Genomic DNA, 72,089 nt, shown 5'->3' with positions numbered 1-72,089 from the left:
TTCAGGCATCGAGGCCTTTGACTGTTGTGTGGCGGCCTTCTCTTCCGCCCCTAACGATCTTTCTCTACTGATGATGGAAGTTATCCCGAAACCCGAGACATGTCTCGGGCGATATCCTAAAACCCGGGACATGTATCGGGTCTAGAGATTCATCAGTCTAACAAGTACCGACTTGCACCCACCTGGGTGATCCACTAAAGAACTACAAGTACCAGAGTCCCGAGGGGCCATCCGGAGGAGGGGCTAGCAGTGTGCGCTCCATTGATGACTAAACACAATATGGCTCCCTTGAGCTTTGGGCCGACGGGCTCTTGGACGACGCAACTGCGTGCCGGTTCTGGCATCGAGGCCTTTGACTGTTGTGTGGCGGCCTTCTCTTCCACCCCTAACGATCTTTCTCTACTGATAAGGGAAGTTATCCCGAAACCCGAGACATGTCTCGGACGATATCCTAAAACCCGGGACATGTATCGGGTCTAGAGATTCATCAGTCCAACAAGTACCGACTTGCACCCACCTGGGTGATCCACTAAAGAACTACAAGTACCAGAGTCCCGAGGGGCAATCCGGAGGAGGGGCTAGCGGTGTGCGCTCCATTGATGACTAAACACAATATGGCTCCCTTGAGCTTTGGGCCGACAGGTTCTTGGACGACGCACCTGCGTTCCGGTTCTGGCATCGAGGCCTTTGACTGTTGTGTGGCGGCCTTCTCTTCCACCCCTAAGGATCTTTCTCTACTGATGACGGAAGTTAGCCCGAAACCCGAGACATGTCTCTGGCGATATCCTAAAACCCGGGACATGTATCGGGTCTAGAGATTCATCAGTCCAACAAGTGCCGACTTGCACCCACCTGGGTGATCCACTAAAGAACTACAAGTACCAGAGTCCCGAGGGGCCATCCGGAGGAGGGGCTAGCGGTGTGCGCTCCATTGATGACTAAACACAATATGGCTCCCTTGAGCTTTGGGCCGACGGGCTCTTGGACGACGCACCTGCGTGCCGGTTCTGGCATCGAGGCCTTTGACTGTTGTGTGGCGGCCTTCTCTTCCACCCCTAACGATCTTTCTCTACTGATGACGGAAGTTAGCCCGAAATCCGAGACATGTCTCGGGCGATATCCTAAAACCCGGGACATGTATCGGGTCTAGAGATTCATCAGTCCAACAAGTACCGACTTGCACCCACCTGGGTGATCCACTAAAGAACTACAAGTACCAGAGTCCCGAGGGGCCATCCGGAGGAGGGGCTAGCGTTGTGCGCTCCATTGATGACTAAACACAATATGGCTCTCTTGACCTTTGGGCCGACGGGCTCTTGGACGACGCACCTGCGTGCGGGTTCTGGCATCGAGACCTTTGACTGTTGTGTGGCGGCCTTCTCTTCCACCCCTAACAATCTTTCTCTACTGATGAGGGAAGTTATCCCGAAACCCGAGACATGTCTCGGGCGATATCCTAAAACCCGGGACATGTATCGGGTCTAGAGATTCATCAGTCCAACAAGTACCGACTTGCACCCACCTGGGTGATCCACTAAAGAACTACAAGTACCAGAGTCCCGAGGGGCCATCTGGAGGAGGGGCTAGCGGTGTGCGCTCCATTGATGACTAAACACAATATGGCTCCCTTGAGCTTTGGGCCGACGGGCTCTTGGACGACGCACCTGCGTGCGGGTTCTGGCATCGAGGCCTTTGACTGTTGTGTGGCGGCCTTCTCTTCCACCCCTAACGATCTTTCTCTACTGATGAGGGAAGTTATCCCGAAACCCGAGACATGTCTCGGGCGATATCCTAAAACCCGGGACATGTATCGGGTCTAGAGATTCATCAGTCCAACAAGTACCGACTTGCACCCACCTGGGTGAACCACTGAAGAACTACAAGTACCAGAGTCCCGAGGGGCCATCCGGAGGAGGGGCTAGCGGTGTGCGCTCCATTGATGACTAGACTGACACTGACTGACTGACACTGACTGACACTGACTGACTGACTGACTGAAACTGACACGACTGACTGACACTGACTGACACTGACTGACACTGACACAGGCACTGACAGGGACTGATTTACACTGACTGACACTGACTGATTGACATAAACTAACTGACACTGACTGACTGACACTGACTACCACTGACTGACAACCACTGACTGACTGACACTGACTGACACTGACTGACTGACACTGACTGACTGACTGACATTGGCTGTCTGAAAGTGACTGACTGACTGACACTGACTGACACTGAATGACTGTCACTGACTGACATGACTGACACTGACATGATGGCCACTGACTGACTGACACTAACTGACTGACACTGACAGACTGACACTGACTGACACTGACTGACTGACACTGACTGACACTGACTGACTAACACTGACTGACACTGACTGACTAACACTGACTGACAGACACTGACTAACACTGACTGACTTGACTGACACTGAGTGACTGACACTGACTGACTAAAACTGACTGACTGACACTGACTGATTGACACTGACTGACACTGACTGACTGACTGACGATGACTGATTGACACTGACTGAGACTGACTGACTGACACTTACTGACACTGACTGACACTGACTGACTGACAATGTTTGACTGACACTGACTGACTGACACTGACTGAAACTGACTCACTGACACTGACTGACGTGACTAACATGACTGACAATGACTGAAACTGACTAACTGACATTGACTGAGAATTACTAACATTAGGTCTCACCTTTTATTAAGTCAAGCCATTTGCATTGCTATACAATACCATTAGCAAATCAAATGATTTTAACTTAATCAAAGGCGAGACCTATTGTATTTTCAATGCTTGTTCTTTTCACTCAGCAATAAAAAGACAAGTAGGATTATCACACAAAAGTGAGTCACAGCTTTGGTACTAGGCTTTGCATTAATTGGCAGGAAATCTTTGCCCATTGTTGGGAAAGCAGTGCTACAGTATAACACTACTGAGGATATACGAATGGAAGACAAAAATACTTCACTTAATGAAATTAGCATAGAAATAGGTGTTGTTTCAACATCCATTACAAAGATAATTCCATGTGAAGCCAGCAGCATCTTACAGTTCCCTAGATAATACGCCTACACATCTTCGAAGATGCAGCTTGTACATCTGTGCTGACGCTCTTTCACTCACTTCCTTCATTATTAGCCCTTTTTATTTTTAAATCAAGCTAGTCTTACAGCTAGTGAGAAAATCTAGAAAGTATGTATTGGTTATAGTACATATGCATGGATACGGAGAGTGCAATGTTATTTAATAACATCGTTGAGTGTTGGGAGGGGCTGTGACTCATGAGAGGCGAAGCCCAAGTGGGTGATTATGCTTTTCTTTTCCCTTTACAATTGTAATAGTGTATTACAAACAAGGAATCATTGTTATGCTTATGCCATCCTCATTTGCTTATGCCATGAACATTTTCCTATGTGTAGTAGTTATAAACAAAGATATTTAGCCAGATACACAAAGTAATGGTTTACATTTATGCACTGAAATAAGAATAAACTTGCTCAGCACCTGACTAATGCAAAGTTGTTACCCTGGGTAAAATGTAATCTGTGAGGCAGAACGTGCTATTTTCTCATGTCACTTATTCTGTGTTGTGGTAATAAGATGGAATTTGTTCTTTGCACTCTATTAATATAGTACGGTAGTTCTAAATAGCATGTGATAATGGGACACAAGTATTTTCACTGGCATGGTCTCACAGATTACTTTCTAGGATCCCATCACGCAAGAACACAAAGGAGACAATACTCAAAGGGTCTAGTTATTGTGATTGTATCTCACTCCATACGTATAACACTTTGTTCGCTGACTATGGTGATATACCTTTGTTTATATAGACTTCACACATAAACACAGCATGTATAAACCATATATACAAAACCACTCAGTGCAATATGCTATTTATTACCATGGTTAATCGAAAGGAGTTGTGTCATTACTGATGTCTAGTTATGTTGTCATATCATGCCATTCTGTTGCTAGGAGTCTTAGAATGTTATTGGATTATTTTATGATGTACAATGGCATGTAGAATACAGTTTGTATTTAAAGAGAGGTGGACCTCGTAGCTGGAGGCTGTGCTTCATCACTTTTCACCAGTGGATTTTTGTCAAAAATATTTTTATTGCTTTCAAAAGTAAGACAATACACCACAAAAACCAAACTATGGAAGGAGTCAAGAATGCATCAAAGATGCCGAGAGTTACAGAGAGCTAAAGCATCATATAGAGTTTATGTAATTGGACTCAACAAGCCGTTAAAAAACTCAACATAAACCACCCAGGCCTCCCACGGACCCCTCCTATCGAACAGCCCAACCAGATCACATGGAAGATCAGCATAGACTCTGGCAGTACTCCCTCCCTTCCCTCCCCCAACTCCCAAACAGTAAACACAAAAATGTAGAACTATAGGGTCATGGTAAAACAAAAATCATACTTGGTTGTGGGTGAAAGCTGGACTATAGAGGGGTGTCCCCACACCCCCTACCACCGTCCCGACAGGCCAGGGGAGCCAACAGGCTGACTAGATGTGAAAGAGAGGGAGTGCTCGCAAGTCTGGCCCACATGTAAACAGACGTAGACCCTCCGATAGGTATTCCACCAGGGGAGCCCACACATAGTCAAACCCCTTCCTTGAGTCTTCCACAATGTCCGCCATTCTTTCCTTCACCAGTGCGTGCCATAATCTGGCATGCCATTAGGTAAGAGAGGGGGCCTCCATTTTCTGCTATGCAACCGCCACGGCCATCTTAGTGCCCCTGAGGCACAGCCACATCACAGAGCGATCCCCCTGTGTTTGGCTCTTCAGGATGGGGTCCCTAGTCCCCAGGAGAGTGAGCTCTAGTGTGTCTGGGATCGGATATCCCAGAATTTGTTTGATTTGGGAGAGTACCTTCTTCCAGAAGGGCCTGATATGCGGACAATCCCACCCGATATGATCGAGTTCCCCCAGTAATCCACAACCCCTCCAGCCCTAATCGGAGGAATTATGGAAGATAGTGTGCAGCTTCTGAGGGTGCAGGTACCATTCGTACATACTTTTATAATGAGCTTCCCTTAAAAATAAGGAATGATTATATTTGGGAATGTCTCTATGAAGGCCGGCCCATTGTTTCCTCTCAACGGGGGTAGCTAAAATTGAGTTTGAGAACCTTTGGTGCCTAGGGGTGTGGTGCAAAACCAGAGACTGTATGAGTGAGTAAACGAAAGAGATGATCCCCCTCGAGGAGGATCCAGACTGAGCAAACTTTTCAATCAGGAGTAGCTCCCTAGTGGCCGTCTGCTATATCTGCGGTTAGAGAGCCCAGTGCCTAAGTTGCGTGTAAAAGAACTCCCTAGCACACGTAAAATATCAAGTATTTTTACAATGTTTCCGAGTTATACATTCATCATTCTTGCATTCAGAAATGACTTTTGTTCATAGGGTCCGGTCGTTTCTTATGAAGTTTATTCTTGGACTTTCACGGCTTAAAAGGGTCGCTGTAGGGGTGCTAATATAGGCATTGCGTGGGTGATTGTGTTTCTACTTCCACAAGAGGTCCCAGATCGTCCTCCCCTCTATCTGACGGTCCATGTGCAGCCATAAGTAATCCAATTCTCAGAGTGACCATTCCGTAATCAACCTAAGCTGAGCTGCCCTGTAATACCCCAGGAAATCCGGTCAAGACAACCCCCTTCCTCTCATGACCTAGTTAGCACTCGATTAGAGAGTTGCGCTCTTTGCCCTTGCCAAATAAACTTCGTGATCATTGTCTTCAGCTCAGAGAAAAGCGCCCCATCCAAGGGAATAGGAAGGCCCTGAAAGAGATACAGTAGGCGCGGGAGGACATTCATTTTGATAGCAGTGATTCGCCCTATCTAAGAACGATAGGCAGTTCTCCATCTAGACAGTTCCGTCTAAAGTTGGCGCAACAGCGGTTGGTAATTGGCTCCGTAGAGGTGTTCTAGCTCGGTGGTGAGTTTAATGCCCAGACATGTGATGTCTTTGTACGTGGTCTGAAAAGGGAAGGCTCCCTCAATAAGCAACATGGACTACCTAGGCACGGTGAGGTTGAGAAGGAAAGATTTCAATAGATTTACCTTGAATCCCGATGCCTGTTCGTATGAGGCAAGCTTGGACTGGATCGCTAGGAGAGAGGATTATGGCTTTGTGACAGGTAGTAGCACATTGTCCGCAAAGAGAGAGATTTTGTGTTCATCCGTGCCAAACAGAAGCCCCCCATGTCTGGATTGGACCGAATATGCTCCGCAAGAGGTTCAATGCTGAGTGCGAACAGTAGGGGGGACAGCGGACATCCCTGCCTAGTTCCCCGGAAAAGATTAAAGTGTTTCGATGCCACACCGTTTACCAAGACCCTGGATCTCGGAGCGCAATAGTTTGCTCGTATCATGCCAATGAAGGTCTCGTTAAAACCACACCGCCTTAATGTATGGGTCAGAAAGGCCCAATCAAATCGGTCAAAGGCCTTCTACGCGTCTAGAGAGAGAAGAACTGTAGGTACGGCCTTCCTCTGTGCTTTCTCAATAATATAAACCACCCTCCGGAGGTTATCATGAGTTTGCCTCCCTTTTATGAAACCCGCCTGATCTTGCTGCATGAGAGCCGGCATAATATTTTTCAGGCGTGAGGCCAATATATTATAGTATATCTCGGCATCTAAGTTGAAAAGTGCTTTAGACCTATAAGAGGCGCACCTAGTGGGATCTTTCCCCGAATTGGGTGACCGGAGGTGACCCCTTCCATGGGAGATCAGAGCTTCTCCCATAGAAGGAGTCACCTCCTGCTTGTCAGCTATGTTGTTAAAAAGCTGCACCAGGCAGGGCACCAGTTCCGGTGTGAAGGTACAATAGAAGTGAGCATTGAGGCCATCAGTGAGTCGATCAGTTTTTGAACCTCTTCCGTAGATATGGGGCTACTTAAGCCTTCATTAGCAGAGGCCAGGGCCTGGGGTAGGTCCAAAGCCTCAAGATATTGGTCCTGAACCTTCGCATCTAACGAATCAGCAGTAAACAAGGAGTATTAGAATTCCCCAAAGGCCTTGGCTTTCCCTGTTTTGCTTGGTTGAGAGATACCCTGCCCATCCAATCAAGCCCTCGCCGCTATCCCACGCATCCGTAAATCCACCATGGGGGGCAGATCCTTCTCCTACCTAGCGGCCAAGACCTGGAATTCTCTCCCCACCCACCTCCGCCTTACTCAGAACCACCTCTCCTTCAGAAAACAACTAAAAACTTGGATATTCGATAAGTAATTTCACCCCCCTCCCCCAAGCACCTTGAGACCCTCTGGGTGAGTAGTGCACTATATAAATCTCTGAACTTGAACTTAAACTTGAATATGTGTTTAATGTACTCCTGTTCCTGTCTTGCACACAGTTGGGGTGCCAGTAAGGAACCCACCTTGTTTCCCCCCTCATAGCTACAACCTGCAAGCGTAATAGAGTTCTTTCAGCCCCATTAGTGTAAATACCATGGAGGTATCTCTTTAACTGTGTAGTCGCACAGAGGGTTTGGGTCAAGGGCTTAGCTTTGTGGGTAGCTTCCGCCTTTCATAGCTCCCCCTCAAGTAGGAGACGCTCTCCCTTACGTTGTATTTTGAGGGTGGCGTCCAGTTCAATGCACTTCCCCCGTATAACCGCCTTGAAGGCATCCAAATTGTTGGCCAGGGAGGTTTGCGCTGGCTCGTTAAGTTAAAGAAACTCAGTCATTGCCTTCCTTAACTCATCTCTCAGAAGCCGATCCCTACAGAGGAAGTTAGGAAAATTTGTAGAAATAGAAGCGTCCCCTTGGTCTAGGGAACGACCCTCTGGGCACAGCGTACTATCGATCTCTCAAATGTTGAAACTTATTATCAGTCATAAATTCTTCAAAAATGCATCAATGAAGTTCATCAAGTACGCATTTTAATTCATTATATTCATGAATCTTCATGTCGAATTTCACATCCAAGACATTATAATGTATTTAAATCCATAGAAACACTTGAAACGGCATGCTCCCAATGCATTTCGTGCCCATAACAGGCACTTCATCAGGGGAATCTGTTAATCAAACAATGAGGGTCCACTATATGTCATAACTGTTGTTTCTTCTCACAGTTGAAACAAGCAGCACAGTATCGTTATCGACTTAAGGCAGTCATTTATGAAAGTAGTAGTGAAATTCATGATAGTATAGAACCGTGAAAAGTGAAACAAAAATCACCGTGTATGTCTCTAAGTGAGGAAACAGCCAAAAAATAATCAAGAAAATAAAGAAAATACTGCACGGTGTCATGTGTACCCAAGTGCATGATTATCACGATCTGGAAAAGAAAATGAAGTGAACATAAACAGAGGTCCCTCTTACACCAAGATGTGACTTAGCCCATATCACGGATTACCGTAATCGGGAAGGAAAAAACGTATGTTTCCTTAAATCCTTTCGTGCGGTAAACCAAAGATTACATTCCAGCACCCTGATTCAGTATCACCGGGCACAGAGGATTCCGAGAGGCCTAAGAGTACCACTGAAACCTGTTCTATGCAAGAACAACCAAAAATTCGTCGAACGTTGGTATGCCATACTCAACAAATGTTCGCTAGACCTTATTTTGCTCATAATTGAGGAGCTATCAAAAGTTATAGAAGAACTCAATAAGGATATTTTACAAACTAAAAGTGAGCTTCAAGAAATGTTAAATAATGAAGACTGGGAAAAGGTAATCAACGATATTAACCAACAACTTGAGAAATACATGGAAGAAATCAATGAACGTAAGGTCCGAAAGTTTAAGAGAGACACCATTGATTATAAGCTGGGGGAGGTGTACTCCTGGGCTGAGGTCTACGCGAGAAGACGCCAAAACAAACCTCAAACCAACATCACTGAGACGGAAACGTCATCTTCAGAAGGAGGTAATAGACCACCCCAACCGAAAGAGAGAGGTGTACAATCTCGTAACAATTTGCAACCTTCTACCAATGTTCCTTTTTTAGAAGAGGGCCCAGCAGACCACGGAGACCCCGGCGGGGTAAAAGAAAGCGGACCATCCACGTCAGCTCTGAAAGTCCCTACACAGAGCAGCAGATCCAACAGGAAGAAGAAATAAACAAACAACTGGTGATTAACATTTCCACATATAACCTCGACAAAGATGAGATCAAAGTGTTACAAAAAGGGACATCGTATGTTCCGACACATAACACAGACAAACTTGAATTGAATATCAGCCTATATAAATTCATGCGCAATTTAAGGCTTCACCATTTTTTTGAGAATGTTATTGATTCCGACACAACTAAAGATCCGGATCCTCAATTGAAACATTTGAAATCAAAAAGTACTTTTCAAGCACTGATTAGTCACAAATCGTTAGATACTTTTGAATCACTGGTGTTACATGATATCAACAAAATGGATTTTATTTTAAACGCCGCACCAAATTACAGAATCTGACAAGGAAAGAATTTACCATATTGAAAAAATTATCCAACAATCCTGACATCACGATTCAAAAAGCGGATAAAGGGGGAGCCTTGGTATTGATGGATACTAACTTTTGCACGAAATGCATTGGGAGCATGCCGTTTCAAGTGTTTCTATGGATTTAAATACATTATAATGTCTTGGATGTGAAATTCGACATGAAGATTCATGAATATAATGAATTAAAATGCGTACTTGATGAACTTCATTGATGCATTTTTGAAGAATTTATGACTGATAATAAGTTTCAACATTTGAGAGATCGATAGATCCTTGTATGCTGTGCCCAGAGGGTCGTTCCCTAGACCAAGGGGACGCTTCTATTTCTACAAGTGATTCACACCTAAAGTCCGACTAGGTGATACCTCCGAGGCACGCAACAATTTTCAATTTTGATTTAAATTAAGCTTGTGCCCAGTCTACCCACATTGGAAGTTAGGAAAATACCATCTAGCAAGCTTAGATCGTGGGGCGGGCCAATCAAGAACTAGCTCTAGGGGCGCATGATCTGACAAGCAAATCGGGTAGAACTGGGAACCACAATAGTGTGGAGGAGGGACTGACTAATGAATTCGTGGTCGATCCTGGAATATGTCCTATGTGAATGCGAGAAGAAGGAATAGTCCCAGGACGTGGGATGGGCATTCCTGCAAACATCTACCAGTCCCATCCCCTGCAATGTCCCTTTAAGTGGTTTGATAGAGACCCCCCAATGCCCTATGGGAGTGAGGAATGGGTCCCAAATCAGATTGAAGTCTCCAAGCAATAAGATGTTGCCTCTTGCGAACCCCTCCAGTGCAACTACAAAAGAGCTGAGGAACTCATGTTGCCCTGCGTTGGGAGCATAAATCACTGCAAAAATACACGATCTACCCCATATTTCACCTCTCACCATCAGGAACCGCCCCTCTTTGTCCGCTTTAGTGTCATGGTGAATAAAGGGGATTGAAGTGTGAAACAGAAGCGCCATCCCCCGTTGTGTTTAGAGTGTGCCGAAGACTGAAAGATCTGTGTGTAGGCCCTGTGTTTCAAACATTGTTCCTCTTTACGTGGGTGGTGTGTCTCCTGCAGGGCTGCTACTTTAATATGGTGGTCATTTAGGAATTTCCAGATCCATTGCCGCTTGTTAGCGGAGTTAAGTCCCTTTACGTTCCATGTCAAACCATTAACACCATCAGTCATCATTAAAGCTGGGTAGATTGACCACCAGCCCTCACTCCTTTGGACATTGCCCACTCCGTTCCTCCCCCTTGCCCCCTCCCCACCGCAGCAACATAAAAAAAGTGTATAACGTACCATGACACCACAACAAAGTAAACCTTAGCAAAAATAGACCATACATTTGAGCTCGGGGTTCTCACTCCCAGAGGAGAACCTTATTTCAAGCTCTTTCCGGGGCGTACCAAATTCTGCCTCCAAAGCCCAGAAGCAGCTCTGTAGACACAAAGAAGCTAGAAACTTACAAACTCTTTAAATGATGTGGAAGGCATGCTAACTTCAAGCCTTTACCCCCTACCTTCTCATCGCACAAGTCAGAGAGTCTGGGACCAAACAGGAACGATCCCAGTGCCCAAGCTGGGGCCCATGATCCACTGGACATCATGGTTGTCTCAGACTGGACAAAAATCTCAGAACATCAAGAAAAAACTAGGACCTCATAAACCCGAAGTGTTTTTGTCTGCTCTCCGCTGCTGAAACCAAGGCCCCACCCTTGCTTCTTTGGGCCTCCCATCGCCTCCACTCTCCGAGACTCCACCGCCTGCATCAGGACTGGCACCTAGATACCCAAGATAGCCGCTGTCTTTTATAGTTCCGTGCAGTGGTAGTACCTATTGTCCAGGGTAAAGGCTAATCCAAAGGGGTAGGTCCAGCCGTATTTCACCTTACGATCTCTCAAGGCTGTGGTGACATGTTGAAACTGCTAGCGCCAAGCGAGTGTGGCTTGTGCCACATCCTGGTAGAGTGAACACTCTGCATTCTGGAAGGCTATCTTATCGAGGGCTTGCGCCTTCTGGAGGACCATCTCCTTGGTTTTAAAAGAGAAACATTTCGCCAGCAGATCCCTGGGCTTTCTGGCATCTCCTGGTGTTCGGGGCTCCACTCTGTGAACTCTCTCTAATTGGACCTCCGGTTCAGCTTCTCCAAGTACGGTTGAGAACAGCCTTATCATAAAGGCCTCTAGATCTGGGCCCTCGCAGCCTTCTTCCAGGCCTCCCACCCATATGTTGTCCCGATGGGAGTGGTTTTGAAGGTCTTCACATCGGAGCACCATGGCTTTCAACTGGGTGCGCAGGTCATTGGATTGGGCCTCCAGGGGTCTCATGCGTTCCTCCATCTCCTAGTTTTGTGCCTCAAGGTCGAGAGCGCTGGCCCCAATTGAGTCCACGTCAGAATGCAGGGCCACCAGCCGGCTTCCTATCTCGGCCTTAGATGCATTAAAGGAAGCCCCTACATCTGTCTTGATATGATCCCAGAGTTCTTGCTTGAATTCTTGAAGTGTTGCCATCAGGTCCTCTCGTGTGAATGCCATACTTTGGTTGTGCCGCACTGACTCTTCGCTGACTGCCCCCTTGGTGGTGGGGAGAAGAAGCTGGAGACTTTCGTGGGCTATACCTTTTTGGGTGGCATAGGGACCCCCGCCTACCGCTTGTGTGGGGTCTCCCCACAGTAGGAAATGTTGTGAGGAACTGGGCTCCTTCTCACACTGCACACCGGGCCAACCAGGAGACCTTTCCGTAACAAGCAAAAGAGGCTCAATGGCATTGAGTTAGGTGCCACGGGGACCAGGGATTGCTGTTCTGCAGTAGCGTGCGTTATTCGAGATTCCCGCAGCTTCTCTGGGTTGAAAGCCAGGAACCCCTGGCCAGGATGGCTGACCCACGTACAGGATGCTCCACGTTTTCTGAGACCCGGGGATCTCTGCTTTGCTTTGCGCCAAGAACCTTCTTGCAATGCTGAGGCAGTTATTCGTTACCAGCTCCAGTAAGGGTGTAACTCCCCCCAGGGCCATCAGGCAGCATCACCAAACGTCCCTTGGCTCGGGGCCATGTAACAGAAACCACTGTGGGGTTGGTTGGTGCTGGAATCAGTGAGCTCCTCAGGAGCGCTGGCAGGCTGCAGAGAAAGGGAGAGGCAGCAGGAGCTGGAAGCCACCAGCCGAGGCCCTCGCACGAGGCTCAGTGAAGGTGCCTGACCTCTGTCATTTTAGGGCCTGGCCCTGTGCAGTTTATCTGGACTCAGGAAGGCTGCGTCATTGCAGAGGAGCCCCCCTGCTCCTCACTGCAGCTGTCTTTTGCATCCGGGGGGTCCTCGGGTATCTCCGATCATTCGGGGGGCTAATTCCCGCCCTCTGGAGTCACCGCTGGCTGGTTGCGTCCTTTCACGTGGGTGCCGGCAGGGCCGGGTGCTGGCAATCTGTGGGAGGTGTCAATGACTGGGGCTAGGCAAGCTCACACCTCGGGCCTGCAGTCCGCCTCCTCACTTGCGTGGACTCCGGCAGTTCTCGATGCCACGGCGAGTATTTCAGTGATATATCGCAGCGGGAGCCGCCATCTTCATTCACGCCTCGGGGTCCATTGGTGATGAATCTACCACTTCACATCACTTTAGGGGTCTGTTCTCACCCCCTGACCCTCCTCACGACTCCAGGTGCCCCAGGTGAACAGGCAACCCAAATTTAGGCAGATTAGTGCCTCCTAAATTCTATATTCTTTAGGGACTGGTGCGGAGCCGATCAAATTAAGTCCGGTCGGTCATGATAGTTGTCCACGCCCCCACCAGTGGATTTTTGAATGTGGAATAAACGTTTTCACTACAACATCAGTCATCCTTGCAGTGTGCATGATTCTTCAATGTGCAACGAGTGTATTAAAAGTCAGCCCACTGTAATGAGGTGAGCCCACCTTTTTCTTGACAAAGGCTTCAACAACTTATCAATGTAGTTCGAGACAAACACCAGCATATTTCGAAATGATAAGTGGCAAACACCTGTATATTTTCTAACATTCAAGGCTAACATCCACAGAATAACCAGACACCAGACAGCTTTTCATAAGCTACTGTTTTGTTTCTTTACCTTAAACAGATTTTTCCTCCGTCATTTTAGGGCCTGGCCCTGTGCAGTTTATCTGGACTCAGGCAGGCTAAGTCATTGCAGAGGGGCCCCCCTGCTCCTCACTGCAGCTGTCTTTTGCATCCGGGGGGGTCCTCGGGTATCTCTGATCATTCGGGGGACTCATTCCCGCCCTCTGGAGTCACCGCTGGCTGGTTGCGTCCTTTCACGTGGGTGCCGGCAGGGCCTGGTGCTGGCAATCTGTGGGAGGTGTCAATGACTGGGAGCTAGGCAAGCTCACACCTCGGGCCTGCAGTCCGCCTCCTCACTTGCGTGGACTCCGGCAGTTCTCGATGCCACGGCGAGTATTTCAGTGATATATCGCAGCGGGAGCCGCCATCTTCATTCACGCTTCGGGGTCCATTGGTGATGAATCTACCACTTCACATCACTTTAGGGGTCTGTTCTCACCCCCTGACCCTCCTCACGACTCCAGGTGCCCCAGGTGAGCAGGCAACCCAAATTTAGGCAGATTAGTGCCTCCTAAATTCTATATTCTTTAGGGACTGGTGCGGAGCCGATCAAATTAAGTCCGGTCGGTCATGAAAGTTGTCCACGCCCCCACCAATGGATTTTTGAATGTGGAATAAACGTTTTCACTACAACATCAGTCATCCTTGCAGTGTGCATGATTCTTCAATGTGCAACAAGTGTATTAAAAGTCAGCCCACTGTGATGAGGTGAGCCCACCTTTTTCTTGACAAAGGCTTCAACAACTTATCAATGTAGTTCGAGACAAACACCAGCATATTTCGAAATGATAGGTGGCAAACACCTGTAGATTTTCTAACATTCAAGGCTAAAATCCACAGAATAACCAGACACCAGACAGCTTTTCATAAGCTACTGTTTTGTTACTTTACCTTAAACAGATTTTTCCTACCACTTTGTCAGTGCTGCTGCATGACTTGTCCATGTGGAGTGTTCGCATGCAAAACAATCAAGCAGCGTATCTATGTTTGCGCAATAATTACCTTCCACGCTGTTACTTGAAACGTAAAAGGCCTTTTTATTAGGACAAGGTTGTAACAATTAACATTAACCAAAACATCATTATCTATAACTTTCCCCCTTCATCCATCCCTTCATTCACTCTCTCCATCCTCAAACCATCACACTTGTTGCACTCATCCCGTTTCAATCTGCGACTTCCTCCATCTCTCCATTCTCATCTTCACCTTTCTTCCAACAACCTCTCTTGGATTTCCTGCCGTCGCTCTCTTGCATCCTGCAGCCCCCCTTCAGTCACCTGTTCCCCCGAGGGGTGGATGAGCCTGTATGTGACTCACCACCCCTCCAAAGTACTGCCAACCTACATACGCCCAGAACCTGTCCTAAACTGGCATGCGCACTCACCCGTATCCCCTGCCCTAAAACCTGTAGAGTGGGTGGGTGGACTAACTTTCAACAACACTCCCCGGTGATGCCAAGGTGGAGGAAGAGGCTGAGACCACCGCTCCTTCGCCTTTAAACCCAACTAATTCCTCCCCTTGCCCAACCCCTTGACTCCCTTCCCAGCATGTCCTTCCGCCTAATGCTCGAAGCACCCCGGGGGAAGAATGGTCTGCGACCCTGCTTCCCCCGGTGGCCAACATCGTGCATTAATTGCACCACAAGCTGTTATTTGAAGCGCAAAAGGCCATTTAATTAGGACAAGGTTGTAACAATTAACATTAACCAAAACATCATTAACTATAAAATGTCCCCTTCATCCATCCCTTCATTCATTCTCTCTATCCTCAAACCATCACACTTGTTGCACTCATCCCGTTTCAATCTGCGACTTCCTCCATCTCTCCATTCTCATCTTCACCTTTCTTCCAACAACCTCTCTTGGATTTCCTGCCGTCGCTCTCTTGCATCCTGCAGCCCCCTTCAGTCACCTGTTCCCCCGAGGGGTGGATGAGCCTGTATGTGACTCACCACCCCTCCAAAGTACTGCCAACCTACAAACGCCCACAACCTGTCCTAAACTGGCATGCGCACTCAGCCGTATCCCCTGCCCTAAAACCTGTAGAGTGGGTGGGTGGACTAACTTTCGACAACACTCCCCGGTGATGCCAAGGTGCAGGAGGAGGCTGAGACCACCGCTCCTTCGCCTTTAAACCCAACTAATTCCTCCCCTTGCCCAACCCCTTGACTCCCTTCCCAGCATGTCCTTCCTCCTAATGTTCGAAGCACCCCGGGGGAAGAATGGTCTGCGACCCTGCTTCCCCCGGGGGCCAACATCGTGCATTAATTGCACCACAAGCTGTTACTTGAAGCGCAAAAGGCCATTTAATTAGGACAAGGTAACAATTAACATTTTTTTTTTTTTTTTTGTCCTCATCTTGCGATTACTGTATGCTTACGGAGTATAAGGTGTCTGCCTCTTTGATCTTTTCCGACACTGCCCCTTGAGCTCTCTTGTTTGGGGAATTATGACCTCTTGTTGGTTTGAGGAGTATCCTTTACTCGTTACATACCAAAACTTCTGGCTTTGATCGAGGGGAGCTAGCCAACTTGGCTACTCGGCAAGTACCATACTTGTCCACCAGAAAATGTATCGCTTTAATCATAGGACTTAGGTGTGGTACTTATTTGGGGTTTAAGAAGATTTCAAAACTATCCCAAAACTTAAATCTTTTGCTTCCATTACATAACTTGTCCAGTTTATTGATTCTTATTGCCGAGTTCAGACATTCTGCATGAGTCGGGCAGGTGGATCCTATCCATTTGATACAAATCTCCCTCCTTGCAAGAACTATTAACACAAAGAGGAGATTCTCCTGTTCCTTAGTGAGCCCCCCTTCATTACCTGAGTCTAATATCCCAAAAAGAACAAGAGTAATACTCACAGTTAGTTGTTTGGACAGGATAGTACTCAAGGTCTTACCGACTTGGTCCCAAAACTCTTTCAATTGAGGGCAGTTTTTAAACATGTGGATATCGTCTGATTTTTCCTCTCCACATTTGGGGCATTTCTTTATTCCAGCATTTTTAAATTTGGAGAGTTTTTTTGGTGTCCAATACGCTCTATGGATTGTATATAAATGATTTCTCTTCAGAGCCGCAGATTTCAGGTTGGACCAGCATTTGTCCACTGATTTTTCCCAAATTAAATCCAGATCCGTTATTTCAAAGTCTTTCCCCCATATTTGGGTTTCCATGTTAACATTAATATCGTTGGCTGTAATCAGAGCCCAGTACCACTTTGCCACTTCTTTCGGTGGTCGCGTTGTTTTGATCATTTCATCTTCCAATTTTTCATTACCGTTCATACTGAGCAAAGTTCTAGACCAACTTAACAATTGATAATATTTAAATCTGGATAGAGTATTATTTGTTATTTCTTGCAGCTCTAACCATGTTTTTAAGATTGGACCGTTTAGTATTTGTCCCCAATATTTGATGTTGGCTCTTTTCAGTGCCAATGCGAGAGTGTCTCTTAAGCATTCTGGGGTTCCAGGAGATTCCCAGATTGGAGCCCACTTGCTATAGTACGATATTTTTAGCATGCCTCTAATTTGTGTCCACATTTTTGCTGCATCCCTTAATATCTTGAGCTTTATTTTTTTAAAGTATTTGGGGTGTCCGAACTTAAACAACACGTAATCCTCTGATTTTGTGATTGCTTTGAGATAGTTAGGGTAGTATTCATGATTTTTTAGTAGTACTTTAATATTTTTGAATTGGAAAGCTCTACAATACTCCACCAGATCTGGGCTGGCCAGCCCACCATCTTTCTTGCTCCTCCTGATCTTTTTCCATGCAATCCTCGATCCTTTTGCTGCCCATATGAAGCTTGTTATGTTTCTTTGTGCTCGAGCTAATTCCATCTTTCCAAATTCCATTGGTATCGCGTTGAATAGAAAAGTAAACTTTGGCAGGACGGTCATCTTGATTATATTCGATCTCCCAATCAGGCTCAACGGTAAAGAGGTCCATGTCTCAAGCAGTTTTCTTACCTCTCCGGCAACTTTGTTTAGGTTTCTGTTTGCAGTCTTCGCTATATCATGATTTATTAGAATTCCTAAGTACCTTATTTCGTTTTTTATAAAATTGCTTTGAAAGGTTGTGTTCCATGTCATGACTTCTGTCTTCGTTTGATTTACCAGGTATCCTGATATTTTTCCGAATGCCTTTAAAGTTTTTTCAATACTTGCCTTAGCTATTGGGTAATCCTCAGTGAAAATCATTAGGTCGTCCGCGTAGAGAGCGATTTTTTTCTCCCATAAGCCATATTTGAATGGAATGATTTTATTGTTATTTCTTAGCTTATTTGCCAGTGGTTCGATATATAAGTTGAATAGTAAAGGGGAGAGTGGACACCCCTGTCTCGTTCCTCTGGTTATCTTTATATTTTCTGTTAAGCTACCATTAACTAGGACCTTTGATCTTGGATCCCTATAAATCTGGTTGACCATATTAATAAAGTGAGGTCCGAAGTTGTTCTTGACCATGACATTCTCAAGAAAAGCCCAATTGACCCTATCAAAAGCCTTTGCGGCATCAACAGCGAGTATGGTAAGTGGAGATTTCTCATTTGTTGCAATATCTATTGAAGTTAAGAGTTCTTGTGTTACTTCATGTAGATATCTTCCTTTTATGAAACCTTTTTGGTCTTGATGTAATAGTTTTGACATTACTCTCCCTAGTCGTGCTGCCATTATTTTAGTAAATATTTTATAGTCTGTGTTTAATAATGAAATTGGGCGATATGACTCGCATTTGAGAGGGTTCTTGCCGGGTTTCAGAATGATTGTAATTATAGCATCGTTCCAGGAGTCTGGTATGGTTTTTCGTTGCGTTAGAATTAGGTTAATTAGTTTGGTTATATGAGGGAGTATAGAGTTTTTCAGCTTCATGTATAATTCGTTTGGTAAGGCGTCTGGCCCTGCGGCTTTTCCCCTTTTCAAACTTTTAATGGCTTCTGCCACTTCTTCTTCTTGAACTTCCTTATCTAGAGCTTCTTTTTCGTTCTCATCGAGTGTTAGAAGTGCTGCATCTTTCAAGTAAGAGCCTATCATTTGATCCAAGGGATTTATGTCTTCCGTGTATAGGTCTTTAAAAAATTTCCAAAATTCGTACTTGATAATGTTTTCATCAGAGGAAGGAATTGTTTGATCATCCGGGATAATGCTTTCCACTTTGTTTTTAGCTAGATCCGATTTAAGCTTCCACGCTAGCCATTTTCCGCAACCTTCACCAAACTCATGTTTCGCCAGTTTGCTAGAATCCCATTTCTTCTGTAACCTTTCTTCCAAAATTTGATCTATTTTGTCTTTTTGAGTCTGTCTTTTATTAAGAAGATCTTGTTTCTTTTCCTCCTCTTGTTCTGTGGATATATCGATGTCTAAGAATCTGATCTCTGATTCCAAGTCTAAGATCTCCTGTTTTGCTTGTTTGTTTTTGTGTGCCCCTAAGCTCAAGAGTTTACCCCTTATGACAGCTTTATAAGTATCCCAAGTTATTTGTTCTGTGGTACCTAACGCGTTTAACTCAAAGAAGATATTTGTTTCAGTTTCCAGCTCCTTTACGATCTCTTCGTCTTCCAGCAAAACTCTTTCGACTGTGAATCTCCTTTCGGTTATGTTATCCATGATTTGTAGTTCTAGCTGTACTGCTGAATGATCTGAGAGGTGAGCTGGTAAGTGAGATACTCTTTTCACTTTCTTTGATAGTTCATTGCTAACCAGAAAGAAATCGATCCTGGATTTGTGTCCCAGTTTTTTGTTATATAGAGTAAATGGTTGTGACTTTTCTCCTTTGTTTTTCCAGATGTCTACCAAATTTAGGTCCCTTTTATAAGTCCCAATCCATTGTCTCATTTTTTTTAAGTTAGTATGTCTACTCGGTGGTGATCTATCTAGTTTTAGGTCCATCACTAAGTTGAAATCTCCTCCCAATATTATGGGAGAGGTAGCTAGTAGTAGTTGTGAGTACAGTTTTCGCAGCGGATCAGGATCATCCAAATTCGGACCATAGTACCCTGTGATAGTAATGGGAGAATTTCCTATTCTGACATTGGCTATGGCCCATCGTCCTTTATTATCTACTTCTGAACTGGTTATAGTGGCTTTTAATGACTTTTTAAAGATTATTGCTATTCCCTTTATATTACATTGTTGCGTTGTGCATATTAGAGTGTCTACCCACCATAGGTTCTTAATTATTTGATCCCATTCTTCTTTTAACAGGTGAGTTTCTTGTAATATTATTATCTCGCTTTTCCCAGTTCTGATATACTCTAAGATTTTATTTCTTCTGCTTTTTGTTCTCAAACCATTTACATTCCAGGATAGAATATTTACATTCCTATGTGTACTCCCCATTTATTCTGTTTACTTTTTGTAAGTTATGTTTCACTCCTTGTTGTTTTAGTTTCCCGAGTATTCGCATATGAGGAATTTTTTGTTTTTTTTCCCCTATTTTGCTCCCCACCCTTTTTCGTGTAGTTTTGTACTTACTAAGTCGTGCTTTAAAGTTACCCTCCCCGGGGAAGCCTCCATCTTCTTCTCCTTCGGTTACCTTCATAACCCTTTTGGCTTCCCGATCCCCTCCCCGTGATTTTTATCTATATACAGTTAAAATAATGAAATTTGTTGGTTGGTTTATAGCTCTTTCATATTTATGCCATGTTTTCCTGGCTATTAGGTAATCTGTATGATTTATCTGTGAACATTTAACTCAGAGGTTCTTCTGCGCTTATTTGGTCTTTAATTTGCTCTATCAAGTTTTTCACCTCTTCAGGTTCTCTTAAATTGCGCATTTTATTTCTCCACATGATCCGTAATGAGGGTGGAAATTTCATTTGCACCGTGGCACCTAGTTGTTGAAGTTCAGACATTAGATTTCCCAGTTCCCACTGCCTGGTCTGAGAGGCTTTTGACATATCTGATCTTATTTTAAAGTTCCAACTGTCTTTGTTGTACGTCCCTTTTTTCAATGCTTCTCCCAAGATCCTATCCTTCAGCATATACGTTTTAAAATTGACTAGAATCTTTCTAGGATTTTTCCTTTCTTTGCTTTTTCCATAGGGATCCCTATGCACTCTCTGTATGTCCTCTTCTAGAGTTTCTTTGTCTGCCCATGGGAAATGTTCCATCAGGAGTGCCACTACAAACACTTTTACATCCTTGCCTTCTTGATTCTCCGGCACATTTAGGATTCTTATGTTATTTTTCCTCGCTTGGTTTTCTAGGGATTCCAGTTTCTCATTCACGGTTTTATTTTCCAATCTCAAAGAGTTTATTTCCTTTCTATTTTTCTCCACCCTTTTGTCCAAACTGGAGACTTCATTTTCTACCGCTGTTACTCTGTCACCTAGTGCGTTCAGCTTGCTATCCAATTTCTCGCAGACCTCCTGTATTTTATTTTGTTTTGATTCTGAAATGGAGAATTTCTCTTTCATTTCTACCCATATTTTTTCAAGAAGTTCATCTGTATGGGTTTTTGTTATGTCCTTGTTAAACTCTACAGGCCTAAGTTCATCGTCCTCTCTGTCTTCAACATCTTCAGTTGTGTTTGCAGTTATGTTTGCTGCTGCTGCCGCAGAGGGGTCTGCGCCCCCCTCCGCCATATGAGTTGCCACTCTTCCTTCCGAACTACCTTCTTTAATTTTCCAGATTTCTTCTAAACTTATGCTCTCTGCCAAGTTCTTTCTCTTAGATCTAGATTTTCTCCCTTTCTTTACGCTACCTGTGTTTGATTTTCCCGCTAGAATAGGAGCTGCTCGCTGTTTCTCCAAGTTGTTTTCTCCCTTCTCTGAATTATTCTTTAGGTGTGCCTTAAGTGAGGTTTTTTGTTTTTTTTCTGCTCACTCTTGGGGTGATGCCCTTCGGAAACTGCTCCTGACTTAAGAACTTTCTATTCCGTAAACTGTAGAAGGATTTCGCTGTGTTAGGCTGTGTTTCTGGTTGCAGTGATTTCAGTGGTTCTGTTTCAAAATTGGGTCCGGCTTTACTTTTTGAAAGACTATTTAAATCTTGAGGCGTTTTCTCCTCTGTTCCCTCCTGTATTGATTCTGTTATTCTACTCATGTGCTGATTATTTGTTGAGTTTCTCTTTTTTATATTTATAGTTGTAATTTGGCAGGGTTGTGAATGCAGGAGATATTGATACAACTGACTATTAACAGCACTAAAGTTGAAGTTGTAGTCTGTATTGTAGCAGAAGTTTGTATGTTTTACTTTGCAGTGAGGGTTTCTCAGTACCCAAACTCTCTCTGTCTTGAAAAAGTTATCTGGTTCTTTTGCCTCGCATTTGCACTTTAAAGCTTCTAAACCTGCTTTTTTACAGTCTATTGCAGGTTTTATCGATTTCCTGTTATCACTTTTTTGACCCGTCAATTCTCCCGCTATGACTTTTACTCCACCCGCTGTTGAGACAGTTAACATTAACCAAAACATCATTAACTATAAAATGTCCCCTTCATCCATCCCTTCATTCATTCTCTCCATCCTCAAACCATCACACTTGTTGCACTCATCCCGTTTCAATCTGCGACTTCCTCCATCTCTCCATTCTCATCTTCACCTTTCTTCCAACAACCTCTCTTGGATTTCCTGCCGTTGCTCTCTTGCATCCTGCAGCCCCCCCTTCAGTCACCTGTTCCCCCGAGGGGTGGATGAGCCTGTATGTGACTCACCACCCCTCCAAAGTACTGCCAACCTACAAACGCCCACAACCTGTCCTAAACTGGCATGCGCACTCACCCGTATCCCCTGCCCTAAAACCTGTAGAGTGGGTGGGTGGACTAACTTTCGACAACACTCCCCGGTGATGCCAAGGTGCAGGAAGAGGCTGAGACCACCGCTCCTTCGCCTTTAAACCCAACTAATTCCTCCCCTTGCCCAACCCCTTGACTCCCTTCCCAGCATGTCCTTCCGCCTAATGCTCGAAGCACCCCGGGGGAAGAATGGTCTGCGACCCTGCTTCCCCCGGGGGCCGACATCGTGCATTAATTGCACCACAAGCTGTTACTTGAAGCGCAAAAGGCCATTTAATTAGGACAAGGTTGTAACAATTAACATTAACCAAAACATCATTAACTATAAAATGTCCCCTTCATCCATCCCTTCATTCATTCTCTCCATCCTCGAACCATCAGTCACCTGTTTCCCCAGAAGGGCTTGAAGATGCGCCTGTATGTTACTCACCACCCCACCAAAGTACTACCAACCAGGAAACTCCCGTCGGGGGGTTACCTGCCCCACATCTCTCCCCTGTGCACCTTTCACTTCACTCCCTTTCTTCCCTGCGGCACCAGATGGATTTGTTCCACAACCTACTGATCACCTCCTGCATCTCCATCATGTAGTAGGCATTGCCTAGCTGCAAAAGGTGCACTCCATCGTTCCTGAACAACAATTACTCTTCCAATTTAAGCCCCACCTGAGCAATCACCTTAATGTCTTTAGTTTGGCAGAAAACCCTCATTGTCCTGTTCAATTTTCTGTGGGCTTTTTCCACAGCTGCGTGTTTAACCACCCCTTTCCACACTTTTCGCTGCACAAATTCGGTCCATACTAAGCACGTTCCTGCCAAGTTGCATTGTAGCACCTCCAAATCTCTCTGCATATGCTGCAAAATTGCCAATCCAGATAACCCTATCAAGTCATTTTCGCCCAAGTGGAGGACCAACATATCGGAACAGCCTCTTTGTGATACCATCTTCGTCAGCCATGGCCATAAAGCCCCACACCGCATCCCTCCTTTACCCCACCAGTGAACTTCCTGATGGCTGCTCCTCAGACCCAGGTTACAACCACAGACCTGCCTATCTGCATATATTTTCACCCAATGTCCGAAAGAATGTGCCACGATCCAGGTAACCGTCTTGGTTCTTGGGCTGCCAACACAAGCTGTGGCAAAAGAGAATATATATCAGCGCACAAAACCAACACCTCTTGTCCCACTCCTGCCCCCCCCACAAAATAACCCCCTTTTACTTGCGCACATATCTCTTGCAGCACCTAGACCTCCATCTCTCAATCTGTCATATTCTGTCCAGGATGAACTCAAATGTACTGACGCCATAGCTGCACCAATGGAAAAAGAATGCATGCCATATCTGGCCGGAACCCTGCCCAAATGCCTAACGCCATGCGCAACACTGCCATCATCTGAAGCGCTGTCAGCCTGTCCTCTGACAAAAAATTCCGCACGATGGCCTTCCTGCTCTTGCTAAGAAATCCCGCCATTCTTGCACCGGGACACACCACTGCATCCGCTCTCATTCAACCAAACCCATCTACCCCTCTCAGCCTGATCTGTATTGGAATGACCCATCCAAATCCCCAGTCGGCCTTGATCCAATCTCAGTTCATCATACGTTATTCCTGACTATTGACCCATATCTAACAATTCTGATACCCAGAAAGCCCTAAATAACATCCACATCATGCATAAACGAAATACTGAAACCTCAAAATTGTCGTAACAACAGCTTGGCAACACCCCCAGTAAACTCTGTAACAATTCAAACATTATGGTCTCCCTCTGGGATCCCTCCCACCCACCCCACGTTCACACCCCCAACCTTTCAACATCCTACTCAGAATCTCATCCTTTGCAGGATCAAAACCTAGTTACAGTTTGCTATAGAGTGAGATCTCTGACAGTTTCCCCGCTATTGTCGTTTGTGCCAAACTCTTATCAATACCACTTAAAACAAAACGCATAACTCCCTGCTGAGTGTCCTGTCTTGTCATGTTCCTTGCATCTATGGTCTGTCCCATGAAACCTCCAGATTCAGCCCATGCCACCCTGTAGCTCCACCTTGTAGACTCCAGCAGAGATTTTTCAACCAGGCCTATCACTCTCACTCCCCCCAGACCCAGATGCCTTTCGGCAGCTCTGTCTTGCATGAGCCCGCTCTAGGTGCCAGTTGTTGGAATCGCGGCTACTGCAAATGAGACAAAGCATCCACAATGTCGTTACTTGCCCCTGGAACGTGTTTTGCCCAAAACTACTTCATTCCATCTCAAGCACTGCAACATAAACCTTTGCAGCAGGTGCAAGATCCTCAAGTTCCTTTTCTTTCTGCCTGTTCACTAGCTCCACCACCGTAATTTTATTTTTTTTCTAACAAATTTTATTGGATTTTGGTCACAAAGCATACAACAATTGTCACAGTTCCCATATCCCCAATAATTTTTAAGTGGGTCCGTACAATAGAGTGCTAGATGTTGGCCCCCAGAATGAACATGGTCAACGGAATACAATCCTGTAAAGGGCAATCCTATCTATTTGTTCCTTAGTGCACAGGGGAATGCGAAAGTGAAATTTAACTCCCCCCCCCTCCCGGTTCCCACCATCGGTGCTTTGTTAATAGTCCGGTCGTTGTGAGTCTGAAGCACAGGAGATGTCAATTAAGGAATCGTGCAGTGTACCTGTCATGTTATAGGGGTATAGTCCAGTCATAGTGTTAGTCTTCCGGGACGTGTCGTGTATCGTAGTCACGTAATGTTTGTACCAGGGCCTCCCACGCATGCGCAGTCTCTAAAGCCTTGTCATTCTGCTGTCGCCGTGCCAATTGGAACCTCAATGTGCTCTCCCCACCAGCCCATTTAAGGAGCTCAGTGCGCCATTTAGCATCTGCTGGACCCGTCTGTGCCTTCCAGCGTCGTGTGATTTCGCGCTTCGCAAAGGTAAGTCCCATATCTATGAATTTGCTTGTAACCTTGTTTTTAGGGGTATGCGGAAACCAATGGAGGATCCCAACAGCCATGACTAGCTCCACCACCGTCATGTTGTCCTCATGGAACAAGACCATCCTATTCTGTAGTACTGTGCCCCACACTTCCAGTGCTACCAACAGTGGAAAAAACTCCAAGAATGCTATGCTCAGTCCTTTCTTCAACCAATGTGCCGGCCATCCTTCCGTGCACCAACGTCCACCCCAAAACACCCCTAAAGTTATAGGCCCCTGCTGCATCCAAAAACATTTGAACCTGCCAGATCGTCCTGTCTTCCAGAAAACCCAAGGACACTCCACTGAAGTCTACCAGAAAGGCCTGCCAGACCCTCAAATCTGCCCTGACTCCCATTGAAATCCTGACTCTGTGCTGTGGCAGCACTGCCCCAGACATGGCCATGCCGAGGCGATGGCAGAATGTTTCCCCGCTCTCACCACCCGACAAGCAAAGTTAAGGAAATCCATCAATTGTTGAATTGTTCTCAGGTCAATCTTCTTCTCCCCTACTAACCACAGCAGAAAAGCCTGTACGTCGGTCACTTTCTCACTAGGTAGTCTCGCCATCCATTGAACTGAGTCCAATTCAATGCCCAGAAAAGTCAGTCTACAGCTGGGCCCTGCTTTCTGGTGCTAACAGGACCCAAAAGGACTGTGCCAATTCCTGAAATTGCTGCAGCACCTTCCCACACTCTCCTGAAGTTCCCTTCCCTGCGAACAGCAAGTCATCCAGGTAATGAGACACTTCCTGTGACCACTATTCTTCGTGAAACCCCACTGTAAGAAAGTGCTGAACATCTCAAAGAGTGCACAAGAAATCGCACAATCCATCAGCAGGACCTTGTCCACCCTCAAACTGCATCCATAACAACGAGAAATCCGCAGGGTGTATAGGCAGCAAGCAAAAGGTCGATTTTACATCACATTTTGCTATTTCTGGCCCCTGCCCACACGACCTCACTAGGCGATCGCATTGTCAACTGAAGCATACAGCACCCTTGAATCCTCCTCCGCAATGATGTCATTGACTGACCTCCCTTCTGGCCAAGTTAAATGATGGATCATCATGTACTCCCCTGGTTCTTTCTCCGGCACCACCTCTAGAGGTGATATAATCAGATCCTCAAACAGCCAATCTTCTAATGGAACCGCTATCCTCTCTTCTTCAACTTCCTTTTTCAATGTCGCCGCTACTATCTCTGGAAATTCTCAGGCTGATTTCAAATTCTCTGCCCACCTTCGCTCTCTGGGACCTTGGTACCCCACCCGAAAACCTTACAATAAAACCCCATTGAATCCTAAATGCAGCCTCTCTATCGGGGTAAATCAAGAGCCACAGGCTCAGGGCTTCGATCCTAACTGGGGTGGGAGCCCTTTGGCCCGGACTGTACCTGGACCTTAGAGGCCCTCCATTGCTCGGCTGGGGTGGACAGAGTAAAACACTTTGTGAGCGGGTGTTGACCCCCCCACTTGGAGCACTCATGCTTAAACTTGAAAGGGCATCTTGAACAGAAACCCTTGTTGAAATTCCAGCATGCCCCTGTGGTGCTTCCCCCTTGCTTTGGTGTTGGACCTGCACTTCCTGCCGTAAAATTAGCCCCTTCTGCCCCTGACTGGACGGGACGCGCTGGAAAAGACTGATACATCACTGGTAGGCTGCTAGCCATATGGGTAGATGCCGTTGACTGCGTGGATGACATCCATTGCATCAACAGTTCTTGATGTACCTCTCCCCATGGCTTGTCAGTGTTAATACTGATTCTGGCAAAAACTCCTCATCATAACTCAACCATGGGAAGCCCCCGAAGTGCTTCTGCGCCTTTTGTATGATATTCATATATTTCAGTAATGTGATTGCCCTGTCTAAATGTTTCTCACAGTAAATACTGGCATATATGAGGAAGGCTGAGGTCCAGTTCTCCATGATGATGGGAGCCCTGGGCCTCCTCGTCAGATCCCACTCTTCCTCTTTTGATCCTTCTTTTGCCTGGATCTCCCTATGGAGCCACTTGAATACGTTGACGTATTTGTGCTTCCACATCCAATTTTTTTTTGTCAGATAGGTGTGACCCCAAAGGCATTGCCAGGCCCATGTATACCAGCTTCTAGTGGTGTTTTTCCTCCCCTTTGTCCTCTTTTCCTTAACTCCCTTCTACCTTGCCCATCTGGACACATGCGCCAATTAACTGTTTTGCCCCGCTGTCCTTCGCACTTGACGCTGGAGCCGCTGCTGCAACTGCGTGAATCACCACGTCTGTTATGTTATGTTAACTAATTTGTGTAGCGCGCAGCTGCCCCAGCAAAGAGGCGTCCCGGTGCTGCCAACATCAGAATAACGGACCTAAGCACCAAAACAGTAAGATGCCACCAAGAGGAAAGAAGATAAAAAGAGGCTAGACGGAGGGAAAGAGGAAGATTTTAATTGCTTTCCTAAAGTCCAGCAGATGTTCCCGCCTCAGCTGCCAGTTTGTGCCCCCCTCAGGCTGTTCCAACCTGAGGAGGCCCCAGCACCACTGGGTCTTTCCGCTGTCATGGCTGTCCCTGAGCCCTCCTGTGGCGTCTCCTAACACACACCCACTTGCCCCTTCCCCCTCTGATCCTGGGTCCTGTTCTGGAGCTACTTCTACATTCCACAGTGGGGGTGATCCCCCGCCCATGGGCTCTAGCCCTCTGCCCTCCTTGACTGCACACAGTTCACCCCACTTGCTTTCTGTCTCCTGGATTATACACCTTTGTATCATGGCTTCTAAATCTAACCCTTCCAACCTTGGTAAAATAGGGCATCACCCTGCTACTGTCAACCTCCCTACTCCCCCCTGGCAAATAGTGGGTGTCTACCTGGGCCCCTGCCCCCCTGTTTGTCCCTAGAATGGTTGGCAGCATCCTGCCCTCATCCCCTCCCTGCATATGTCCAAGGAGAGGCCTCCACGTGAGGTCCAGTGGTGCCTCCTCTCCTTGGATTTATTCTCTACTCTGGCTCCTGCCAGTTCCAAAGTGTTGCTGGGCTGGTCCCACATTATGCAGAACATTACTGGGGTGGCTATCCTCCCCTGGCCTCATACCTGCATGCTGCATTCTACTGTGTTCAGCCCCGCACCTTGGCTCACTGTCATAACGAGGAGCGAGTTGTTATTTAACCGCGTGGGCAGGCTCTGTCTCCAGCCTCTGCGCTTTGTTTGCTGCCGCTTGGGCTGGCCCAGTCCCTTGGCTCCTGCTTATTTCTTTGACAGTGGTGGCTCTTCCTGGCACACCGCCACCGCTGCCGCAACACCCACCGAGGTGGACCGTGGGGGTCGGACCATGCCAACCGTTGCTTGGTGCTGGACACCGGACAGCAGCAGGTCTACGCAGCCCGCCTGCCCCAGTGCCCTGAGTGTCAGTTGCACCGCCTTGTGATCAGGCTCCGATATGCCCTTCGCAACCAGGTAATTGAAACAAGCTGAAATGCTCCAATGTTCCTCTGCTCGCAACATTCAACCGAGTGTAATTACTCCCACCTACCACTACGCTACTGTAAACAACCCACTAACTTTCTACAACACTCCCCAGTGATGCCAAGGTGCAGGAAGAGGCTGGGACTGCTCCTCCTGCACCTATATGCCCACCCCAATGTCTCCCCTTTCCCATCCCCTTGACCCCCACCCTAGCATGTCCTTCTTCCAAATGCACGCAGCACCCCGGGGGAAGACTGGTCTGTGACCCTGCTTCCCCTGGCGGACAACAATGTGGCAGTGCCAGAAGATAGCTGTGTTCCAGCCAGAGCACACGCACGACATCAAATCACACTTGTCATACATACCAGCCATTTTGGGGTATTATCTTCCAGTGTTGGAACAGCACCTAGGAGTGATGTGGACACCCTTTTGCATTCTGTCTTAGTTGCACATTGAAGTCAGTGACATGCACACTTTCATATCTGTTTCGACTGTGACACTCACGCATACATTGTGGAATACTTGAGTTAGGAGAGGTGTGTTGTATTAGTGGCGCGCACACTTAACTTCAGTTAATTTTACTTGCACGTTGGAGTCAGCGACTTGCACACTTCAATAGTTTACACTGTTTTGCTGTTTGCTCAGTCAATAACTTCCACACTTTCACACCTGTTTCTTCAATGACACACACACTTTATTGTGGTTTACTTTACAAATGCACAGGAAGTTAATGCTGAGGACCATTTCAAAATTTAACAATTGTTGAGGTATTTGCAACTTTAAAACTGAGTAGGTCTATATCAGCTGGCATTGCAAGTGTGGAGCAAATGTCAAGCTAAAATTGGCGCATTTTACATTATTAATTTGCATGCACTTTTAGGGATAGTTTTGTTGTTTTCCTGCAGAATAAGAAAGTGCTATGGCGAACTCACAGATGTTCAATCAACCAAATCTATGTTTACAAACACCAGGTAAACCACCTTTAATTTGGAACAAAAATGGTTTAAGACTTCTGAAAATGATCTAGCAGCTATAGATGGCAAGGGATTTTCAGCTGAAAGGAAACTAGATTGTTATTCTATTTTTTGGGTAATGCTGCTTTGAGATTTTTGAAAACTTACAACCAATTCCTGTGCCAGTGAGTGAGGATGTACCATGGAATTGTATTTAAAGAGGTAGTATCTATTCTTAAAAAACAGTTTATTGAAGAGCCAAATGTCATGAAAGAAACGCCATAGCTTCAATAAAAGAAAACGGTTTGCGTAGGAGTATGTTGCAGCATTACGGCTGCTAGCTGCAAATTGTGACTTTGGGCACAATGTTGACATTTATAGAAGGGACCAATCTGTATTTAATTGTGAATTCAAGAAAATTCAAGAAAGGCTTTTGGGGTGTCGAAATCCTAAGCTATCTGTGTTGTTATACATTGCCAATATCTATCTTGTCTTGTGTTTTATGGCCTGAGGTGGAAAAGGCAAGCTTGCCGGTGTGTAGTGTGCAAAGGAAGAGGAAAACAATGAAAGGAAATGGTAATATGGATAATCTTACCTGCTTCTAAATTGGTATTAAGTCACATCTAAGTAACAAACCCATGTGTTCAGCACTTAAAAGAAAATTTAGTAAATGTCACAAAGTGGGACATTTCCAAAGTGTCTGCAGGAGTTCATGGTTTAGTGCTGAAGTAAGTGTCAACAATGTGGAAGAAGTTAATAGTACCTTAGAAAATGTGGTTCCTACATTGTATGATTATATTGTATATGCTATCAATGCAAGATTCAAGGCACGACTAGGTGTGGTACATATAGGGGAGGTTCTCCAATTACTATACTTTTCAAAGTTAGTTTTAGAGACAAGAGGAAGCATATAAGTTTGAATAAGACAGAGGTTAACCCTAAAGCATCTGGCAGTTTTGCTATTTACATTTTAGGGTAGTTTGAGGACAGGTTGGAGTTTCAGGGATGAATTATGCAAAATAAAATATACATGGCTACCAATGCTAAGGATATTGTTGGTTGGCATGATTTGGGCAAACATAGAGTGATGCTGTGCCTAGGAACTGATAGGCTGATTATTTTAATAGATGTTACCTTGAATCATGTAGGTAGAAAACAGTCTAATGTTGAAAGGGTAATTGTAAAGTATGGTACTGTTTCTGCAGATAAAGTAGGGCAGGTTAGAGGATTCACCCACTGGATTAAGCTAAAAAAAAATGGGTGTTTCCTATACAACATAAAGGGCCTAATTACTATGTCGGGCAGCCACTGTCTAGGTCCTGGGACCGGCCGACCACCTTATTAGGATGCGACCGAACACGGTGTGGTTGCATTCCTACATCTCCCTTGGGGAGCATGTATTTTGGCCATAAACCAGTTGTAATACATGCTCCCATAGAGCATTTGGAGGTGCTGTTCAGCCCTGCACCCCGTGGCAGGCACCTCTAGTTGTTTGCCACAAGGTGCATATCAACAAGGAGGCACTATAGGTGTCCCGTCGGCCCCAATCAGGGGCCGCACACACAAGGGGGCCCTGCTGGGGCCCCCAAACGCGCTTTCTGACATGGTTTCCATGTTGGACAGGCCAGCATGGAAACCATGCCGGAAACTGTGCATCGTAATCCCAAGGGCTGAAAGACCCGCCCTTTGGGATTACGAGCCAGTTCCGACTGGTCAACAGGCTCATTTAGCCCATGGGAATCCAGCCGAAATGACCATCCAGTTTCAATTCTGACCGGTTGATGCATAATCAGCCTGTCCGAATTGAAACCGACGATGGAGGTTGGACCTCCATCGTAATTGGCCCTTAAGTGCATATAGAACCTTTGGCAGTTCATCAACAGCTCAAACAGCATCTGAATATGTTGCCTTGAATAAATTATTGAACCTACAAACAGTTCAGAGTGAATTTTGGCTGTAGCTATAGCTTTAAAAATAAATGGGAACTTGGTTTGGTGTGCTGACTTTAGATTATTAAATAAAATAATTGTGATAGATTGCCATCCTCTGCCAAGAATTCAGGAGTTGCTGGCTTCCGTCAATGCAGCCAAATATTTTTCCTTTATTGATCTCAAATCAGCATACCATCAGGTGGTTCTGAAAGAAGAGTAATGAGATTTAATAGCGTTTGTTACTCCATTTGGTATGTTCAGGTTCTCCAGGTTAAATTTTGGGCTGGCTTCAGTGGCCAGCATGTTTCAAAAGCTAATAGGCAGATTGTTCCAGGATCTGTGTTGGGTGCAGGTGTACCAGTACATTTTCCGGATTTTTGCAAGAACATCTGTAGGACATGATACATTTTTGGAGAGTGTTTTGCAGATTCTTGAAAAGAGAGGGATGACTGTCAGCAGAAGTAAGCACACGTTTTTTGTCAAAGAAGTTGAATACTTAGGTCATCAGATTACATGTGAGGCAATTCTTCTTAAAACTGATTTGGTCAGTGCCATAATGAATGCTATCTGACAAAGAATTGTTGAGGTCCTTTTTAGGACTAGGAGAATATTATCTGAGATTTGTGAATGATTATGCAATTTGTGTGGAGCTGTTGTGAAAATGTTTGAAGAAAGATGTGCCATTTGTGTGGTCCAAACAGCATGAAGATGCATTTGATAAAGTTAAGAACTTGATTGCAGAGGCACCATCACTAAAAATCATTTCATCCTAGTGGGAAATTTTGTGTGACAATGGATGCAAGTACTGTTGGGGTAGGTGCTGTTTTTATCCAAATTGTAAATGAGAGAAATGAGTTGCTTCTTTTATTTCCAGGGCTTTGAGAGGAGTATATTTATATCATAGCACAATAAAAAAGATGCCTTAGCTTGTGTTTGGGTGGTTGAACAATTGAAGAATGTCTTATGGGGTAAATCATTTGTGCTATTTATGGATCATAAAGCCTTGGATGGATGGTGTTAGATCGGGTAAAGCTTCATCAAGAATAGTGAGGCTTATTGCAAGGTTGCAAGACTAATTTTTAAATAAAACATATATTTGGTCGCAGTAATGTTATAGCTGACTGCTTATCAGGATTGCTGCAAAAGTTGAGTGTGGAGATCGGTATTTCGTTAAGTTGTGACTTGTTTGTGCCGCTAATCGTTCTTAGACAAAAATGTATTACTTTGTCTCACCTTGGACATCCTGGTGTGTCTAATACTAAAAAAGTGCTTAAACTACATTATTGGTGCCCAGGCATGGATGCAGCAGTGCAAATATTAACTGGTGTGTACCCTATATGTGTTAATTCAGATAAGCATTAGAAAGTTTCTTGTCAACTATCTGATTCACAAGCAGTTCCACAGAAAGCATAAGATACAGTTTCCATTGACTTCTCTGGTCCATACAATGTTTTGGGACAAGCAAAAGGTTTTTGATTGGGTTGATCGACACCTTTTCAAAATGGATCTAGTATGTCTTTGTGAGTAATCCCACTACTGATGAGGCGATTAAATTGTTGGAAGAAACATTTCAGAATGAAGGGTTTCCAAATATGCTGATGACTGATGATGGAGTGCAGCTTATTTCTTTAAAGATGTTGCATTTCCTAAAGAAATGCTGTATCCAAGCAGAAAGGGGGGGCCTTTATATTGTCCTAGTGCCAATGGTCAATTTGAGAGGGCATACAGATTTTTGAAAGAGGGTATTGAGGCTGCTTTAGCTAATAACCAAAATGTGTTTACATTTCTTAAGGAAAAACTTTAGAGTTAAACAAAACTCAGCAACGAGCGTTGCTCCATTTTTTTATAGGAGGGAAAGTTAGTCGTTCACTCATGACACCAACATTTAGAAAGTCAGCTACTGGAAGTGATGAGTTATGGAAAGTTGTAAAGAAAGTCAAAGGTAATCTGAGTGCAAAGCTTGTCAGCAGCAACGACTATCATGACAAAGTGCACAGAGTTAAACCTAAAGTGGTTCACAAGGGAGATTGGGTATGTATTGAGAAACTCAATGTTGGTTTTAAAGGGGCTTCGAAATTCCCAACACCGGTGCAGGTGGAAAGAGCGTCTCGTACTGCCCTGTTACTACACAAAAGAGGTTGGTGGAATAAGAGTTCTGTAGAAGTTCTTAAACCAGGTCAGGAGAAAATGTTCCGGTAGGATAGTGTTGATGGTTACTATTTTGATGATGAGTTGGTACCAAGATGTTTTGACAGTTCTGATTCTGGGCCATCTGGGAGTTTGTCAGGGACAGAGATGTCATTACAGTCTTTAGTAGAGAAAAGTATTTGACAAGTAAATCACAAAGAGAAGAGTTAACTCCAATGCAAGAAGAACATTCCACTGATGTTTCTTACGAAAATGCTCAGGAAGATAACAAAATCACTTTCTACAGATTTGACAATGTTGCAGCAAGGAGTGGGCAAATGAAGAACAAATTGCTTCAAATAATGTTTTGTTTGATTATCCCTGTGACAGCCAGGTATTACATCAAGCAAAAAGAGAAATCAAATTACCTGAGATATTGAAGGAATATGTTTTGTAAGTATTTAGGATCTTATGTTTATTATGAGACCTCCTTTTAGTTTATCGTATTAGAAGTTGTTATGGCAAGTAAATTATTTATAGTTTTGTTGTTGTTTTGCTTTACGTAATTTGTATTATGTATTATGTATTAAAATATATATATATATATGTGTGTGTATATTTAAATATATATATATAAATATACATATATATGTGTGTGTAAAAAAGGGGAATGTTGTGTAGCTATGTATTTACTTGATGCCATTCTGTTGCTAGGAGTCTTAGAATATTATTACCTTCTTTTCTGATGTACAATGGAATGTAGAATGCTGTTTGTATTTTAACGGTTGGTGGAGCTGGTAGCTGGAGGCTGCGCCACACCTCTCTTTACCAGTGGGTTTTTGTATGTGGTATAAATGTTTTCACTACAACATCAGTGGTCATTGCTGTGTTTATGATTCTTCAATTACCTACTGTGATACAGACTCTACCTATTTGTGCTAGTTCTATTTGCAAAGCTACGGCTATTGCTCCTTTTGTTTGATCATATGTGATCTTTTATTTATCTCTATTTCTTTTTTGTATTTATGTGTCTAATAATGTCTTCATTTGGAAACACAAATGAGGTCTTGCACATAGCTGTGGAATGAATGCAAAATGTTCGGCTGTATAATTTCATAGGTTCCAGTGTGTTCCCACATCGGCAACAATAGTTATAGTGGGAGGTTTAACACTCACATTCTGTACTGCTCTTAAAAAAGTTAATTATGTGCTGTGACTGACTTTGGCAGTCACTTTTCTTGTACTGACCTTTCATGGTATTCCCTGTGTCTAGAGTGTTGCTGTATCTTTCAAACTATCTTATGGACCTTTTTTATTTCCATGCTCTTAGGTTTAAGTGAGACAGGACAAAGTATGAGTTTTTTAAGCACCGTTCCTTGATCTGGCACAGGCTGTGCAGGGATCATGCTTCATATTGCACGGTGCACGATTGCCATACATGCCTTTACTGTTGTGCAGCTGGACAAAGGGGATAAAGTAGGAATGCAGTTATATCTTTACCGAAAGGAAGTATTTGGCATATTAGTAGTCTGAATGCCAAGGTAAACAAGTCATGCCCTTGATGTAAATTTGAACAATACTTGCGTTCTGGTCTTCTTTGACTGAACCTAAATAATCACACCCTTACAATTATGAAAACTTGAGTCAAGATTAGTTCATTGATTTCCTAGGTTTGCACAGTTGGTTAAGATGAGTTTCTGGCAAAAAGCTCAAAGAAGGAAGCAGAATCTTGGCTTTAGTATCAGCTGTTGTGGCTCTCTCAGAATGGACTGACGTGGATTAATATTGCAATCCATTTGAGATCTAATCCAGCTCTAGTATTTAATGATCAGTTTAGAAGATGAGGGGCTAAGAGCGAGTTTGTGGAGGTCATTGACCAGAGTGTCTCATTAAGGACTCCCCGAGAAAAGTTGGAAAGAGTTTAGAGACACATGGGAATGGAAAATCTTCCAGTTAGTGGAGGAAGTCCTAGATCATCCTTTGTAAGATTGTTTTCTCGTAGAGAACCCACCAGGCAAATTTGATGCACCATCATATTGAAGAGTTAATTCTGCTGGTAGATTCTGAAGTGGAGGCGGGTCCTTCAATACCGGATTGCACACTTCCCCCTCAAATCTTTTTCATTACCACCCAACTCAAGACCAGGCCCTAAATGTTGGGCTTAAAGCTTCAAGGTAGAAATGCCACTGCTCTGTCAGAAAAAAAATAGTTCATAGTTGATAGCTAGTTATAAGATATGTACCTTGCTATATCCACCTTCCAGAATTGACATTTACAATGTGCCTTCCATGACAAGGTTAACTCTACAGGAGCCTTATTACATACAGTGCCCAATTGTGCAAGTGCCCTATGGGCATGTTTGATTGTTTTCTGCATCAGGGCACTGTATTATAAGAGCAGGAGCTTCAGATGCTTATGCAGCCCCTTCTGTAATATAGATAGTGTTGGTGGACATATAGCTCTGGTGTTATCTTAAATGGTTGTTCCCCCAGATTCCTAGGGGCGCCCAGGCCATATTATGGACGTGGACACAGAGACAAAGAGGCTGTCAGGAGCTACACCTACAGGGTGCTATAAATAGGTGGCACAACAGTAGGTCTTACCCAAAGGGCACCCTCAGAACGGAGATAAAGAGGGTCCCATATGCCAAAACAGATATCTCTCTACAAGTGGGTGCTTTCACTCACTGCACCCACTTGCAAGCGGGATCTGTCCCCCCTTTTGAAGCGCAGGCTGCGTGCTTCAAACAACCGCTTTACGTTTCACTAATGTGCTGAGCTCCGTGCAGTCGCAAGTTTGCAGCTACCCTGTGAGCAGTGCATTGCATGTAATAGGGAGCACTTTCCTGTTTGTGCCAGGAATACCTCGTTAAGAGTTCACCAGGGCACCCTAACTATAATGTGGCCCTAGTGAGAATACCTTATTAATATTGTCAGTGCCTTGATTGTCCTGAGAGAGACGATGAACTCATTCCTAACCAAAAGTGGACAGTGTCCGTCTCGAGATAGTTCAATGCTACACTTAAGCATTCATAAGTCAGGTAAGCATCAACATAAGCCTCGTGTAATGAGGTACCTATAAATACAAAACACTGAAAGCATTTAAAAAGTGTCGGGCTTCACATAACAGGTTGAAAAGTGAAGGAGATCAGGATCAAAAACAGCAATTACAGTTCTATATTGTCAGGACAATCTTGTTAACTAAACATTAATTTCTGGCCTGACTTTAAACTCCCTGTTGTTCTGGTCATTAGAAGATGATGAGGAATGTAGGATTGCTCAAAGGTTCTGTGACATCGCATTATAAGCATGTTTACTTGTTTATTTTTGTTTTTTTTATATAAAACAAACCATGTGTAGTATATAATATTCCGAGACAAGTTAATCGTACTGTGTGGTCTGCATAATCACTGTCAAAATGCTGGGGTTCTCACAAAGTATAGGCAAGGAGCCCTAGTTACACTGCAAGTCTCAGGAAATGGATGTGAAAAAAGACAGTTATTGTTGGCTTCAGCGATGTTATCATTGACTTAACTGGTGATCTGAAATTTGAAAGAATTTGAAGATAAGTGCTGTCACTGTTGGTTTTCTAGGGTTAGATAAACGAAGTCATAGATTAAGCAGTTTCTGATGCCATGTGTAGTTTTGGAGAATGGAAGCTGCTGCAATTACACTCAATAACCACACATAGGGGCATATTTACAAGGAAAATGGCGGAGCGCGGATCTGTGGCAAATTGTGCAGCGGCATGCTCCATTTCCAAAATGCTGGGGTGCGCCGTATTTACCACAATACAGCGCATCCCTGTATTTTCCCTAGCACTAAAAATAGCTGCCTAGCGCAAACACAGACACCCTTGCACCATGGTGCAAGGGTGTCTGCATTGCACTGAATGATTGTTTATGTGCAGGAAGGTGTTCCTTCCTGCACATAATCAATCAATAATGGTGGTTTGCAACTTCTATGTTCTCTGCATTCTGCAGCACATATAGAAAAAGCAAAAACGAGGACAATTAAAGTATTTCTCTTCGTAGCGCCAATTTAACGCCTACTATTGTATGGCATTCGTTTTTGGCGCTGCCTCAGATTGACAGATCCTTGTAAATCTGGGGCAGCATAAAAAATCAGTGGGTGCTGCGGTGGAACACCCATAGTAACACCCATTGCACGCAGATACCTGCGTGAAAGGGTACCATATTTACAAAGTGGTGTTAAGCCACAAACAGTGGCTTAACGCAACTTTGTAAATATGCTGCAGGGCATTGCGACAGCGGAACATCAGTAAAAGTGACATTCTGGTGGCGCAATCCCCTTATAAATATGCCCCATAATCGTTTGACTATAATTGTAGTTATGGTGCAGTTATACCACTGCAGTGCCACGTTCAATATACAGAAGTGGCTGGAATGAATACAGAGAGGAACACGGCTGTTTTAACTGTAAGCACAGTAACGTGGACAAGTGTATTCATTAGTGGCATCTGTGATGTCAGCAATGAGGTGAATCATATTGCAATATGTGAAGTCATCAGCAACTTTATCACTACTATTTGTGCTACCATGTATGACATCATGCATGAGGGCGTGAGCAGTGAACTGGAAGAGTTATGGCTGCCTAGTTCACCACATTTGCTGGATTTTATTTGTTTTTAATCCTACATGTAGTGTACTTTCAGCTGATGTTTTGTAGAAGAATTTGATCGTCTTCATAATGTTGTCTAGATTGTGAAGTTAGTGGGATCCATATTTCCGAGGATATTTTATACCACTTTTCAGTCACTCCACAAAGTCATTTGATCCATCGATGGAGCCAGGTGATACAAGCAGAGCTGAGTGCCATATCAGCACCCTAGGATCTATTGCCCACTGCAACAGCTTTATTCAAAATCTACCATAACACGTGTTACCCTACACTGTGATGGCCACTGACACAGAGCTAGCACTTGATGTACTAAAGTCCTTGGCCTTGTTTGAGAAAATCCTAGAATGAGAAGGCATACTCAAGTTAAATTCCAACTAATTCTGTTTATTTACACGATACTAAAAATATTCGATATTTTCCCCAATTTCTCCTCCCCACCCCTGCCAACAGTAAAGCCTCCTAAACATACGGAAGAGCACTGCAATACAAAAATAAACAAATCACCTGCTATGTCAGATAGTGCTGCTTCTCAATATGTGCATGGCGATGTGGGACAAGCCAAAACTATAAGGCAACTGCTGAAGAATGCAATGCCCCAGCCTGGCTCTGTGCTAAATGTGAGCGTCAGTGCCAGCTAGACAATATGTTGAAAAGTGGTACTGAGATGTCCAACGGGAGGCTGTGCTTTAGAAAGCTTCCAAGCTTGCAAGCTTCCAAGAATGTAGGCCTTGGATTCTCAGAGACCCCTCTGAGAGAGTCCACTGCGTAAAGGGAGCCTCCCACAACTGAGATAGGGAAGTGATACCACTTCCCCTGGGATCACAGCTTACTGACTTTGGACGTTGCTTTGACTCGTCTACTGTTTTTTGTTCCCCGTCACCCTTCCCCTCCTCTTTCCATGCGGTGTCCTTCACCCTCCCCTCCTCTTTCCCGCCTTCATTACCTGTCTACTTCCCCAGCTCCTTCCCCCTTCCCTGAATCTTTCCCCCTGCCTGCTATTTCCCTTACGTATTTGTGCTTATAGTTTATCTCGACCATACAAGTAACTATGTTGCCACGCTTTAATAACTGTGTAACCTTTATAACGATGTAACCTGCAACTGTGATCTGATGCTCATGTAAAGCGCTCTGATACCTTCGGGTCTAGCCAGCGCTATATAAAACTTTTAAAATAAATAAATAAAATAAATTCAACATCTCCACCTAAAATAGAGGATTTTAACAGTTTAACCAGCAAACTAGGCATCTTTCTAGATTTACATTATCAGCATGAAATCCCAGGCACAGCTAGCTATGTCAGGCCTGCCTGTAGAATGAAGGTGAAGGCAGTTTACAGCCAAGAGTTGCAGTGAGAGTCACTGCAACCTTACATGATCTCAATTTCGTGAATGTAAGCCAGACCACTGCTCCTCTTCAGAATTGCAAGTGCAACAGTGTACTACAGAAGGTAGAAGTCCTCATCAAAGTGATCTTCATCGTCCAGCAGCTCCACAAAGTGACTGTATGGCAGTGTGGAACTGGACCGCCTTCTTTTTGGCTGGTGTCCTGTAGGAAGCTCATGCAGATAGATGCAATCTGACTTGAATAGACAGTGCCCATGTCAATGCAAAATGAAACAGCATCTTTTTTTGCTGGTTCTATTTGTGAATGTCTGCACCAGCGTTTCCTTCTCAGTGGCATTGCTAATCCAGTATTTGTGGGGAATGAAATAACTGGATTTGATCCTGATCTTAGGAGAACCCTTGATGACTTCACTCTGGAAGCCACGGCACTTGCTCCACTTGCGTACACAGCTCACGTAGTACGAATGGTGTACATTTTGGCAGCTCATGAGGTAGAATTTTTCACATATACCTTGTCCATGCAGATATCACAGACCACTTCTTTACTTCGCTCAAAGGCAGAATCTGTATCCCCTACACTCCCCATCTTAGGCTCCTGCACGTTCTCCGGACTGCCTGTAGTTGGCTTGATCAGCTCTCCTGGTGCTGGTCCTGCATCTCCGAGTTTAATAGCTTCTCGTGCACAGAAGGGTCTGAGGCATACCTATAAAGGCTATGCTCTCGTGCTCTATGCCCTTCTATCAGTTGATGCCTTGGAATGAACTCTGCAGCCAGGGCCCAGTCTGTTGAAGAGGGCCCAGCAGAAGTGCCTTTGCCAATGCTTTCTTCAACCTCCTCAGCTGCTCTACTCTGCAGTTTCGACAGGTGAGGGAGGGCAGGCGCCAACCCTCTTTGGCCCCTGCCCATGGCTGGTGTGAGGAGCAGTTATGGTGTGGGCAGTGGAGGTGGAGTGGGAAGTAGTGGCGACGTGGAAAGTAGCAGCAACCTCTGGGAGAGGGGCGACTCAGAGCCATAGTAGGATGATGACATGAAGGTAGCCGGCGGCAAATAGACACCAAGGGGCAGATTTACAAGCCCCTTGCACCACTATTTGCGTCATGTTTCCCATGTTAAAAATGCCGCAAAAGTGGCGCAAGGGGCTTGTAAATCTGCCCCCATGTTTGTAGCTTCCTGACCAAGGCAGAGGTGGTACATACCTGTGATTGCAACGATCTCCAAAGCAGCAAAAGCCATTCTGGAAGTTCCTGCAGATCTGGGAATTCTTTCTGTCATGCGAAAAACTGCAGTTCTTTCGCCAGTTGTAAGTTCTCCGGCTGCTGAAGTTCCTCAGTGGACCCTAGATGGGGCTCCTAGCCCGGACACTTCCACTGCTGCACCTGCCAAGAGCCCCACCTACGTCTTGAACAATCCCAATGACACACACCATCTAGAAATTAAATTCCAGCTAGAAATGAACAGAATGCCAATCCGGGTTTCTCCCTAGATAATAACAAAACTCGTCTTATGCTATAGAACATAAGTGAACATCTTCTCTCCACTCTGGGTGAATATTGTCCTGACCCTAGTGATCTTTCACCAATTTTAAACTTGAAGGAGCAACAGCACCTACTTAATGAACTAAACTGGAAATGGATGTTAAACATTCTGGCCTTTCTTGGTTATGCATTCTCTCCTTTTAAATAGAGGATTCAATGTCAGAAAGATCAGTGTCAGGTAAGAGGACTGAGGTCAGACATAGAATTGTACTGTTTGAGAGTGTAAATTAGGTGACAGGTCTCCTCTCTCCACCGTATTTAAGCTTTATTTCCACTCAAGTCAAGCTCTAAATCATGAGGTCGTTTTTTCCTTGTATGCTGATTACAACCAGTCACACTGTGATGTATTCCTATAAGTTCTGTATCGATCCCCCTATTCCTGACCCTATTCTGGTTAACAAGTTAACTAGCAGCCATCCCATGAGGCAGAAAACCCCCATGATGCAGGAACCGTTATCTGATTAAGCCACACTACGGCACAGGAACGTGTTATCTGATTAGGTCATAACGCTTGCCATCTAATTAGACAAGCGATATTCCTCCAGCCCCTGATAAGGCATACGGAGTTCTCAAAACAAATCAAACCTATGACAACCTGGGAAAAACCCTGCGGCCATTGTTTTGATTTCACCGAGAACTTCAGCAAAAGAATGTGCTAACGACCAGGTCGTATGACATCCTTATTGACGTATATATGTCCATCCTTACGTCAATCTCGGCACCTTAAAGGTATAAATATTACCGATATTGCCCTATGCAAACACACGCGGTGGTGACGAGATCGGAGCAGCCAGACTTGCCGAAGCCCAGAGCAGAGCAGACCCCGCTGGCGCAGCCCCGCCTTCCTGACGTGCTGAGAACGAGACGCTGCTTTCTCCTGCCGAGAAATCCAGCTCCGGCGCTTCCGGGTAGCCCTCGCAGGCAGCCTGGAATATCGAGACCAGAGACGAGAGATACCATCCCTCATTCATCCTAGATTCCAGGTACAGAACTGAATAACCCCTTGCAGAGAATTCTTTAGTCAGTCACTTGGCAAAACAAACTTAACTTAAACTGCTACTTTCTATTCCCGCCCACGTATTAGGCTTAGGTCAGGTACATCTGGGGTAGGCGTAGTTAGAAACACCAGTTGAGTACGATTAGTCAAATGTATATGTGTATGTATCTATTTTATCCATTTTAAACCATCATATGGCTTAGAAACCATATCAATGTTTTTACAGTATTATTTTATACTTCTGCTTTTAATGTATGCACTTTACTTAACCATAAGTATTGCAATAATATCGATCCATTTCTCTTGTATGAGAAAAGAGACGGATCAATAAATAACATCTTTTATTGAACACGCCCGTCTCTTCCTTTTCTCTACAATCTGGTGAGACTAAGAATGCACGTACTGACTTAGTAAAATAAGTCGTCTTTTGTTTTCACACGACTCTAGAGATACACTCTTGATTAGGGGAGAGCAAAGTTGTCATGTTCTATGGTTGTCAGAAACTAAATCCCTTCTTGTCTATCCAGGGAGGTTCAACTCCTCCTTGCCTGTTCGAGAAAGTTTCTAGTGAACTCTGAGCTAGCTGGCAAACCCAAAACTTTAAGTCTAATATCGACAGTAGTAGACCTAGTTAACGTCTGGTCTAGGCCTATACTATTGAAGGTATTATTCCAATGCGCAGAGCCTATTGGGATAATAGGAACTACACTACATGGCGCCCAACGCGTTTGGATAGGCGATAAAACTAACGTAAGACATTTAGAGTAACTCAGTCGTGCTTTTTCACTCAGACCCCTTTTTTCCCATAATACTCCAAAGACGTCTGGAGTGGGTGAAAGGTAATATCCGCCAGACCTCGCAGGAGGAAACTCCTATGTATGGTCCTTGGTTTAGTCAACGTTGAAGGATACACTGTTCCAAAATATTGTGCATCTAATCTTTGTTTTCATAAGAACCTGATCTGCAAACAAACAAAATAACCTTCTGGACAGTACAATGTCAGACAGTGAAGGAGACAGAGAGGCAGTTAGAATAGCAACTGAACTCGCAGCAGCTGATACTGCTATGCAAGAAGCAGACCCGGGTATAATAATCATCCCGGTCAACACAAGAAAATCTATAACTTTAAAACTTATAGAAAATGGACTGACACCTAGAGGTGGCACAGTCATATTCGTAATTGAGGCACACGAATATCGGCAGACAGAGGTATTCTACACATGGATAAACTTTCCAGCAGCTAATGCTGTAACAAAGGTCTTCCACTATTACAAAACAGAGGAACCTCCTAATGAGTACACTCCTTTCGAGGAGGTGGAAGTACCACTTAAATTTCACTTTAAATTTTCAATTTAAACTTATTTAATGGCGCCCTAAAACATAATAATCACATCACCAGGCTCGGTCCATTAGGTAGACCAGGAGCAACGTGGCCGGTTCTAGCCGGATACCCACCACATCCAGACATCGATGGGATGTCTGCAGCAGAGCTTTTAACACAGCTAAAACAATTAATAAAATTACATAGACAATTAGTCCAATATGTGATGCGGACTTCAACAATTCAACCAGTAATTAAAATTCCACAGCTGACCCCTCATCAGGGGAACACAAATAAAATTACACCACAGAACATACAATCCTGCCTAGGTAAGGTACCAGCTAAACGGGAACAAATACCATTCTGGTTAGCACAAAAAATCACCCAAATAGAGGCGGTGTTTCCAGACACCACCCCGTTAGAAAAACACAGGATTCTGACTATCTGTCTTCCAATGGGAATCGCACCACACGTGGAGGACTGTGACACTTGGGGTACAGTCTTTGCTTCCATCTACACAAAAACGCACGGTGTTCCATCCATTTCGGTAATACCAGATGTGCTAAAACAAATTCAAGACGAATACGGTCCAGAACCCGCTTTAACTCTTGGTATGAAATTACTAAAAGACTTCAAGCAGGTCTCGGCTATATTATTAGCCAACATAAAGGGAGAAGCAGCAAACGTGGCGATCCGCCAGAGGTTAAAGGAGACAGATATAGCAGACCAACCAGCTGAAATTGCCAGAATTATAGAAAAATCCTATGAGGAACTAGGTAGAGATAGTTTAGGTGGAATACCAGTAAAACCACAACTGATTGAAAGTCCTGGAAAAATATTTTTTAATAATAATTCAACATCACAAAAAAAGAGCTGGGATGGAAACAAACAATCCAATCCTAAAGAAAAGAAATTCCAGTCCAGAGGAAGGTCTCCTTGGCGGAGAGAAAAATCTCCGAACCAAAGACACAGGTCACCCCAAAGTGACCCCTCTGGGAAAAGATATGACCTTAGAAATAGGGATAATATAAAGAAACCTGATAGATATCAAGACATTGATACACGTCCCTCTCAATCTTTTCAGACTTCCTCGCAGAAATCGGAAAGAAGAGGACGATCAGAACAAAGAGAAGAGCACGCCAAGTCCAAAGACAAGGAATCTGCTCATCTAAAAAAGAAACTACAATTTCCAACAAAGAAGGTAGCCAGTATCAAGGTAGTAAACAATGCCGAGAATACTGAGGACACAACTGAAAAAAGGAGAATGGGCTCAGACAATGCTAGACAGCGCAGCAGAAGTGAGCATAGCTCGCAAAGTCCTTATGAATCATCTGGAGACAGTGGACACGAATGAATATCTTCAAGTGGAAACTGCAGACACCAGAGTTAGCAAACCTCACAAAATATATGAAATAACTTTACGTATAGAAGGGGATAAGACTAGAAAAATAAGGGGACTATTTTGGGATAATCTCTCCAAGGGCTATGACATCCTTCTAGCTGAAAAAGACTGGCCACCAGAGTTTGTCAGGGAGTGCCCTCATGGCGAAGAAATAATTATGCCTGCCTTCTCAAATCATATCCCAATTCATAAAAAATACACACTTGCCAGAAAGTGGGCAGTAGCTCAAGCTCCTGCTTTATATAAAAATCATGTAGGATGGGATGAGGACTCTCCTCCTCACAAAATCCAGTTAAAATCACAACCTACTGCACAAAGGCGGTATCCAATCAAGCAAGAAGCTAGATCAATTAGAATACCAGGGGGTGATTGAAACTTGCACCTCACAAATGAACAACCCTTTGTTTCCTGTCTCCAAACCAGACAATTCATATCGTCTAGTTTTGGATTACAGACACCTTAACTCATGTTGCAAAACTTTTGCAGTGCAAAATTCGCATAGTGCTGCACTAATGAATAACATAGTGCGCAAAAAATACAAAACAACATTAGACATCTCTAATGGATTCTTTTGTCAAAACATAGCACCAGAGAGCAGATATTTGTCTGCGTTCTCAATAAATGGCACTCAAAAACAATTCTGTCGGTTAGCCCAGGGGTACAAGAATAGCCCAGGGGTATTCTCAGCGAGAGTAACAGAGTTACTACAAACATATGATGACGAAGCATTATCTTATGTCGATGACATATACCTAACAGATGATGACTTGTATACTCACTTGAAGAGAGTGAACACCATAATACTTGGGTTCGCAGCAGAGGGTTACAAATTCAACTTTAAAAAATCGAGAATTGCCCATCTAACAGTCCTGTTCTTAGGATATGAATTATCAAGTGAAGGCAAAAGCCTGGCTGACAATTTCCTAGAGAAATGTGCCGTACTCGAAGCACCTAGAACACTAAAAAACCTACAGTCAATTCTAGGCTTCCTAAATTTCGGAAGAACATACATTGCAAATTACGCAGAAAGGGTCAAACCCCTTTATGATCTAATAAAACCAAATTTTAAAAGAACCAATTGGACTTAAATACACACAGAAATTCTGAGATCCTTACAAACAGACATGTTAATTAAAACAAAATTAGAAACACGTGATAACACACGCAATCTTGTGATTCGAGTCATCCCAGGAAGATGCGGATTCACATACCTGACCTCTAATGAGGGAGAAAAGGTACCAATTGCATTCAAATCACACTTGTACACTAAGGCTGAAATGAAATTTAGCCCAACGGAAAAAATTCTTACTGCAACACAGACAGCTATAGCAAAAGAACGAGCCCTGGCACAAGGTAAACGAATAATAATCGTGACACCGATACCTGCCCTAGAGGCTGTAACAAAAGCAAGCATTCCAAATGCTAAAGCGCTCCATCCGAGATGGATACAATGGGCTAATTCTCTTGCTGCAACAGACGTGGCATACGAATTTGATCCTAACTTAAAAACACAAGAATTTCTCCAATATGAATTTGAATGTCCTCCGCCGACCGAAATTCTGCCTCTAGAACATTACGGCTGTATGATATATACAGACGGATCAGCACAACCCGCAGTAGGGGGTAAACAAGCTTACAGTGCTGCGTGCGCGATTGTTAAAGGTCGCTGGCACGAAGGAAAATTCAAACCAGCTATCACTAAGACACAATCTCTAGGAGATTGTACAGCTCAGCGAGCTGAACTACTGGCGTTCAAGATGGCGCTTGAAAATACCGATCGAGAATTCCCCACACTCATAGTGTGCGATTCGTATTACTGCGTTCAGTCTTACAATGAATACTTGCAGATCTGGCTTCAGAATGGCTTTAAGGATGCAAAAGGAGGCACAATCAAGCATAAGATGCTCTGGGAACAAGTAGTTCTATTACAAAAAGAACTACCAAAGACTCACGTGATACATACACTGAGTCATCAACGTGATGGCGTTCACGTTGCAGGGAATTCATTGGCTGATGAGGCCGCGAAGGCAGCTGTGCAAACGGCTTCCGTAGCTGCCATCACACGGTCAAAAACAAAAATAGACAGCGAAATATTACAGGCTGTCAGCGCTACAGGAAAGGATTCGATAGAAACACTCCCGAAAGGCTTTCCAGTAAAATACTCATACATAACTGATGCAAACAATGTTCCTTTTGCTCGAATCCCTGGAGTGGGGGATAGGGCAATTCCAAACATGGAACATAGGTTAGGACTGATAATAGCGGCACACGAAGGGCTTGCTTCTATACATGCTGGCGTCTCAGCCACAGTATCATTATTAAAACAGAGATACTGGTGGCCACAAATGAGAAGACAAACAAGGAACTATGTTTTAGAATGTGAAATATGTCAAAGAATGAAAGTATCAACGGTGAGACGTCCAGCGCAGACGCCCCTTCTAATCTCAGATAAACCATTAGCCTGTGTTTACCTAGACCACTGTGGTCCCTTACAAAGGGATGGTAACTATAAATATATCTTGGTTGCAGTGGACTCATGCACGAGATTCATATGGATGTGGCCCCAGCGAACGGCTGACGCCAGAACTGTTATAAAAGATTTGCGAGTCTTTATCGGCACATACGCAATTGGCATGCTGCATTCGGACCATGGTCCTGCTTTTAGCTCTAGAGCTTATAAGGAGGCCATGGTCAGCATGGGCGTTACATTGCGGTACTCTTGTTCATTTCACCCTGAGGGGAACGGAATTGTTGAAAGAAAAAACCGTGACATAAAGCTATCTATAACAGAAAGGATATTAGGTTCGGGAGCTGGGTGGGTCAAACATCTAATAAGGGTCCAACGTAGTCTAAATAACCTGCCAAGTAATTCTCTGAAGGGATTCAGTCCGTACGAATTATTGTTTGGAACTAGGATGTTAGTCTTAGACCTCGACAGTCAGACTTCAGTGGTGAAGGAAAAAAGCTTTGATATCAAAGATCGTTTGGCTATTTTGCAGGACTTAAACGAAACAAGAAAAGACCTGAGCAACATAAAGTTGAAACAGCAGCCAACAACCACTGAAGAACCACCACCTGTCCCAGCAAGACCTGTCTGGATTCCAAAAGTCGGGGATCTAGTCAGAGAAAAGATCGCGGTAAAGAAGGAATTTGGGCCTTCTTACAGAAAAGCAGTTCCTGTCTTGTCTATCAACGGGACAAGATCAGTTGTACTACCGCCGCTTGCTGGTAAAAAGGAGAACCGAGTTGTATCCATCGACCTGGTAAAACCACAATCATGTGGCCGATAACAAATAGTAGGCCAAGTGGACTCCCGAAAAGTAGTAGAACACCAAGATTTGCTACAAACACAGAGGTCCAATCTAAGAGGCTAATCACATTCGAAACGCCTACAGAACTACAACAAGGACTATGCAACAATGCAATGGAACTTAGACCCTTGAAAACCCAAATAAAAACATTTAGCAGAGACACACCAATCTATAATGAAGTAACAAACGACTATGCAAGAAACAGTAATCCTGAAGCAATTGGAACAATTGACAGAACTGCATCCGGCTACTTCATAAACTTCGATGATTCCTCTGAAGGCTTCACTGAATCAAAAACACAGCCATCAACAAAAACCTTTAAAGATAAAGTTAAAGTACTTTTGAAACAACTGAAAGAAACATATCTGATTTCTCCATGGATTGAATTTTGGGTGGGTTTTGGTGCATTTATCCTCATACTTTGGCTCATCATGGTACTAACTTTGGGACGCTTAATTGAGGGAAAATATGCTAAAATGGACACAGCAAGTCAGAAAATCAACTTGATCCTCAAACCACACACATCTTCACACGTCGAGAAAAGAAAACTTTCTTCAGTCAACTTCACAGCCAATCCTATACCGGGTGGGGTAGCATGGGACAACACTGACTACGAAATGTATGGTCCGGTTGAAATCCTGAAATATCCACACCAAATTAAGATCTCGTTGAGTGACTTTGTAAAAGCAAGCTCATTTGCTGATGAATGGGACTTTGAAAGTATAAATAATATGATGTCTGACTTAGTGATGTCTGCTAAATTTACAAAACATGATTATTTGCAGGGTTCGACAAATTATGATAGTATGTACTGTTATAACCACTATGGTAACCATTTTCTACATAGATCTGCACAACCTAGAAATGTTTTAAATTATAATCAATGGGAACATTGTGCAACCCCTCCAAAAGGAAGCTCAAGAACCGTTTATGACAAATATTCATACTTTTCAGGTTTCAACTCAAGTAATGCTGAAACATTTTATTTCAAATTCTCAAATAAGACAGGGACAAAGACCATGATAACAAACACGAAATTGATATATTCAGACTCATTCTTTGAACAAATGAATACTTTTGGTTTTGATTATTGGGACAAAAATGTTGAAGTAAAGAGTGTTTGGGGTACAAAAGAATGGCAAGTACAGGGTATAGAATCTTTGTTTAGAGCCTGCATGATCCCAGAACAAATATATTTTTTAATGACACTGTTCAACAAACTACCTGTCTCGGCCTAGCCAAAATCAAAGACTTAAATAAACCGTCTATTCCAAAACCAACAATGAACAGCAATAGCTCTACAGATGAAGAGATAGACGTAAATTATGTATTAAACCAAAACAGAACACATCCTGATTGGAAAAAGTGGTTGATCTGGCCCACAGATACTAATAACTGTCAAGACAGATTCCTGAACAAAACACAGGGGTTCAAAATGACCAGGCCAGACCCTAGATATTCCCAAAGACAACACCCAGGGATAATAACCACCTACAGTGTGGGCAAATTATGCCTTCAGTGGCTACAAACTTCCACACTGGCAGAAATTAAGCAACACCTAACTTTACTTACTGATGGTGCTGACTTGCGTGATTTCATTGTGGGACCGCGCAAACAGCGTCAGAAACGTTTCATAGCAGCCTCTGTATATGCAGCATACAACGAGGCCTGGAAGGTGACTCAAATTGAGACAGCAGAAAGTATACGGGAAATTGACCGTATTAATTTGGAAAAATCACTTTCTGTAGTGGACAATGGGTTAATGACTCTGTCCTCCAGAATTTTTTCTCTGGACAGCATTGTGTCTTCAGCAATCGACATATTATCGCAAGACTTACTGTTGTTACAACACGGTCAGTCCCAATTGCGTTCTATTGTACAGCTTGGCTGGACGTTACAAAATCTGCGTTCAGGCTATGTGCCTTGGCGTTTAATCAACACAACGTCACTATTCAATATCTTTAACCTCACTGATAAACAAATCAGTATGGCACAAAAGGGTGCTGATTATACAATCCTGAGCATTGAGAAACTCGAGAGATTACCAGTGACAATGTCAGAACGACCTGTCAGTGAATGGATAATACATGGGATAATTAATATTCCAATATCAACCTTCAGGTTTCAATACTGCCAAAAATATATACAGGCTGGCATGTACGAAAAATTGGGAAAAGGGTACATTAAAACAACATGGAACTTGCCCTATTCACATGCATGTGTCAGTAATAAAGGACAGAAAGTGTTTCTTAGTGGCAATAATTGTGCGATGTCACTGAGCGGTACACTTCTGTGTAATGGAATTAGTTTGCATGGAGCCTGTGAAGGGAACTCAAATAACCTTTCATGTCACCAACTAGGCGCACCTGCAACAGAGATAGAACCATTCTTTCAAAGACTCTATAATGGGAGTTACGTTCTAATTGTGGACCGCAGATGCTGTAGTCTTATGCCCGGGACTCCCTATCTCGTAACTACGACTGCGAAGGTCAAGTGCTGTGGACGCTAATTGTTCCCCAGCTCCCTTCCAGACAGGGAGGCAAGGGCATGGCCCAACTTGAAAATTACTTCTATTCGAATAGATACTTTAAGCAGAATGAAAACAGTGCTTCTTCAGACGCCGACCAGGCTCACGTCATCAAAAGAAACGTATGATCTCCTAGTCGCAAGGACGACTGCAGAGATTCACTCATTGTTATCAACTAATTCCCCCATACATTTCGCAGAAATCCTGAATGAAATCTTAAATATTTCTGATACCAGTGGAGTCTCAAAAGTATTTAAGACAGTATTTTCGATGGCATTAACACCATTCAAAGCCATACTGGGTATTTTTCCAGATTTCGTCCATTCGATTTTTGGCGGACTTCCCCTCATTTTGGGACTAATTGCAGGAATCCTATTCCTAGTCCTTATATTTCGTTATGGCAAACCATGTCACAGACAAAACACCTGCGACAAGGGAAGAAACAATCCTAGCCATTGGATACCGGGACCGGATATCAAAAATCCTGGGACTATCCCGGCTTAGAGACCTGAACATGACTTGGTTTCTTTCATTTCGACCAATGTGGCAACGATGTGTTTTACCTGTATTGAGGTGCTTGCTATGCGGAGAAGAATGCGTGTTAGACACCTGTCTGACGCTACAATCGGATGCGCCAATGGATGCAGAAACATTGTTGAGTCCAATAAAGGCTCACGCTTTGTGCTGCCCTCAACGGCTACCAATCCTGATGACGGCATTCGTGGAAGCTTCACCACTACGATTAAGGGGTAGTGAAGTTCAAGATGAAAGCAGCATTGATCAGGTACGACCTTCTGTCAGCAATTCTAATGAAAACGTCAATGGAGACAATCGTGCGCACGAATGCATGGTTACATCCTTTTCCGAGTTAGTGGAACTCTCCCAGGAAGCTGTTGACAGCTTTTTCGACAGTCTAAATGATATGATGTTCTCACCAGAGCAGAAATAGAGACTTTTGAGCAAGCTCGCACACGGCGTTCCCTGAATTTGGCCTTCAGCTAAAATAGCAAAATACCATGAACAATTTTCCCTCCAGTTCACGGACAGCAATTTTTTTCAGCAGCCCCAAAATATTTCTACATATTTTTCGGGACACTTATCTTCTGCTTAAAGTAAGAACTATTCTTAGAGAACTAAAATTTCTATTTTTAGATACTTTATAGACATTAGCTGCCCGCTGGTATGTTCATAATTATTTTATTCTGTGATGGAATGGTCTCGAACCTTTTTTCTGTATTAAGAGCCATTTCATGTGTAAATTCTCATATACAAATTAGTGATAATGTATAGATATGCGTGATTACTTTAGCATTATTCTACGGCTTGAGTGCATATATTACATGTGACTGTTTTTTCCGTATATTTGATAATTTCAAAATGCATTTTATGTATTTTGGGGTGGTAAGGTATACACGATACTCTACAGTATGTTTTACTATGCATAGATTCGTAAATATGTCCATAGTTAGCGTGGAGTGGGTGTGATGTATTCCTATAAGTTCTGTATCGATCCCCCTATTCCTGACCCTATTCTGGTTAACAAGTTAACTAGCAGCCATCACATGAGGCAGAAAACCCCCATGATGCAGGAACCGTTATCTGATTAAGCCACACTACGGCACAGGAACGTGTTATCTGATTAGGTCATAACGCTTGCCATCTAATTAGACAAGCGATATTCCTCCAGCCCCTGATAAGGCATACGGAGTTCTCAAAACAAATCAAACCTATGACAACCTGGGAAAAACCCTGCGGCCATTGTTTTGATTTCACCGAGAACTTCAGCAAAAGAATGTGCTAACGACCAGGTCGTATGACATCCTTATTGACGTATCTATGTCCATCCTTACGTCAATCTCGGCACCTTAAAGGTATAAATATTACCGATATTGCCCTATGCAAACACACGCGGTGGTGACGAGATCGGAGCAGCCAGACTTGCCGAAGCCCAGAGCAGAGCAGACCCCGCTGGCGCAGCCCCGCCTTCCTGACGCGCTGAGAACGAGACGCTGCTTTCTCCTGCCGAGAAATCCAGCTCCGGCGCTTCCGGGTAGCCCTCGCAGGCAGCCTGGAATATCGAGACCAGAGACGAGAGATACCATCCCTCATTCATCCTAGATTCCAGGTACAGAACTGAATAACCCCTTGCAGAGAATTCTTTAGTCAGTCACTTGGCAAAACAAACTTAACTTAAACTGCTACTTTCTATTCCCGCCCACGTATTAGGCTTAGGTCAGGTACATCTGGGGTAGGCGTAGTTAGAAACACCAGTTGAGGACGATTAGTCAAATGTATATGTGTATGTATCTATTTTATCCATTTTAAACCATCATATGGCTTAGAAACCATATCAATGTTTTTACAGTATTATTTTATACTTCTGCTTTTAATGTATGCACTTTACTTAACCATAAGTATTGCAATAATATCGATCCATTTCTCTTGTATGAGAAAAGAGACTGATCAATAAATAACATCTTTTATTGAACACGCCCGTCTCTTCCTTTTCTCTACAATCTGGTGAGACTAAGAATGCACGTACTGACTGAGTAAAATAAGTCGTCTTTTGTTTTCACACGACTCTAGAGATACACTCTTGATTAGGGGAGAGCAAAGTTGTCATGTTCTATGGTTGTCAGAAACTAAATCCCTTCTTGTCTATCCAGGGAGGTTCAACTCCTCCTTGCCTATTCGAGAAAGTTTCTAGTGAACTCTGAGCTAGCTGGCAAACCCAAAACTTTAAGTCTAATATCGACAGTAGTAGACCTAGTTAACGTCTGGTCTAGGCCTATACTATTGAAGGTATTATTCCAATGCGCAGAGCCTATTGGGATAATAGGAACTACACTACAACACTGAAACTTCCTGAATGTTCCACAATGACTTGGAGGAGATAAAAGCAAGCCCAAACTACATTCAGACCCAAATCCACAATATATAAAGATGTCCTAATGGCAGCCAGACAGTATAGGCCTCATTCATTGTGTATAGTTACATTGGGCGGGGCTACTGCCCAAGGAAATAACAATACAGCGGGTGTGCTTTTTTTCCCTAGTGTGATATTATTGGCCATTATAAGTTACAAGGATCGAAATTGGGCATAACGTGGCAGTATTGTATGGTTTCTAACATTCTGAGATGAAACACTCACAATCTTGCACGTGAGACTCCCTTCACGACCATCAAGTCTTTTCTTTGAGCCTTATTTTTTTTTTTATATATTGCATCGTTGATTTTAAGGATAATATGAAGCAGCAAAAAGTTTAAGGGGCATATTATCAAGGGGGTTTATCTCCGCTTTTTTGGCTTTAAAAGCCAAGAAAGCGGAGATAAAATTATCTCCCTATTACCTAGCTGTCGCTAACACCAGTTAGCGACAGCTAGTAGGAGATAGCGACCATCTTGGGCCCCACTTTGCATGTCAGTGATATTTATCACTAATGACATGCAAAGTGGGCGTGCCAAGATGTTAGCGACTGGAAACAGTCGCTAACACCCCTATCTCCTATTACCAAATTTTGGAGATATTCGCGCTAAGCGCGAATATCTCCAAAAGCTAACACCTGCCCTGAGCAGTTCTTAGCCATGTTATCCGATGGGAGGTGGATAACATGGCTAAGAGCATTAGCTCGGTAATGCATGAATATCGCTGACTTTTCAGCGATATTCATGCATTGCGGCCGTTTTTTATCGCATTTGCGATAAACCTTGGTAATACCAAGGTTTATCTGCGATAAAAATCGCCGCAGCTCAGCCGTAACATTTTGTCTCTAACCAAGCAATAGCGATAATTATCGCAATTGCTTGGTAATATGCCCCTAATTTCGGGGCATTATGATAACGTGACTGGGGAATTTAATTGTAGTTCTCTATGGGGAGATTCATTTCTTAGCTGCCATTGTTGGGACATTAGCAGAAAATGGTTAGCGCTCTAGCAGGCAGCAGCCTGTCAGCTGCTCCAGGCCAGCTCTATTAAACGCCGTCATGGCACTGTGGTACTGGTTCCTCTCATGACCATTGGATCTTTCCTTTGAATTGTATTTCTCTGTGGGGGTAATTCATTTATTAGCAGTCGTTTGGGGGATGTCAGCAGAGAGCAGTTAGCACTCTGGTAGTCAAGTCAACACACTGTCAGCGGCTCCAGGCTGGCGCTATTAAACAGGGCTGTGGCGCGATGCAACTGGGTCCCGCCACGATCATCGGGTGCTTTCTTTGAGCCTTATTTTTTTAATGTTGCATCGTTGATGTTTATGGTCATTTGAAGCAGCAAAAAGTTGCATTAGGCTGTATTGTGATAACATGAAGTGGGGGATTGAATTGAATTTCTCTGTGGGGGGAATTCATTTATTTGCAGCCATTGTTGGGACATCATGATGGTGCGCCAAAGGCAAGCCCCTCTGTGCCCATCCACGTCCGAACGGGTCCAGGGGCCAGGAACGATCCCCCAATATCCCTAGGTAAACTTACTTATTCTGCTCCCCAACTGCTTGCCCTTCGCCCCATTGTTTCAGAAATGTGTTTCCTTTCCCTGATTTAGAGCATATAGTAGCAGTTAGAAAGTGCCCACACTGTTGCAGAAGTAACTGATGACAACAAATCTTCGAAGTGTCCCCAGCATGTTGACTGGTTCTGCACACTAAGACAAGGGGCAGTCTGTGTCTTCAAATATAGACATGCTGTCTGCTGTATGCTTTCCATCAGGCAGAGGCAGTCTCACACTGCAATGTGTGTGATGATGGCTTGTCCCTGCACTGGCAGCAACAAAGAGATAGGTACACAGCTCTTAAGCCCAGTGCTTTTGCAGTTCCCTGGTGAATCATTAGCCTAGCCAGTGTGCCATGGGCCCTAGTGCAAGGAATAAAATAGACCACCCAACTTCTATTGAATTTTGAAATACAGCAATAATCAGGGTTCAGCTGCTGGGCCTTTGTGTTAAATTTCCTGCTGCACTAATGTAAGCTATGCCAGATGCAGCACTTTGCAACATGCATGTTTTGGTGCAAACTCAGGTTCAGGCTGTGTTCACTCCATGGATCTTTAGTTCCCATGGTTTCTGCGGATTGTCCTCGGTGATCACCGGGGGTGGGCAGTCGGGTTGCCCAGCTGCTTGGCACCATTGACATTCTTTGATGGCTTGCTCCAGCCGGGTGTCCATGTTCGGAAACCACACTTTTGCTCGGAGTCTGCTCTTGGTCTTTAACACTCCTTGGTGTCCGCGGTGAGCCAGCTCGATCGCTTGTTGGGTCAGGCTCGCTGGCATGACGATCCGTGGTCCTCGTAGAAGACATCCTTGGCTGTCCACAGACAGTTCGTCTCTCACCTTTAGAATGGTCTCTAGGGCAGTCTTTGCTTGGGGCGTCCTCTTGTTCAATGATGATTGGAGTGTCTTCCATTCATTTGATTGCACTGCAGGGACCACCAGTTGGAGGATTTCATCGCTTCGAGTGGCTTCAATGATCATGTCCATGCTCATGGGGAGCGGTCTTGATCTTTCCAGTATCACCTGTACGTACTCTTCTGTTTCGTCGGCATCTTCTTTTTCTTTGGAGGTTGCCGCCCTGGGATGCCTAGAGAGGTAGTCCGCCGGGTTGGTCGCTCCCGGTTTGAATTCTAGCTGGTAGTCGTACTCCTGGAGCTGTAGGATCCATTTCTCTATTCTGGGTGGTGGTTTGAAGACTGACCCTCGGAACGGGGGAGAAGGGGCTTGTGGTCTGTCGAGACGGTGAAAGGATGCCCATATACATACACATGGAAGTGTCTGCACGCCCAGTGTATGGCGATCGCCTCCCTCTCGATTTGGGAGTATCTCTGTTCGGTCTCTGTTAACGACCGGCTGGCGTAGGCGATGGGTACCCAGTCATCGGTCCCTCTGCGTTGGGTCAGCACCGCTCCTAGGCCGTAGGGGCTGGCATCCACGGCCATATTTGTAGGCTTGGCTGGGTCGAAATATGATAAGGTCTGTTCGGCCGACAGGGCTGTTTTGGTGTTCTGGAACGCCGCTTATTGTTCCTCTTCCCATTGCCAGGGGGTGGTGGATTTGGTTAGGTCTCGGAGGGGCCTGGTGAGATTGGACAGGTCTGGGATGAACCGCCCACAGAAGTTCACCATCCCGAGGAAGCTCTGTACTTCCGATATGTTCGTCGCTCTGGTGTCTCCTGTACGTCCTTCACCTTGTCCCGGTCCGGAGCATTCCCTTGGTCCGAGAACGTGTATCCGAAGAAGCTGATCCTATTCCGGAGGAACTGGCACTTCTCGCGGTACAACGTGAGACCAGAGTCTTTGATTCTCTGCAGCACGCCCCTCAGTCTTTTGTGATGTTCCTCGACTGTGTTTGCATAGATGAGTAGATCATCGCTGACATTTAGGACTCCCGGGAGCCCGCTCAGGACCTCTCTGATCGTGTTTTGGAAGACTTCCGCGGCGCTCGAGATCCCAAAATTGAGACGTCGGTATCGCCGGAGTCTCACATGGGTAGAGAAAGTGGTGATGTATCAGGAATCCAGATGCAGGGGCAGCTGATGGTAGCCTGACCGGAGGTCCATTTTGGAGAACCACTTCGCTCCGTTGAGTTCACTCAGGATGTCGTCGATGGTGGGCGTCAAATGTCGTTCCCTTTTCACTGCCGCATTGGGTAGGCGCATGTCGACACAGATGCGGACCTGTCCGGGCTGTTTGGGTTTTCGCGCCACCACGATTGGTGATACCCACGGTGTGGGTCCACTGACTTTCTCGATGATCCCTTGGCGTTCAAGAGTTTCCAGTTCTTGTTCCACTTTCTTTCTCAGGTGGAACGCTATTCTCCGGTGTCTGAGGGCTACCGGCTGGATGGATGGGTCTATGTGAAAAGCTACTTCTTTGCCTTTTAGACATCCTATTCCTTGGAATGTGTCTTCGAATTCTTCGAGTATGGTATCGAGCTCTTCTTCCAGCACCGCCATCGCAAATGAGATCAGGTGGAGGTGTTCGGCCGCCTGCCCACTGAGAAGCATGCCGCTGCCCTCTTTGGTGACGTAGATGGTTGTGGCGACCTTCTGGTCATGGTGGTGTACTTCCGTTTGGAAGCATCCAATCAGAGGGATCGGGGTCTTTTGCCCATATGCGAAGACTCGGATCTTGGCTGTCTTCAGGGTCGGCTTGTCTCGTAGTTGGTTATAGACGTTTGCTGCCATAAGTTCAATTGAGGCTCCTGTGTCTATTGTGGCTCTCACCTCTTGGTTGTGGATTCTTATACGGCATTTTGGGAGGCATCTCTTTTTCCGCATGGGTTGGTCGATGGCGAAGACGTAGTGGACTGGGTAGGTGTTGGAGTCGTCGTCCATATCTTCACTGTCCGGGCTGTCTCTGATGGCATGTGCTGCTTCAGGCTTTTGTTTGGATGATCGGCAGACTGACGCGAAATGGTTCATTTGCCCACATGAGCCACATTTCTTTCCCTGTGCTGGGCAGTCTTGGGCACGATGAGGCGCACCGCCACAGTAACCACATTCTTTTCTGCGCTCTGGTGGTTTTCTTCGTCCGAACTGGCGTTGTTTCGGTCGGACAACGTGGACCTGTTCGGCTGTGTTCACCTGTTCCATTTTGACTGGTCTGTGGAGTGCCGCTTCCATGTGTGATGCTCTTGCTTGTGACAGTTCCTTGGATCGTCCAAGCTTCAAAATGTCCGCCAACGGTTTTCCATCTTCTTGGAGGATTTTCACCCTTAGATTGGAGGAGTAGCAGCCTTGTATTATCTGGCTCCGTATCTCCTCTTGCTCGTCACGGAAACCGCAGGTGCTGGCGAGTTCTTTGAGCCTGCCATGGAAGGCATCGAGTGATTCTGCCGCCTCTTGTCGCGCTTGCCGGAAGATGAACCGTTCATAGTCTTTACTAGCCATAGGCTCGAAGTGAGCGTTGAGCGCGTTGAGGAGCATGACGTAGGTGTGCGGTGTGGCCTCCACCAGAGTCTTGTAGATCCTGTGTATGTCCTTCCCACCGAGATGAAGGAGAAGCGCCCTGCGACGTTCCCTCGCCGTCCCAGCCCCTTCGAAGTAGAACTGCAGGCGTTCGGTCCAGTCTTTCCATCGTGGCGCCAGGGATGCTGGCGCGCCGCCAACCAGAAACGGCTCAATGGGGGGAATCGCCGCCATGTTCGGCACTTGGGGTCCTCCCTCGCCGTGCAGGGGTTGATGGAGCAGAGGCGCAGACAGCAGCAGCAGTCCTGACTACCACGTCGGTGGTCACTCAAAGCGCCCTGGGGCTGGAGTGGGTAGGCAGAGTTTGGGTCTCAAAACGTGGTCCACCGAGCACCAGGGGCGGGCAGGCCGTGGGATAGGGTGAACCAGGCCAGCTGCGGGCCGCCCGTGCACCTACCCAGTGTCTCTAGCGATGGGCAGTGACTGCGTCCAGTTCGCTCGACTCCTGTCTCTTCGCGCTGCAACTCCAGAGTTGGTTGAGCGCAGGAACGGGGGCCCGCCGGTGGAGAGCGCTGCCATGCGCTATCGGCGTTGACTGGGGCAGATGGGCCGGATTAGGCCTCTGGCACATGGGCCTCCATCTTGGTTCGCCTCTCAGCATGCCGCCGTGGGGGAGAACGCAGCTGCAAGCAGGGCTGCGCATGGGTACTTAAATTACCCTCATTGCCATTGTGGTGCGTTGTACGCACATGCGCAAGACCGCTGGCGCTGCGCATAGAAACGGACACTGGACACTGGTGTGCTCGTCCGCGTGGTCCGAACTAACTTCGGCCACGCCTCCTTTATTCTTATAGCCTACGCGGTGTGATGTCACACGCCCGCGTATACGCACGGCTACGTGCGTGATAAACTAGACTGCAGATAGACAGTCTCCGGACATTACAGTAACATGCCCTCCCACCCCCCTCAGTATCTCCTCTCTGCCTGGTAGGGCGCTGGGTTCAATGGACAGCTCAGTCGTCTCTACACCAAACCTATTGCCAACTTATACCTAAATCACTAAGACACTGAGAAAAAAAACACATTAATCACTGGCTTCGCTTTCATTCCATTTAATCCAGCACTAGCTTTCTGTGTTCACTTGATTCGTGCTAGAGGTAACAGGCCCTCTCATGCAAACGCTCCTGTTCCCAACATGCTCCCTTACTGGTCCCATGACGAAAACAGAGTTGCAGAAACAGCCTGAGTCTTCAACTGGCTACAGGAATTTTGCAAAATTGTTTGCATTCGAATATAAATACTGAAGCAATTCACTTTCCTACTGAAACCTCTCTTGCACTTCCATCTCCCTTTACCTCTTAATCAACAATTTACAAATTTTTGTGTTTTTGGTTTCTAGAGCAAGCTTTCTTTTACTAAAGTCTCCTCATCTCCCTTGTACAGCACTCGTGCAGGGCAGGATCATGTTCCTGGCAGCTGGAAGGAGGCGTGTGGTGCATTAGTTGTCTGTTTTAGTGGGACACCTGGGAGTGCCGTAACACAAGCGTATGGGGCCCACACAACCCCTATAACTCAAGAGATAGGCTCAAGTTTTAGACAGAATGGGAGCCCGCCCCCCTGGCACCCCTCCCCAAAACAGGTGGGGCCCCCTACGCCGCAGGGGCTACAGAGGTCTGTGTTATGTCCTTGAGACACTGTGAACGTCATTGCCACCAAGCTGGCTCGACATGAGCGGAGATTTTCAGTCTGTGTCCGCCTCTTAGTTGTGCTTCGGTGCCAGACTTGACCCGATGATTGATTTCTCATCATGCCAACAGACCCAATTGAGGCGGGGACGTCAAAAAGCCGAAAATGCCTTAAATTTAGCTTTCTCTCGCGCAGGGCTTTAAGTGGGATAAAAAAAGTGTGTGTGTGTGTGTGTTGGGGAGATGGGGGATACGGGGGGTCCTTGAAAGGAAGGGGGCTATGTAATTAAAGGCATGGCATAACGAGTAACACTATAATTCACGTAGAGTGCCAACCTACCAAAACATTTGCCTAAATTCACCCTGCAATTGTCAAATGTGGCCAGTGCTCTGTGCACTTTGCAGAGAGGACATATATTGGCTGACCACGTATTGTCAACACCTTTTTGCCCCTGGCAGTCACTCAGAAAAAACCCACACTCACCTGATCCTCAACACAATTGTGCCCCATTATAAACACCTGGATGCGACTCGATTCATACTATGCACTGGACAAGAGTTGTAGGCTACCGGAAAACAGCGCATCCACTCATCACACGCAGGCTTAGGCATGCTGAAGTGGATACCTGCTTGTGCCCCGGGGGGACCGCAATGTGCATTCTGATAGAGAAGCACTCTAGTAGGTCACTGCTTGTGCCCCAGGAGGGACAATTTAAGACACCTGCCAATGATGGGTGGAGATGGGTGGACAGTGGGCGGAGCTTATATACACTACAGTGTATACTGCATGTCTCAACGAGACAGCGTAAGCGCTGCCTAGGCGAGACCTAAAAAGGAGGAGACATTGCTGTTATGTTTAAAGAATTGTTAGGTGGAAAATAGATAAGCTGACAATCCCTGAGTGTGAAGCTCTTCTTGTTTCATAGTATCGAAATTAGAATTTCACTTTGTTGGGAGTTTTACTTTATCACCCACTGGGCAATGCAGCCAATTGGAGCTCTATCATGTCCAAAGTTCCAGCATCGCCTATTCTTAAACTTTCTAACTTTAGTATATTGAGTGATTTCAACATACATTTTGATACAGTAGATTGTAGCATGGCTTCGCCTGTTATAGAGGACCTTGCAGCTCTTAATGTTTGACTTACCTGTAATCCTCTGTAATCCATAGATGACTACCCCCTACCCTGCCCCTCCCCCTCCCCATGTCACTGCCCGACAGCTACTCCCACCAACGACCACTAATGCATCTTTTGTTAGGAGCTGATATAAGCTGAATGTTTCAGCCCTTAATTCTCGACTAAAAGCCAATTGCCCCACATTTATCAATTCAGTAGAATCTGATGATCACTCTTTAGACTCCTGGATCACATCCTCACTCGACGTGTTAGTCCCCACTACTAGCAAAAGAACAATAAAATTCTCTCTTGTGGCCCACGGTACAATGATTTATTGCACCAACTTAAAAAATTGTGTAAAGGTCTGGAAAGAGGATGGTGAAAAACCTACAGCCATGAGGACAAACTAAGATACAAAGTGGCTCTAAAAGATTACCAGAAAGGATGTAGCATTGCTAAAGCCAAATTTAATCCAGATAAAATCACGATTGCCAAACACTGCCTTAAAACTCTATTTAAGGTAATCAAGAATCTCTTGGACAAGGCCAATACCGCCCCCACTTTCCTCTCACATAAGTGCAATGTGATGAAATTGCATATATTTAGTCTTCATTTGAAAGAACTCCTTTGGTTGGCTCTTCAGAAGTTCCTTCCAATGCAATCTGTGCTTTGAATATCCTCCATCCTTTAGTTGCGACATCATTTAGATCATTGCTTGCAGCTACTAGATCAGGCTCTCTACTTGACTCAGACCCCCCTCGATATAGGGAAATCTTGCGCTACCAGTTATAAAGCAATTTACGCAACTATTAAACTCCTCCTTGACAGAAGGCATTGTTACTCTAGCATGGAAGCTTGTTCTGGTTACACCTTTATTGAAAAGAACAATTTGGACCCTCCTATATGGTCAAACCATAGGCCTGCATCACTCCTACCAACACTGGCTAAGTTGTTTGAGAAACATGTCAGCCTGCAACTCTCATCCTACATTGAACTAAATGGTCTCCTGCACCCTTCGCAATCAGGCTACAGGTCTTGTCAAGGTACTGAATCAGCCCTTTTGGCATTACAGAATACCTGCGCTGTCACAAGACAAAGGTGGCACAGTAGCACTGATCTTTTTGGATCTTGGTGCCGCATTCGACACTGAGAGCCACTCCACTCTGCTGTCCAGACTAGGTGATATGGTGATGCCGGGTGCAGCCTTGGCTTGACTAAGCTCTTGTTTATATGATTAAACCTTTGAAGTGCATTCACATGATTATAGTTCTAAACCACACCACTTAGTCTCCGGGGTGCTGCAGAGTTCTTCCTCAAGCCCTCTTCTCTACAACCTCTACGTGAGACCATTATCTGAGATTGTAGAATCCTATTGGCTTACATTGTTTTTGTATGCAGATCATACCCAACTTGTGAGATCCTTATCATCGCAGGCTAACCACAAGACCGAATCTCCTAGCACCTGTATTTTCCAAGTTTAATCTTGCATCGTTATGAATTCATTTAAATGGAATGGAGACCAGATGGAGGTTCAGCTGGTGGGCAACCAACCCTACCTTTGGGGCCCTCTACTTTGACTAGCTATCATGGGTATCATTTTCTTGCCAGTTCATGTGGTCAACAATGTGGGGGTATTGTTTGCTGGTACTTGTTTTGGCATCATTAAGTGGTTAAGGAAAATCCTGATGTGGCTTCTAGTCCCAGCTCAAAGAAAATGAGTCCAGACTCTGGTAATCTCCAGACTGGACTAAGGCAATGTCCTATAATTGGGTGCTGCAAAATCTCTGCTTAAATGGCTTCAGACTGTACAAAATGCTGCAGCACAACTCCTCTTTCACCACTCAGATTCACCACATCAGTCAGTATGTTACACACTCTTCATTGGTTGTAAATTGAATGTCAGGTTCAATCCAAAGCCTTATGCTACATGCATAAGGGTCTTTCCAACACAGGTCCAATGCACTTGAGACCTGTGCTTCCTAGTATACACTTAAATATTCACTCAGCTCTAGCCTTCAGGCGCTGGGTGTGGTTCCCAGAATCAATAGTACAAGCCAAGGCGGTCGTGCATTTGCATATCTGGGACCAAAATTGTGGAACACCTTGCCACAATCATTGAGAGCCTGCAAATCACTTACAGCATTCCTCTAATTGCTTAAAAGATGGATTTGTACACCTCTTCTTAATACCCACACTTGGCTTCAGTAATACTGATTGGTTTAATGAGGAAGCCAGCATGGGGAAACCTTTTAGGTAGCCATGTGCTTTAAAAATGAAGCAAATAAATGTACTAGCACAAATTACACTGAGGAGCGTATTCTCAAGAAAGTGTGATAACCTTCGCAAAAGTAACTTAACGCAACTGTGCATATCGCAGTCTATTGTGTGAAAATACCACTGTCTTAACGTCCAATTCCCAACCCGGTGGCACCATGAGTTAGTAGCATGACAACGCGCCAAATGACTGCTAAAAAGTCAACACAACTAACAAAAAATGCTAAACACCAATGCCCAAATAGTTACCATGCCCCAAAGTGTGATACCAAAATCAACGATGACCAGCGACAGCCCTGTAATACCCACACGTCATGTGGGAAAACGCACTATAAAAGCCAAAACAAAAAAAACACACCAAAACCAATTCAAACTGAGTAGCACCATGGATGCACCTGGACCGAGTTCAGAGGAGAAGCCGAACCCCACAAGCCCCACGGAGGACCAACATGGAACCCTGTGTTCAGGGAATGGTAAGGGGAAGAGAAAGAGGAAGACGGGGTTCAGTCCGCAGGAAGACCAGATTATCATCACGGAGGTGATAGGACACTACCAACAACTGTTTGTCACCTCCACTGCGGCACTGGCAACACAAGCGGAAACATGGCAGACCATCAAAACCAACGTCAATGCAGTCGGAGTGGGAAGGAGGTCAATGGAGGAGGTCAAGAGGCGTTGGCATGATGTCCAAAGCCAGACCAAACAGAAACTCATTGCCAAAAGTAAGTCAGCAACGGCAACTGGAGGAAATGGTGGCCACAGTCACCAGTGTGGAGACTGTGGCTGGAGTCGGGGGCCTGGACACAACACGATATGACTTGACCCAACAGCAACAGGGTGAGTGACGACCAGGGACAGGGGTGACGGGGGGAGATGGGCACAATAGCACATATGCACAATCAAGTGTAGCACACCGCAGATGCAGAATCACAGTGTGACGTGTCCAAGATACTCTTTGCACACTGCAGCACACATACAAACACCAAGTAGGCCCACGTCCACCATGTGCACATATGTGCCCCCTCCGAATAACCGATGACACTACCAATCCAAGCACATATGATGAAACCCGAAAAGCAGCGGCTGTGTGAGCCACACTGACTAAGCAAGTGATACTGCATGACCAATAGCATGGCATCAGCACAAACAAATGACATTGTGCATGAATCGACATGGAGGTGGCCCAGTGTGGATCACATCCATGAAGGAACAGGTCACACTCTGACACATCCTCGTGCACCGACAACCCATGCCGTCCAATACACGCAGCAGACAAACAATGCACAAGCCCACAAAATCTGTGCAAACATCCCAGCCCCTGAAAAGCACACAATTCAAAGGCACACCACCTCAAAGGGACGTGGGTCAATGAAATCAGAGCTGCAGGCTCGACTCACCCACAATGCAGCACACAACATAACAACCACAGAACATCACCAATTACGGCAATGTGGGACTAACTGCAACACCTACACCACAGGACAGAAAACACAACAGGTTCCACTTGTACGTAGTATCTGGTCACTCACACCTGGCATTGCCTGACACTGTGTGATGACAATGTACGGGTACTACCACACATCCGTCACAAACTCGGAAAACCCACTGTCTGCCATAAAATAGCCAGCTGCACTAAAACAGTCACAATGTGCATTGTCATGCAGTCTGCATGTAAACATCTGCAAAGCACCAACACACATGGAAACCTCTGTTAACGTGCATCTCCCCTTAACATTACAGGGGGATAAACAACACTTACTGCAGAGCAGACCACAATTTCCATCAGTGATGATGAAGAGGACATCCTGCACATCGGTTCAGGTACCCTCCAATGGCTAATGGACACCCTCCGCACCCCACGCCCAGGGGCAGGGCAGCCCATCTGTCTCGAGATGACCCCACCACCTGTACAGACCACACAGCAGGAAACACACACCACCACGGCTGTCTCCCAGGACCCTCACGAACAATACATGGAATTTCAATGCTGTATGTTGGGTTGCCAGGTTGAGTTGGCTGATCAGCTGCGGGTGGGTTTCGAGCTCGTGGCAGCCAAACCCTATGCCATATGTGGGTGCCTGACTCCCATCAAGGACCACTTACATTCCCTAACAGATACACACTGTCCGCAACATGCTCCACCACAAACTTTACTGACATCACTGGGGTCATCTCTCGGATACAAGAACTGTCTAGTCAGACAGGCACCAGTGAAGACAACACAGAGTTGGCACAGATGCGCAGGACAATTGAGACCATGGAGAAGATGCAGGCTGGAAGTATGGCTGACACGGCTGAACACCGGCGAGATATTGCTGGGATCTTCCATGCCTTGCAGTTCATCATCCTGCCATTGCTGCCTCTGAGCCGGGTCCAGATGACTCAGCGGGAACTGTGACACACACCACTCCGCCCCCTGATCTGTCAGTGGCACACAGTGATGCATCCCTATCACTATCGCACCTTGACGTGTCAGTGACACCCAGTGATGCAGCCCTATCTCCATTGCACCCTGATCAGTCAGTAGCACACAGTGATGCAGCCCTATCACTATTGCACCCTGATGTGTCAGTGGCACCCAGTGATACCGCCATTACCGCACCACACACACCAGACACACCGGAAACTGAGACAGTATCAGAGGACTAAGATGTGGATGGTAATTACTATATGAGGAGGCAGTAGCATCCATCACCGCCATTTGAGCTATCCCTGACAGGTTCTGCCCTATGCATCATGCCCTGGGACAGCACCTTCCACTGACTCCCACATACACCTGGACCCTGACATGGACTGGCATATCTTCACTGGTTGACAATAACACAGCAATCCTGCAGTGTACTGCACTCTCCCTCTCCCAAATCACTTACCAATCCCCAGCGGACTCTGGTCAGTCCACCACTGGGCTCCCATGTAATGTTGGCTTGGCATGGCCATGTACAGCTCCAGCTCCGGAATGCACCAGAATGTGAATAAAACCTTCACGACTATGTTCACTCAAGTGTGAAAGTATGTATGAATGAATGGACAATGATTGCACAAAAAGGTACACCCTTGTAAATGGCATCAATGCCCATGTTGAACCTTTAGCCACATGGCCAGTTGGATGTCTGTGAAGGTGAATACTAGCTGTGGCCTTGTTGCACATTAACGACAATCTCGCTACCCACAACATAGGCACACATCCATGTATTGAATAAGGCTGTGTGCAGGAATGAAAAAAACTAAAAACAAAATGTGGAGAAGAGGGTTCTAGGGGAATGTTTTTAGAGACCTACTTGTATCTTGTCCCCCAACTTAACTACTTGAAAAAACACGGAAGATACCAAGGGTCTTGAAAGGAAAAAATAATCACTACCTGTTATTGGTATGTGGACTCAAGAATACCTATTGGTTATTATCGTGACATAGGAGAGAAAGAAGACACTTTAAATTAAAGTGAAGAAACCCATCAGCCCACCGATTGGCGGAACCTCATCATCTGTTTTTTTTTTTAAAAGTGATGCCCACTAGTCATTTCCTCAGTGTATCAGTGAGGATGGTTAGAGTAGGGTCATCATCTAGAAAAACCTCCAGAGAGAAGATGAGTATGATATAGGCTGGTAGGGTGGATTGTAGTGCTCAAAAATTAGTGGTGATAGTGAGTTAAAAATGCCTGTTATGATGTCTAGAGAACAAATTTAATAGAAGTGACCATCAGAACGGCATATCTAAAAGCAAAGTGAAAATAGTATTTATAGAATATAACTATTTATCATAGGTGGAAAATGGTCGACATGTTTCAGCCCTACCGGGCTTTCATCAGGACCTACAATGTACACTACTGCAACATTAATCACAACCAGTGATAGAAAAAAGAAAAGGTGTAGACCTACCAATCGTGTGGTCTTTTAATCCAGAACATCTCCTATGTAATATGACAAAAACAAAAGAGAGTATATACATGGCACAGTATCAAATATCAAGGATTATATGACAGGTGCATTCACTGTATTATACTTGGTGTGTCAAATTTTTGTATCAAAGCCACTCACCCATCATTGTTGGGAGGAAAAGCCTCACCTTGCCTGGCACTCGCTCAGGTAAAGGAGGCCACGCGCTAAATAGAAAAAATAAAAAGGGTTGAAAAAGATATTTTATTTTCACTTATGTACCTATACAACAAATGAGAAACACTCTGGGCAGAAAAGCAGGTATGTGGAATTCTGACTAGACACTCCCAAAGACATTATCAAACTTTAGATTTTATGCAGCCTATGTTAAAGAGAACCAGTTCTTAATTTTGCTAGGAGTGGCTGCAATGTATAATATATAGCGCCTCTCAAACAAACTAGACCTATTTCCGATCTGAACCGATGACCAAATCGGTAGCAGGCCAGAAGTGGTGTCCTACATCACATGTGACACCAGAAGTTGACTTCACATTCCTACTCACACACATCTGTGTGGACACATTCTGTTGTGATTCATAGCATTGCTCCACCTGGTCAGAGGTTGGACAACATACTCACGTTGCTGGAGACACATAAGTGCACAGGCCTGCCAGCAACTATCCCAAACACAGTGTTTGGCACACAGAGGTGGAGCAGTCAAAAGGGACCCACCCCCTTGTACAGGCGTCACTCAGTCCCTCTCTGTGAGGGGACGATGCTCATTGTGGCACACAATTTGTACATCTAATCAATACTCATCACAGTTGGACAGTGATGAAGTTGCAGAGATTTTATTGGCATGTGAGTGTCAGTATGAACAAGGCAAGGGCCACAGCATGCAGGGAAATGCTTGAGACACACATAGCATGGGAACATGTTGATGTGCAAGACATGGCGGTGCAAAAATGTCGAGAAATCATTACGGATGGCAAAGGTCTCAGACCACCTTGCCTTGCTGGACGAGTCATGTGATGTTTGGCGTCTGCCCTTTGCCCCATGTGAGGGGACACGACTCACAGCCCATGGGGTCTGCATAGTGCTGTGCCACCGGACAGCGCAGACTGTCTGCTCTGCTGACAGTGATAAGGTGGAAGGGTCTGACAAGGTCACATGTCGTGCTACATTGCCATGTGTGTACTACCCCCCCGCAGTATATCCGATTTGGGAACGTTGCCAAACGACACTGTGCTGTTCTGACCATGGAAGTGCCTCACCTTGCACAGATGTGTGTACACAAGCGTAGTTCCACGCACATGCAGTCAGAGTCCAGACAAAGGCAGACATGTCCACTGTTATGGTGGGATATGTGAGCCTTCCCCATGATGCAACAAGGTGTTGGGACCTGTGCTGTGGGTGACAATCCGATGTGACTGCAGGAATGTAGTTACCCATCCATGAATGCCCGCGCAGCTTCATGGGCAATGTGTTCCAATAGTACGTCGTTGTCGGGTTCAAGGAACACCAGGGTGACCAAATCTGACCAAACTGGTCTGGGCATGTGCTTAGTCCACGCAGTTTCCCCAATACACAGCACAACCCAATAGGGTAGCGCCTCGATGTGGTCACTGCACACAAGGAGTTGTGCAATCTCCGATGCACAACTGCCAGCATATACGCCAAAGATCATTGCATCCCATGCATAGCTATCCCGGTGACACTTCTGTTCATGGGCCAACAGGGGACGCACTGTCATGTCATAATCCAATTCAGCTACCGTTGCGTTGGATAGGCGGGCCACTAAAATGTGCATGATTGACAGTGGAACCAGGGCTGGACGCAGGTGATGTAGGCAGTACGGAAACTCAGATGGTAACTGATTTGCAACACTGCCATTGGCACAGATCCCAACAGATGCAGCATTCGTGCAAGGTACAGTTCGACATGACAGGGGTTGTGCATGTGCCTGGGAATGTCTGTAATTGCATTGTTATGTTATGTTATGTTAAGGAGTGTTTATATAGGGCCTATCACCGCCGGTCTCTAAGCGCTTAACAGAAGAACATAACACACTGGTGCCCACAAACCCTCAGCTGTTCTACCGCCTAGACTGTCATAAAGGCCTTTCTGAAAAGATGGGTTTTTAATTTCTTTCTGAAGGGTAAAAGCTGTGATTCCTCCTTCAAGGTGGATGGGAGCTCATTCCACAGTTGTGGGAGAAGCACAGACAGGGCCCTGCCTCCTTTGCTTTTTAATTTGAACCGAGGTTGAAACAGATTGGAAATTGTTCCAGAGCGCAAGGGTCTCCCAAGAATGTACCTCTTCAAACGTTCTTTAATGTACTCTGGGGCTTTCCCAAAAAGTGCCTTATGAGCCACACAGAGACATTTGAAGTGGACTCGGAATTTCACTGGAAGCCAGTGCAGCTTCTGAAGCAGGGGGGTTGCGTGCGAGTTTCTGGGCAAAGAATGGATCAGCCTGGCTGCATCATTCTGTATTACCTGCAGCTTCCTCAGCAGCTTCTGTGGCAGGCCAAGATACAAAGCATTGCCATAGTCGATTCTTGAGATGACTGTGGCAGATACGATTGATTGCAGGGTGGAGGCAGATAGGATAGGGACTAATTTTCGTAGTTGCCTCAGCACACCAATGCAGGATCCGACGACAGCAGAGACTTGGGGGGCCATTGAGAGATCCGCGTCGATCCTTAGCCCTAAGCTTTTTACTACAGAACCAGGGGACGGGGTGGTTCCCAATTCTGGAGGCCAGTACAGATCGCTCCAAGGGTCCTCTTTGTTACTGATCACCAACACCTCCGTTTTGTCAGCGTTCACTTTCAACAGATTGTTAGTCATCCAGTTGACAGTGAAGCTGAGCAGGTTCCTCACGGATTCCTGGGCCTCTTTGGTGTCATCCAGCCGAACTAATAGCTGGGTATCATCTGCGTAATTGAAAATTTCGCAGTTCATACACATCAGCTCCTCCACCAGTGGTTGTAAATAAATGTTAAAAAGCAGGGGGGATAAAGCCGACCCCTGGGGCACCCCCCAAGTCACTTCACTGATCTCAGACAGTTGGTCTCCTAGCTGCACTCTCTGGGTTCGACCTGACAGGAAGGATTCTAGCCACTTTAGCACCTGGCCTGAGATCCCCAGTTTCGCGATACGGTTCAGTAGGATGGTCTGGCTGACCGTATCAAAAGCCGCCGATAAGTCTAAGAGAATCAGGGCGCATGGTTGTTTATTATCTGCCCTGACTCTCAGCTCATCAGCGACTGAGGTCATGACTAGTTCTGTGCTATGTGGGGGCCGGAATCCAGCCTGCCTGGCATGGAGGAGATGGTGTTCTTCCAGATGGCCGGCTAGAGTGCTGAGAACGTGCTTTTCCAAGATTTTGCTTAGAAAAGGTAACTGCGAGATAGGCCTATAGTTTTTTAAGGCTTTCGTATCCGTTCCGGCTTTCTTTAAAAGTGGGGAGACCCTGGCTTCTTTCATCTGAGTAGGCAGATAACCTGTCTTCAGTGAGTTATTCAGTAAACTCAGCACCTGAGGCTGGATGCCTGGGAGGGCCATTTTAAAAATTTTTGGGGGACATGGATCTATATTTGAGCCTGACTTGATCTGTCCGACTAGTTCTACTAGGCCCTTGTCATCAATGGGAGGGAAGCTATTCAAAGTCTTGGAAGGCGCCTGAGCACTCGGGCTAGGCGACGTGGTTGTGGCTGGCCGTGTATTGATGTCAGTAATGATATCCTGTACCTTCCGCACAAAAAAGGTTTGAAAGGAATCACAATCTGGTTGATCACACGCAGAAATTTTCCCTTCTCGTTGTGTACGTTCCCTTAGTATCGTAAAGGTCTCACGCTGTATGTTTATTGCTGCCCTAATTCTTCCCTCATAGAAGACCGCCTTTCTTTCCAGGATGTCAGCCTTATATTTTGAGAGCAAGGTTTTAAAAATGTCAGCCTCTGTTTGACAGTAGTGGAGTCTCCACCTTCTCTCTGCCTTACGAAGGGCTTGCTTCTTCTGCTTCAAGGAGGCGTCAAACCATGGCGCTCCTTTCCCTTTAGTTCTAGTGCTCTCCAACTGCTCAGAGACAAGTTTGTCCAGAGCGGCGAGCATCCAGGTCTTTAGCATCCTGGCATCATGGTCCAAATCTGTACCACACATTTTAGGAGGGGTGGAAGAGAGCAAGGTCGAGGTTAGAAGGTCGGCTTCTACCTTGTTCCAAGGTCGAATTTTCCTCCGTGACTTTTTTGGGGCATCCCTCAACGGGTCACCTGGAACCCAGCACTTTATCATACAATGGTCCGACCAAATGCATGGGCTGACCTCCGTTATTTCTGTGTTAGGCAGGGAGGACCAAACTAGGTCCAGTGTATGGCCTTTCACGTGAGTCGGACCCACCACTAGCTGTTGCAGGTTGAGCACCG

At 45.1% G+C, this 72,089-nt stretch overlaps 1 pseudogene; it reads right to left on the bottom strand.

Annotated features, from left to right (window-relative positions):
- Positions 1-39,984: 39,984 nt before the first annotated feature.
- On the bottom strand, positions 39,985-56,742 carry LOC144773776 (uncharacterized; annotated as a pseudogene).
- Positions 56,743-72,089: the final 15,347 nt, after the last annotated feature.

The sequence above is a fragment of the Lissotriton helveticus genome, chromosome 8 (genome assembly GCF_964261635.1).
Source record: "Lissotriton helveticus chromosome 8, aLisHel1.1, whole genome shotgun sequence".
Lineage (NCBI taxonomy): Eukaryota > Metazoa > Chordata > Amphibia > Caudata > Salamandridae > Lissotriton > Lissotriton helveticus.
The sequence above is the reverse complement of the archived record's forward strand: the minus strand, read 5'-3'. Positions and strand labels throughout refer to the sequence as shown.